The following is a 52302-nucleotide window of genomic DNA, read 5'->3' on the forward strand; positions in this document are numbered from 1 at the left end:
GCAACCCGACCATACGTGCCAACCCGTTTGACTAAGGCTGGAGGCCCCACTGTCGTCGTTAATGCAGGTTCAGTGGCAAACGGGTATGTATGGCATACTATTCACAAGACACACGAAAGCGCGAAAAACGCAACCCGACCATACATACCAACCCGTTTGACTAAGGCTGGAGGCCCCACTGTCGTCGTTAATGCAGGTTCAGTGGCAAACGGGTCTGTATGGCATACTATTCACAAGACACACAAAAGCACCGAAATCGCAACCCGACCATACGTGCCAAACCGTTTGACTAAGGCCGGAAGCCCCACTGTCGTCGTTAATGCAGGTTCAGTGGCAAACGGTGGCAAACTATTTAATGCAATTCATTTTAAGTGTTCATGCAGAAAAGGTTTTTATTTATTTATTTGGTTGGTCTGTGTTATGACCGTGAGTGCTTTGTTCCGTGAAAATAACTATTGCGAGTTAAGAACCTTTACTAGACAAATTATGCGAATGCTTTGTTGAAGAGAAAAGTTTTAAGTCTAGATTTAAAATGATCGACTGTGTCTGATTCTCGGACATCGGTTGGTAAATCATTCCAGAGCTTAGGGGCTAAGTAGGAAAAGGATCTTCCACTTTTAGACACTTTTGATAGTCTAGGGATAATCAATAGGCCAGAATTTTGCGACCGTAGTGTGCGTGATGGATTGTATTCTGATAGTAATTCTCTAAGATATGAGGGTGCTAAGCCATTTAAAGCTTTGTAGGTGATTAGTGATATTTTAAATTGGATGCGATATTTAACTGGTAGCCAGTGTAAAGATGCCAGAATTGGGCTTATGTGGTCATACTTCTTAGATCTAGTAAGCACTCTTGCAGAAGCTTTTTGAACTAGCTGAAGCTTGTTGACCTGATTTGAATGGCATCCCCCGAGTAGCGAGTTACAATAGTCTATTCTAGAGGTCATAAAAGCATGAATAAGCTTCTCTGCGTCAGATGTAGACAGTATATGGCGTATTTTTGAGATATTTCTAAGATGGAAGAATGCTGTGCGGCAGACGTTGGCGATATGACTATCAAAGGATAAGTTGCTGTCGAACATCACACCTAAGTTCCTAACCGTGGAAGAAGGCACCACAGTACAGCCATCTGTGTGCAATTTGTAATCTGACATATTATGTTTGTAGCGATTTGGTTCAATAATAAGTACCTCTGTCTTATTGGAGTTGAGCTTAAGAAAGTTATGTGCCATCCAGTCACTAACATCGCTAATGCAGTCTTTTAGCTTAGAAAACGTGTGTGTTTCGCTGGGATGCGAGGAGATGTAAAGCTGGGTATCATCCGCATAGCAGTGAAAACTTATGTTATGTTTCCTGATAATGTCTCCTAGGGGTAACATGTATAACGAGAACAGGATAGGACCTAAAACTGATCCCTGCGGTACACCGTATTTAACCAGGGAGTGATATGACTCTTCCTCATTTACATAAACAAAGTGATAGCGATTGGTTAGATATGACCTAAACCAGGCTAGCGCCTGACCACTGATACCAACATAGTTTTCTAGTCTATTGAGTAGGATTCTGTGGTCTATTGTGTCAAATGCTGCACTAAGGTCTAGTAATATAAGAATTGAGATTTCACCACGATCGGATGTTAACAGGATGTCATTTGTAACTCTAAGCAACGCTGTTTCTGTGCTATGGTGGGGCCTGAATCCTGATTGGAACTTTTCATATGTACTATTATTTGTCAAGAATGTGCGTAACTGGCTTGCCACTACCTTTTCTAATATTTTCGAAAGAAAAGGGAGATTTGAGATTGGTCTAAAGTTATTAAGTTCTCCTTGGTCAAGCTGTGTTTTTTTAATCAGCGGTTTAATAACTGCTAGTTTGAAAGCTGTTGGAACGTATCCTATTTCTAGCGATGAGTTAAAGATATTTAGAACCGGGGTTGACACTACAGGGAATACTTCTTTAAGTAGTTTTGTGGGAACGGGGTCTAATATACAGGACGATGATTTGGATGATGTGACTAGTTTAGAGAGCTCATCTATTGTAGTAGGTTTAAATGAATCAAGATGTTCGTATGGTAGTCTAGTGTTAAGTGAACTAATGGGTAGAGTGGTGGCTGCCTGGGTAGCTACGATGTTTTCCCTAATAGCCGAAATTTTGTTAGAAAAGAAGTTCATGAAGTCGTTACTATTGTGTTGAAGTTTACTATTGGTTTCTGTTTGTTCTTTGTTTCTAGTCAGTTTCGCAACTGTGCTAAAGAGGAAACGAGGGTTATTATGATTCTCATTTATAAGCTTGCTAAGATATGTAGATCTGGCGGTTTTAATAGCCTGTCTGTAGTGTTTAACACTCTGTTTCCATGCTGCGCGCCATACTTCTAACTTTGTGCTTCTATAGTTTCTTTCCATTTTTCTAGCTGCCTTTTTAAGGGCTGCTGTGTGATGGTCATACCATGGAGCTGGCGGTTTTTCTTTGAATCTCTTTTTTCGAATGGGAGCAACGGCATCCAATGTGTTAGAACAGACATTGTTTAGGTTTTCTATTTCAATATCTAGATCGTCACAGTTATCTGCTACATGTTTCATTTGGGACAGGTCTGGAAGAGTGCTAATAAAGCTATCTTTAGTGGTGGAAACTATTGTTCTGGCTAGTCGGTAGCATGTTGTAGATTGAGTGATCCTATCTAGAAGTACAGTGTATGACACAAGGTAATGGTCAGAAACTGCATCACTCTGAGGTGATATTTCGACGTCATTAATATTGAGTCCGAGTGACAGAATTAAGTCTAATGTGTGATTACGAGTATGCGTTGGCCCTGTCACGTTTTGTCTAATATTGAGAGAATTTAGAACATCTATAAACGCACGTCCTAATGCGTCTTTTGGGTTGTCCACATGGACATTAAAATCACCAACAATAAGAGCTTTATCTACAGTGACTACAAGCTCAGATAGGAAATCTGCTATTTCTTTAAGGAAATCTGCATGGTGGCCCGGTGGTCTATAGATTGTCGCTAAAGCAAAAGAAAGCTGTTTGTGGTTACGATCAGTTATTTCCATATTTAACAACATTACTTCAAATGATTTAAATTTTAGCTCAGATTTTTGGTTTACTTTAAACATTGTGTTGTATATTGTAGCTACACCACCCCCTCTCCCCTTTAATCGAGGTTCGTGTTTATAATAGTAGTCTTGTGGGGTGGATTCATTTAAACTAATGTAGTCGTATGCTTTAAGCCAGGTTTCTGTTAAACAGAGTACATCTAAGTTTTGGTCTGTAATTATTTCATTGACAATAGGTTCTTTATTGGTAAGCGATCTAATGTTAAGAAGGCCGAATTTTAAGATTCGAGATTCATCTGTTAATGTATTGTTTTCTAATTTTATTTGAATCAGATTTGTACCAGATGTAACAAGCGAGAAGATTGTCTTTACCAACCACACAGTCGCTCTGACTGACACCTGCATTCATTTAGTCACTGACTGACACCTGCATTAATTTAGTCACTGATTAGGTCACATGGCATATTGCAGTGTGACCGTGAGTCTGAACCGAGTCAAACAATGAGTAAATTGCCAAAGATTAATTTTCATTATAAAGAAGATGGCAGATACACTACACCAAAATTGCCAACATGTAAACTTAATAATGCACAGCTAGGGCTAAACCATTATCCACGAGTGAACATGCTAAAGTTTTCCTAATATCAACGTCATTCCAATCATTAGTATGATTCAAAAACAATGTTTACTGGCACAATTATATCAATAAATCAATACTTACTCAAAAGAGGGTTCAGCTGAACCGTGTCCCAGCAATAAAATCTCGATTGACAGGTGTGCATCGTTTAACCGTTCAGTAAAGGCGCGTCCGAGGATCCGACATGGGTCCGTTCAGGATCCGCTGTTTGACAGTAGAATTTACCGCGCTGCCGGAGGCGGAGCTGATCCTCTGCGCGGATCCAAAACGAATGTGACAGTCACGCGGGTTTGGCGACTTGAACGCGGATCCGCATAGGAGTCTCCTGCTGTGTGGGTGCACACCTAACTTGTCAAATGTCTTAAAAATAGGCACCAGAGCAATGTCTGTGCTAACCGTGGTATAAGTGGAATAATTGACCCCGGTCCTTTGAATTATTTGAAAATAATGCACACTCGTGGTGTAGCGGCACTTTACGGCGTGCCGCATTATCATATTGGGTGTTCATTATTTTCTTATAATTCAATGGCCCGTCATCAATTATTCCTTACAGATATATTCATTTCATTGACTGTTTGTTTATATTTTATATTTATGTGCATGTGTGTACTGACCTTCACAATCACACCGATGATGCACAGTAGAAATATGAATACAGCGCAGACAATCGCCACATAGAGAATAAAATTATTGTCTGGACACTCCTCTGTGTTTGCTTTGTATGCGTCAGGATCTGAAAATATAGTGTCCACATTACATAATTTTGGTTTCCCAGGTAAAGATTTCAGTTTATGTCTAATCCTTACAGTCAACACATGAAATACATTCAATATATATTTTATAATAATCCTATGCTAACATGCACTTACCCATCACTGATAAACCTGTGATCATGCTAAACGTGATTTTTTCTTCATAATTAAATACACACCAGTACAGGGCGGTGTCTGTCACAGTCAGGTTTAAGAAGGTGATGGTGAAGATGGGAAATTCTCCACTTATTGTTATTTCAACATTTGCATCTTCATTAACAGTACAAGTGCCATCATAGTAAAAGTAGAAGATTCTCTGTTGTTTTGTTTCATTTGGTTTCATTCTATACATGTAAACCCCATGTTGATTCTCGTCTTCAGTAGAACACTGCATGCTGACGTTTCCCCCAAAATGTCCCTTTACCATCGTACCTGTTCATGGAGAAATGAAACTGCTAAGACTTTGTTTTTTGTCTCTGTACTTCCTAAATACATTCAGTTCAGACATGTTATGTACTGTAAGAATAGACATCACATGACCAATGAGGAAGTAAATACCACAATAAAAGTAAATGTTTTTTAACAGATTAGATATATTGTAAGTATTTAAATGTAAGTCATGATTTATCACAGCTTTAGTTTAATGTGGAAGGTGAGATTTGTAATAACTACAGCTTAACACGAAGACAGTCAGAGATATCAATGCATTTTATTGAATATTAAAGATGAGTCAGATGATTAAATATAAAAGTGCAATAAAACTGAATGTATACTTTATAAACATTTCAGTCTGCATCAAACCAATTAAAGTCCACATTTAGTTGCACTTTTCTACTAAAGATGTTTTGTTATGTTAGGTTGTTTAATAACAATTATTTTATTGACTATAAGATTCAGTGACGCTTCATTTAAAAAACAATGTAAAGGCTAAACAACTCACAAACCAAATGTTCAAACACAAAAGTCAAACAAGACTTTATATTTAAACAAGACTTTAAATATTGACTTTATAATAAAGTCAACATTTATATTTTAATCTTAATTGACTTTTCTAGAAAAACTTTACCCTTTTTGTAAGTAAGGTAAATAACATATTTTAGATTAAAAGTAAACAAATACTTACCTTTCAAATGTGGATCTTGTAATGTGTAGCTGAAACAGATCACCAACAGTAAACTATAACTCACAACGCTTGACATTTTCAGCTCCGAGCTCTGAAAGACAACAACTAGTTGTGGTTACATTCACTGAAAAGTGAAATCAGATGATTCAGACACAGCTGTGAGGAAGCTTTATAGATTTACTAGAAACTGAGGGCGTAACGCTGTGTAATAATATATATTTCCAAATATACAAAAAATGGCCAAACATTATTTACTGAAATATATTTTGAAATAATTTTAAAGTGTTTATATTCATATTGCATTGAAAGAAAAACTTAGTATGTTACAAACCTGTAAATAACAGGTTTAAAAATGTCAAAATTAAATATATAAATTGTCATTTTTGTGTGTTTTACTTTGATTTGTCAAATTGCAGTGCTATGACAATTTTTACACAAGTCGGGCCCATTTCTATGGTCTTGCCTAGGAACTCATTACCCAATGGGCCGCCCTGATCCGAAATTCCATCCAACCGTCTATTATAAAACAACCAGGATTACAAATGAGTACAAACTTTCTAGAGAGAAACATAGATATGTATATAAAGGCTAGATGGCTCGTCCGCGCTGATGGCCAATTGAGTGGAACGTCCGCATTTTGGCGGCCATCTTAGGACAGGGCGCTCGCTCACTCGTAGCATTGAGTTTTAATGATGCAGGTACTTTTAAATGACCATAACTTGCTTAATTTTTTACCGATTTTCAAACGGATTGGTTTGTTATAAACGTCAAAGATGTACCTATGACACTGAATACGTATACTAAAAATAAATAAAAAATTCATGAAACATGTTAAAGCATCCAGAATTATAGCCACGTTAATAACGTTTGTAAAAAACCAAACCGTTTGTAAATTCGTCAAGAATTCAGCAAGTTACGAGCATTTTAGTTGGCGTATGTCACTCACCTTCCGTCCACAGCAGCAGGGAGCAGCACTATGGCAGCACTGACCTAAGATGGCCGCCAAGTGACGACACAGCTGACTCCGCCTTGAGCCATCTAGCCTTTATATACATATCTATGGAGAGAAACGCCCTTCTTCTCCTTCTGAGGTTTTATGGCGGTTGGCAAACAATCTATGCTGCACTACCGCCACCTACTGGAATGAAGTATGGAGCACAGATTTGCAAGAAAAAAAAAAAAAAACTAAATGATCCCGTATAGCCCGATTTCTTTTACACATTTTATAATGGCTCTCTACTTCCTCCATTGCTCTAAATTAACATTATACGTTTATATGCCCAATTTGTCAATTTCCTGCACTGCAAAATATACTTTCTAACTTAGTATTTTTATCTTGTTTTTAGTAGAAATATCTAAAAATAAGAAAATAAGTCTAGTTTTTAGACCAAAAATATCAAATTTTAGGGATAACAAAAAAACAAAAAAATCTGCCAATGGGCTAAGCTTGACATTTTCTTAAACACTATATTCAAGAGAAAAAAAATGCTTACCCCATTAGCAGATGTTTTTGCTTGTTTTATGCATAAAATCACTTAAATATGATATTTTTGGTCTTAAAACTAGACTTATTTTCTTGGGTCAGATTTTTTTAGATATTATTACTGAAAACCAGACAAAAATACTACGTTTTTTTTCTGAAAATATTTTTTTGCAGTGAAAGTGTTTAAGAAAAAAAAGCTATCTTATTTCAAGTTGTTTTTCCTCAACCCATCGGCAATTAATTTAGCTTGTTTTAAGCACAAATTTACTTAAATTGTAAATGTTTTAATAATAATTTTCTCAGGTAATTTTGCGCCTTAAATACATCTTAATTTAAGAATTTTTTTGATATTTCTACTGAAATAAAAGACAAAAATACTATGTAAGAAAATCATGTTTTTGCAGTGTATTTGCAGTCCATCCAAAGATTTTAATATTCTTATTCCCATGTTCCCAGCATTTTTCCATTACTCCCTTTACTATGTGACTTTCTTAATGCCCTTTTAAATTAACCCAGTAGTTTATTCTTAGCTTATTTCTTTGCAGGTAAGATGAGTTTCTCCAAGTGCAAGTTTTTTTTTCAGTCATTGTAAGAAGGTATAAATCTCTAAATTATACTTCCATATTCCAGACTTGAGCTAATCCAAGTAAAGTATTTTCTTTTCAGTGATTTCTACAAGTTTCTCATTCAACCCCTGATAAACAACGCAAAATATTAATTCCTGTTTTACATTTTTCTATTAACTTTTTAGCAGATAACACTGAAGGTGATGATGGAGTAGAAGCATGCAGCAGCATTAAGTGAAATGGCATATCCTCTTTCCTCAATATTTATGTAAAGTTTATTCTGTATTGTCAAATTAACAAGTTAAATTCCAAAATATATTTCAAATAATTTAATGATAATACCAAAATATATGCGTGTTTAAAGACGTGATGAAGTTGAGGAGATGCTTCAGGTAGAGAGGAGCGATACACTAAAATGTTTTGTCTATCCAATACCACATAGAAATAGGGCCAGTATCAATACTGACAATACTGATACTTTTTATTTGTAATGGCATACACTTTAGTGTGTTGTGATATATAAGCAGGGCTAAATTATGGAGGGTTTGAACCCCCAAATGTCAAAACAAGATAGGGAGGACATTTTTACATATGTTTAATTAGTAAATAGTTCACATTGCTCTGTAAAGAATATACAAAATATATGACCACCAGTGTATTATCATTGTCAATGAATGAGCTAAAAACAAATATAGTTTGGCTGACTGAGATGTAATGAGAAATACTGTAAGTGTTTGAAACAGTCTTGGAAAAGTGGAAACAATTTGGGAAATTATTTAATCCAAATATTATTTTATATCAAGTTTAAAATCTCTAACAAATCATAAGTTCTTATACAAAAATACTATAATAAACTGATCTTGCATTAAATAACTTAATTTTACTTTCCTTCAGTAATATAGGCAAAACCGGAAATGTGTAAAGAATATCAAGCATTTGGGAAGACTGCTGCCATCTGGGGACAGAAAGCAAAATAAATGCCAGGCTTCTTGGCATCAAGGCATAAATGTCTGAGAAACTGACACCAAGTTCAAAAAGTGAGTATACATTTCTGCTGATCTAATTTATTGATCTGTATGTGTATACATTAAACAATTTATTGAGCAGTTTTAAATTGCATAGCAAATTAACCTTATTTTTGCTAACTAGAGCAACTAACGAAGTTAATTTGTCTACATCACACACACCACAAGTGAACTTTAAGAACAGAAGCTCTTTTCTGGAAACTGTGGGTGGCTCTTAAAAGAGCCTTTGGGTTCAGATTGGGTACTCTCGGCTTTACTTGGAGCTCGTGTATTTGGTGACGGCCTTTGTTCCCTCAGACACGGCGTGTTTGGCGAGTTCACCGGGCAGCAGGAGCCGCACGGCGGTCTGGATCTCTCTCGAGGTGATGGTGGAGCGCTTGTTGTAGTGAGCGAGACGAGAAGACTCACCGGCGATGCGCTCAAAGATGTCGTTGACGAAAGAGTTCATGATGCCCATCGCCTTTGAAGAAATGCCGGTGTCGGGATGAACCTGCTTCAGGACTTTGTACACGTAGATGGCGTAGCTCTCCTTCCTGGACCTCCTGCGCTTCTTTCCACTCTTGGCGGCGCTCTTGGTGACGGCTTTCTTTGAGCCCTTCTTGGGCGCGGGCTTTGCTGGCTCAGGCATGATGATGCTTCAAATATCAAATGAAACTGAATAATCGAGGGATAGCGTGCAGGGTTATTTATCCCTAGCTCTATGTAAATGTTTAACAAACAGGGCCCGTGCTCTGATTGGATGTTGAATTGTTGGCCCAACCTCTCAAATGTTTCTATTGGTCAGCTCAGAGTTTGACGGGTCAGAAGGAGAGCCAATGAATGCGAACTTACATTTGAAAGCTCTTCCCCCATCCTCTTCATTGTTCTTTGTTCTCATTTCCCGCTCTTTAACTTGTTTCTCTTTATTTTTTAATATTCGACTTTTTCCTATAATCTGCGCAATCTCCTGTATAATTATTAAACGAATATTATAGAGTGTATAACAGCCAGGACAGTGCGTTTTTATATCGTTGAAAATAATTTTCTTCACAACATCTCTTCACTAATTCATAACTAAAAACAATAAACGTTTTTATATTTCTAAACTAATTTCTTGGAATTTCGCCTTTGCTCGGATCATCGTTATATTGCAATTATCTGGACCACAAAAGCGGTTTTAAACGCAGAGTTGAACAGCCTCTTAAGCCTCGTCAAAACAAACAATCCCAAAGAGAAAAAGAAAATAATTACTAACCGAAGAATTTGAGCTCACTGAAAACACAATAGGTTTCACAGTTTCAATAAATATTTAACAACAAACATGAACAAAAGAACATTGAACATTTTTTGAGGAAGGCAACTCAATGAACCACCTAAAAACTTTAAACTTAAGATACATTATTTGAAGGTTCAGCTCTTTATATGAAAGTTTGGGTGGCTCTTAGAAGAGCCGTAGGGTTTTGTTTTCCTTTTATTCGTTTAACCTCCGAAACCGTACAGTGTGCGTCCCTGTCTCTTCAGCGCGTACACGACATCCATAGCGGTGACGGTCTTTCTCTTGGCGTGCTCGGTGTAGGTGACGGCGTCACGGATAACATTCTCCAGAAACACCTTCAACACACCGCGGGTCTCCTCGTAGATAAGACCGGAGATACGCTTGACACCACCACGGCGAGCGAGACGACGGATGGCGGGTTTGGTGATACCCTGGATGTTATCACGGAGAACCTTACGATGACGCTTAGCGCCTCCTTTTCCGAGTCCTTTACCGCCTTTACCTCTTCCAGACATGATGAACTGTTCAGTTGTCAAAAGAATAAGCTCGTTAAGTCAGAAAGGATTTTTACTTTTGTCTACAGGACCTAGTAGAAAACACACACGAGGGCGGTGCCAGCGCACGTCACGTATTGGGTTTCCTTTGCAGTTCACAGCCCCGCCCCCCACACTACTCAGGTCTTCAGTAAATCGTTTCATTTTGTAGCTTTCCAAAAGGCTCTTTTAAAGATTCTCTAAGAAATTTATTTTAAAGTAAATATAAACTAGATGCCACCAATATTGCGCAATATGAAACATTTATGCCTAAGAATCTTTAAAACATATAAGGGTGTTTTCCTGGATGGGTCCTGTCCTAGTCTGACTGACTGACTTAACATATATAAGTGCCATTGTTTTGTCTCAGAAATCACAACGTTTAACTACTTAAATGTTCTAACATAACTAATGAATAGTCTTGTTAATCTAAACCATGTACCGGAAACTGACCCTTAATGTTGCTGAAGTGTTAAGTCATAGATGGAAAACATCCCTGCTGAACTAAATTGAAGACTTGTGGAAAATAATCCGAATTGGTTTAAGTGTACGGCTGCCTTTAAGGGCATCTATTAATGTGATGTTGTCTGGCAGGTAAGTGGAAGGTTGACATTAAGATTCCTGGAAGACCATGTGGCACGGAATAAACAATGCTAATTGTGGTTCAGTGAGTGCTTGAAACAATTATGAATTTTCACCAAAGAAAATCGTGTCCTTTCAGTGGATTTGGGTGGCTCTTAAAAGAGCCGTTGGGGTTTATGTTACACTGTGGTCTTAAGCGCGCTCTCCGCGGATACGGCGGGCCAGCTGTATGTCTTTGGGCATGATGGTGACCCTCTTGGCGTGGATGGCGCACAGGTTGGTGTCCTCGAACAGACCGACCAAGTAAGCCTCACTGGACTCCTGCAGGGCCATGACAGCAGAGCTCTGGAAGCGCAGATCCGTCTTGAAGTCCTGAGCGATTTCTCTCACCAGACGCTGGAAGGGAAGTTTGCGGATCAGCAGCTCGGTTGATTTCTGATAACGGCGGATCTCTCTCAGAGCCACGGTGCCGGGCCTGTAACGATGAGGCTTCTTCACTCCACCGGTGGCCGGGGCGCTCTTACGGGCGGCTTTAGTAGCGAGCTGCTTCCTTGGGGCTTTGCCTCCGGTAGATTTACGAGCGGTCTGCTTGGTTCTTGCCATTGCTGCTGATGTCTCTCTTGCGTTCGTCGATACAATGCCTGTTCAGTCCCTGCTGCCTGCTTTTAAAGACTAGAATGTGAAGTACGTCAGCGAAAAAGAGACATGTGATTGGCTAATGCGTGAAGTCTCTTCACGACATGGGGCCAATGGCTGCGCGATATCGATTCAAAAGAAAATGGCTGAATATTGAATACTGCGTTTCCTTTGTGCTTTTACTGATTGAAAAACGACATCAAATACAAAAAAAATTTATATAACACATTTTGCTCAATGCCACATGAACAAGAGGTTTCAGTAACGCATTTTACCAGTGAAGAAAGTGAAAAAAATAGTACTTTTAAATATTACGTGTTTTTTTCCAAAGGGGTACTGTAACATTTGAAATCATTCATGAAGTGTGACAGCTTTGGTTTACAAAGGGCCCATTTTTGTGTGTATCTGGTACATTCCAAATAAAATAAACTATAATATATTGTTAATTCTGAATGATCTCTCAAACCCAATTAAGCACATCAAATACAATTTCTAGCACACTACCCAATTTTCTACTAATAGAATTTATTTTCCTTTTCCTGTTCACAAAATTCACAAGCATATAAAACATTAAGCTCAAATCTTTCCAAAGCATGTTTAACAAAATCAATTCTTTAGAACTTTGTAAGACTTTAAAGACCTTAATTTTAATACTGACACAAAACGTCACTTTCCCGCATTCCCATTGTTCTATAATTTCATAGATGTGTTGACATTGATAGGATTACAATAACGAGAGAATTCAGTCAATTTTCTTATTTGTGCTTTCATTTTATATGTAAACAAACGCAGAAATGCATTTTAACTTTATATATTGTTATGTACCATTACACTAAAACTCCTTAACATAAGCCAGCAGAACTTCTGATATAATTTACACGTATTTATAAGCATTTACTTTAACAACCACTCACATTTAAAACATATGTGCATTCAATTTGCTCTCTTATGGATCGAGTGGGTGGCTCTTAAAAGAGCCTTTGTGTTAAAGTGAACTTGTGTTCGTTTATTTGGTCTTGGCGGGCTTCTCAGTCTTCTTGGGCAACAGCACAGCCTGGATGTTGGGCAGCACGCCGCCCTGAGCGATGGTCACACCGCCCAGAAGTTTGTTCAGCTCCTCGTCATTGCGCACCGCCAGCTGCAGATGACGGGGAATGATGCGAGTCTTCTTGTTGTCACGAGCGGCGTTTCCGGCCAACTCCAGGATCTCAGCGGTCAGATACTCGAGCACTGCGGCCAGATAGACGGGAGCACCGGCACCGACACGCTCAGCATAGTTGCCTTTACGGAGAAGTCTGTGAACACGACCGACGGGGAACTGCAGTCCAGCTCTGGATGAGCGAGTCTTGGCCTTCGCTCTCGCCTTACCGCCGGTTTTACCTCTGCCGCTCATTTTAGTTCTGATCTAACAAACACAAACTCAGAAGAGAAATGTAATTCATGCAGCTGGAGCCTCTCGTATTTAAACCCGTCTGTAAGTCGCCTATTGGTTGGATTCTGTTAAACCTGTAAACCAATCAGTCAACTTCCCTCCAAACTTCAACCCCACCCCCTCAGTCTGTCTCCCCCTTATACAATACAGTTGTTTGTTGAGGAATAAAATTATGTTTGATGTTAATGAAATAAATATTAGGATATAAACCCAAAACGAATTCATTGTACCCTCATCAAGGTGTTTTTTCCGTTTTGATCATAATGATTTACCACTGGCAAAACCAATGATTAATTTGAAGAAATTTAATTTTTAAGAATTTTTGATGATTGTAAATAACCATAAGGGTAATTTCACATAAGTGCCACAAAACACTTGCCTTTGAATTGATTTCAAATCTAAATACTCGAGTAATAATAGAAATGAGCCAGACAAGTATTTAACCGTGACCGGCACTCGCACATATTCATTTGCAGAGTCGTTTGCAAGAGCCTTTTTTTTCTCACAGTAAAGCACTCATTATTACACATACATTTTTTCATAAACTGTGGTACCCCTTAAGTAGCCTAGGCCGCCCAATTAAAAAAAATACTATACAGATAATATAATAAATATCAAAGTGTTATGGATATGACAAATGAGTGCATTGTAATTTGCTTTGGATTAAAGAATTTGTGATTATGTGTCTGAGCTGAAATTAACTTCTGATCTGTTTGTTTATTGGTTTAATAACTAGTGTTTAAACTGAACTCTTGAACAAACACCTTGTCGAAAATAACAAATGTTTTGGTTTCTTAAAGATGAGGGGATACAGCGATCATTACAACTATTTGATGGGAGGTTTGGCAGCTGATCTGTAGTTTAGATTGTATACATTATATAGTACACATTTTACACAGCAACGTTAGCTCAGTGTAGTTTTTGATGCGCTTAAGGTATGATTTGAACAATGTAACCTATGTTTTTTTTTTTTTTTTGCTTGTTATTAAAAATATACTTCTCTGATTCTGAAGTTACCTTTGTTCTACGAAAGCCGTTTGTTTATGTTGTTATTGCTGAAACTGTCTATAAGATACATTTCAGTTTTGATGTTCTGTTATTCTTTAAAAGGAATAAGTTCAGATGTATACCATACAGGGCCTTAAACAAAACTATATCAATACACAAGATTGTTAGAAACCAGAATCTAAAAGGATATTATGCTGTCTTTAATGCCCATTCAGTTACAGGCGTCACTGTTGAAATGCAACAAGAATTGTTTCAATTTTAGTATTAGACGTACCGACCCTTTCTGAAAATAATAAAATAATGATGCAAGCATATTTTAAAGTAAATTTTAACCCCCTGTAATTTTGCTCTAAATCCATCTATTAGAGTAGTGGCCACTGACTAGTATGGCGTGTAATGTTTTGGCTTTTTCATAGTTTTAGTATTAATAAAATCATAAGCATCAGATTTTCGAGCTGGGGACCTCTGATTGAGTTGGCATTGAGCGAATGTCTCGATTATAAGTATTACTGCTGTTATAAACTTTACTATTACTATAGTACAGACCTGAATGATCAGCTGCTTAACCGGAGGACAGATGTCATTAGTGCCACAGGCGTGTGCCATATCGCATTGCTCGTTTATATGTTCTGCTTGGTAATCACTTCTGAAAGCAATAACATGATCAATAACAAGAGCTCCACTTTTTACTGCTCGATCAGTCTGAATATAACAAACGCATATATCAATAAAACCGAGGCATATAAGACCAAGACAGCGTGAGAGCTGGACGAGGCGTGTGCTTCAGGCTGGACAAAACAACTCGTGTATGCAACGCACCATGAGTCTCTGAATGTTTTTTATTTCACGCAAGTGTTTTTTAACATGATTGTTGAATAACAAGAAGAAGCGTTCGGTCTACCATCAGAGTTTTCAGATATAAATCACATGAAATTCGTCCGCTGTTTTTTCCGGAGACCGATGCTCACCGTGGATCTGATCTGATTGTGACAAAATAAAGAATTTACTATCGCGTAGTTTGGTCTGTAAATAAAGCTCTGAATCTCAGCTCTGTGTTCGCGCTGTTTTCACCTCGCTAAACTTCTTAAACATCCCGTTTTTTGTTCGATATTTCAGAGGAGAAAACACAGTCACTCGCGACTGGAGAAGGCGCGCAGTCACAGACAGACTGAGTCTATAAGGTTCTCATGTGTTGTATAAGCGCGCGGCGCCTCTCGGCAGTCCAGCATTACTGATCGAGTTCAGTTCTTGTGACAGTTCAGATCTATTAAGAAGAATGGCAGAAACAGCTCCAGCTCCAGCTGCTCCACCGGCCAAAGCGCCCAAGAAGAAAACTGCAGCCAAGGCGAAGAAAACGGGTCCGAGCGTGAGCGAGCTCGTCGTCAAAGCTGTGACAGCCTCCAAGGAGAGAAGCGGCGTGTCCCTCGCTGCCCTGAAGAAAGCGCTCGCCGCCGCCGGCTACGACGTGGAGAAGAACAACTCCCGCGTCAAGATCGCCATCAAGGGTTTGGTGACTAAAGGCACCTTGGTTCAGACTAAAGGAACCGGCGCGTCTGGCTCATTCAAGCTGAACAAGAAGCAAGCAGAGACCAAGAAGGCCGCTCCTAAAGCAAAGAAACCCGCAGCCAAAAAGCCCGCAGCTGCCAAGAAGCCCAAGGCTGCAGCAGCAAAGAAGACCGCCGCAAAGAAATCTCCGAAGAAGGCAAAGAAGCCCGCTGCCACAGCCGCTAAGAAGGCGACGAAGAGCCCCAAGAAGGCAACCAAGAGCCCCAAAAAGGCAAAGAAGCCTGCAGCCCCTAAGAAAGCAGCAAAGAGCCCCAAAAAGGCGAAGGTTGCGAAGCCCAAGACGACAAAGCCTAAAGCAGCCAAGCCTAAAAAGGCCGCACCCAAAAAGAAGTAAAGTCACCAGCTGAGGTGTTTTGCTCTGGAAACAAACGGCTCTTTTAAGAGTCACCCACCATCTCATAAAAGAGTTTCAGATCTGCATGTAATGATTTTTTTAAACTTTACTGTAGTTTTATTAGAATTTTTAAATGATCCCGTGTGAGAGCTGATAATGAATGGTCAAATACTAGGGTTGGTAATTTCTAGTGGATTATTTAATTTCATAATATTTAACATCATAAAAAAACCCTTCATTCATAAAGGGTTTTGCCAGTGGTAAATCAATACACCAAAAACACTACTACAAAAATTTTTGTGAGAGTTTGGCGAATCTGTTTTCTTGAATATGCAATCACAGCAAAGAAGTTCATGTAAAAAAAAAAGTTCATGTAATTCGTTTTTGGGTTTATATCCTAATATTTATTTCATTAACATCAAACATAATTTTATTCCTCAACAAACAACTGTATTGTATAAGGGGGAGACAGACTGAGGGGGTGGGGTTGAAGTTTGGAGGGAAGTTGACTGATTGGTTTACAGGTTTAACAGAATCCAACCAATAGGCGACTGACAGACGGGTTTAAATACGAGAGGCTCCAGCTGCAGGACTTACATTTCTCTCCTGAGTTTGTGTTTGTTAGAGCAGAACTAAAATGAGCGGCAGAGGTAAAACCGGCGGTAAGGCGAGAGCGAAGGCCAAGACTCGCTCATCCAGAGCTGGACTGCAGTTCCCCGTCGGCCGTGTTCACAGACTTCTCCGTAAAGGCAACTATGGTGAGCGTGTCGGTGCCGGTGCTCCCGTTTATCTGGCCGCAGTGCTCGAGTATCTGACCGCTGAGATCCTGGAGTTGGCCGGAAACGCCGCTCGTGACAACAAGAAGACTCGCATCATTCCCCGTCATCTGCAGCTGGCGGTGCGCAATGACGAGGAGCTGAACAAACTTCTGGGCGGTGTGACAATCGCTCAGGGCGGCGTGCTGCCCAACATCCAGGCTGTGCTGTTGCCCAAGAAGACCGAGAAGCCCGCCAAGACCAAATAAACGAACACAAGTTCACTTAAACACAAAGGCTCTTTTAAGAGCCACCCACTTATCCATAAGAGAGCAAACTGAAAGCACATGTGTATGCTTGTAAACGATATCAGAATTTGCTTTTCAGATGTGGTGCTGGTTTATGTTAAGAAGTTTTTCTTTGTGTAATCGTGCACAATATATGTCAGAATGCATATATGCATACTTTTACATATTTAATGAAAGTAAAAATAAGAAAATTGGCTCAATTCTGTTGTTATTGTAATCCTATCAACGTTAACACCTCTATGAAGTTGTAGAACAAAGGAAATGTGGGAAATACTGATGTTTTGTGTCAGTAATGAAAGTAAGGTTTTTAAAGTCTTACAAAGTTTTACATAATTTTGTTAAACAAGTTTTGGAAAGATTTGAGCTTAATGTTTTATATGCTTGTGAATTTTGTGGACAGGAAAACGAAAATAAATTATATAAGTAGAAAATTGGGTGGTGTGCTAGAAATTGTTGTATTTAATGTGCTTAATTTGTTTTGAGAGATCATTCAGAAAGTAATAAACAACATATTATACAGTCATTGTACTAGAAATATACCATATAAAACTAAAAAAAACGTAAATTGGCCCTTTGCAAACCAAATCTGTCACACTTTATGAATGATTTCAAATTTTACAGTTAAAAAAAAACGTAATTTTTTTTAAAAGTAATATTTTTTTCTCTTTCTTCACTGGTAAAATGTGTTACTAATACCTCTAATATGGCATTGAGCAAAATGTGTTATGTAAAATATCCTTATATTTGATGCCATTTTTATTTAACAGATATCACGCAGCCATTGGCCCTGTGTGGTGAAATGACTTCACGCATCATCCAATCACATGTCTCTGTTTCGCTGACGTAATTCGCATTTAGTCTTTAAAAGCGGCCAGCAGGGACCGAATAGGCATTGTTTCGACGAACGCACGGGAGACATCAGCAGCAATGGCAAGAACCAAGCAGACCGCTCGTAAATCTACTGGAGGCAAAGCCCCAAGGAAGCAGCTCGCTACTAAAGCCGCCCGTAAGAGCGCCCCGGCCACCGGTGGAGTGAAGAAGCCTCATCGTTACAGGCCCGGCACCGTGGCTCTGAGAGAGATCCGCCGTTATCAGAAATCAACTGAGCTGCTGATCCGCAAACTTCCCTTCCAGCGTCTGGTGAGAGAAATCGCTCAGGACTTCAAGACGGATCTGCGCTTCCAGAGCTCTGCTGTCATGGCTCTGCAGGAGTCCAGTGAGGCTTACTTGGTCGGTCTGTTCGAGGACACCAACCTGTGCGCCATCCACGCCAAGAGAGTCACCATCATGCCCAAAGACATACAGCTGGCCCGCCGTATCCGCGGAGAGCGCGCTTAAGACCGCATTATAACATTAACCCCAACGGCTCTTTTAAGAGCCACCCAATCCACTGAAAGGACACGATTTCTATTATTGAATGAACTTCGTTTCCCGGAAGTTCATAATTGATCACTCCTTGAACTGCCCGTTAACCTATCTGCCAGACAACATCACACTAATAAATGAGCTTAAAGGCAACCGTACATTTAAACCAATTCAGACTATTATCCATGGGTTAGAGTTTCTGTACCATTCCTATTTAGTTCAGCAGGGATGTTTTCCATCTATGACTTAACACTGTAACAACAATAAGGGGCAGTTTCCTAGACCGTGTTTAGTTTAATCCAGGACTATGCCTTAGGTGTGGCAAAAAAAAGTGTTTTTTTACGAGCAATCCTTAAATAAACGTTGTGCATCATGAAACAAAACAATGGCACTAAAACATTCATTTTAGTCGGACTAGGATAAGACCCATCAGCATAAATCCGCTGTCTTTGATGGCATCTAGTTTATATTTACTTTAAAATAAAATTTTTTAGAGAGTCTTTAAAAGAGCCTTTTGGAAAGCTACAAAATGAAACGATTTACTGAAGAGTTGAGTAGTGTGGGGGGGGGGCTGTGAACTGCAGAGGAAACCCAATACGTGACGTGCTGCTGGCACCGCCCTCGTGTGTGTTTTCTACTAGGTCCTGAAGACGAAAGTAAAAATCCTTTCTGCCTTGACGACCTCGTTACATTCTTTGTGTAGATCATCGTGATCAGTTCATCATGTCTGGAAGAGGCAAAGGTGGTAAAGGACTCGGAAAAGGAGGCGCTAAGCGTCATCGTAAGGTTCTCCGTGACAACATCCAGGGTATCACCAAACCCGCCATCCGTCGTCTCGCTCGCCGTGGTGGTGTCAAGCGTATCTCCGGGCTTATCTACGAGGAGACCCGCGGTGTGTTGAAGGTGTTTCTGGAGAATGTTATCCGTGACGCCGTCACCTACACCGAGCACGCCAAGAGAAAGACCGTCACCGCTATGGATGTCGTGTACGCGCTGAAGAGACAGGGACGCACACTGTACGGTTTCGGAGGTTAAACGAATAAAAAACAAAACCCAACGGCTCTTTTAAGAGCCACCCAAACTTTCATCTAAAGAGCTGAACCTTCAAATAATGTATCTTAAGTTTAAAGTTTTAAGGTGGTTCATTGAGTTGCCTTCCTCAAATGCACAATGATGTGAGATCACTTTTGTTGATGTTTGTTGTTAAATATTTATTGAAACTGAAACCTATTATGTTTTCAGTGAGCTCAAATTCTTCGGTTAGTAATGATTTTTCTCTTTGGGATTGTTTATTGTTTTGACGAGGTTAAAGAGGCTGCGTAAAAGACGCTTTTGCGGTCCAGATAACTGCAATATAAAGAGGATCTGAGCAAAGGCGAAATTGCTGAGAAATTCGTTTAGAATATAAAAATGTTTATAGCTATGAATTATAGAAGAGCTGTTGTGAAGAAAATCATTTTCAACAATATAAAAACGCACTGGCCTGGCTGTTATACTCTACAATATTCGTTTAATAATTAAATAGGAGATTTCGCACATTATAGGAAAGAAGAAAATTATTTCCCTAAGTCGAATATTAAAAAATAAAGAGAAACAAGTTAAAGAGCGGGAAATGAGAACAAAGAACAATGAAGAGGATGGGGGAAGGGTTTCAAATGTAAGTTCGCATTCATTGGCTCTCTTTCGGACCCGTCAAACTCTGAGCTGACCAATAGAAACATTTGAGAGGTTGGGCCAACAATTCAACATCCAATCAGAGCACGCGCCCTGTTTGCAGAGTATTTACATAGAGCTGGGTATAAATAACCCTGCATGCCACCTCAAGATTATTCAGATTCTTGTTTTGAGAATTGAAGCGTCATCATGCCTGAGCCAGCAAAGCCCGCGCCCAAGAAGGGCTCAAAGAAAGCCGTCACCAAGAGCGCCGCCAAGAGTGGAAAGAAGCGCAGGAGGTCCAGGAAGGAGAGCTACGCCATCTACGTGTACAAAGTCCTGAAGCAGGTTCATCCCGACACCGGCATTTCTTCAAAGGCGATGGGCATCATGAACTCTTTCGTCAACGACATCTTTGAGCGCATCGCCGGTGAGTCTTCTCGTCTCGCTCACTACAACAAGCGCTCCACCATCACCTCGAGAGAGATCCAGACCGCCGTGCGTCTCCTGCTGCCCGGTGAACTCGCCAAACACGCCGTGTCTGAGGGAACAAAGGCCGTCACCAAATACACGAGCTCAAAGTAAAGCCGAAAGTACCCAATCTGAACCCAAAGGCTCTTTTAAGAGCCACCCACTGTTTCCGTACAAGAGCTTCTGTTCTTTTTTTTTTTTACACGTGGTGCGTGATCTGTAAATTAAGTTGCTTTTTGCTTGTTGCTGTATGTGGCAAAAGCTAATTCAAGGTCTTTATATCAAATATACTGTTTACACTTTTTTTAATTGTATCCCCAGGATTTCATTTAGTCCTGTTACCCAACACTTTTCCCCGTCTGAAAATCTAAATCAATTTTACATGTCACATTTTCAAGAGGTAGTTAAATCCTCTGGGTCTTCTGAAGGACATCTGAAGATCAAAAGTTTATTTTCTGTATATTTTATATTGATGCTATTGCTGTGCATGTCGAAAACAGGAATTAATTATATTTTTTATTTTAAAATAAATAAATGGGTAAATCACTAGAATTTGCTCAATGTCTTAATGCTATAAGCACATATTTAATGCAAATATTAAGGAGTGGTTTCCCAGACAGGAATTAGCCTAGTTTTAGGCTAAATGTAAATTTAAATTAAATTTAAGTGCTATTCACACTGAACACAACTTGTACTGACATATCTTAAAATACATCAGTGCCCTTTGTTTTGCCTCAAAATGCACACAAGTAATGTTTTTAGTAAGGCATGTTTGTTTTAAATAAAGTGATAGTACCCAAGTAATCTAAGGCCTAGTCCTGATTTAAGATGATCCCTGTCCGGGAAACCACTCCATAATGTAAATCTATCATAAAAACTCTTACCAAAATGCCTCCATCCTCCATTAAGAAACCATGTTCAAAAAAAACTAGTTACCTGAGATTGACCAATACTCATTTTTAAAATTAAAATATGTGTGCTATTATATTTAGTAATTAAAATATATATATATAAATGACTTCAAGTTTGACGAATTACAACATGCAAATGTCACTGATCCGGTGGAATGGCCCGTTTATTACACTGAGATTATACTCACAGTTATAATAGCTACTAGCCTTATGTGTATTGGCTGATGTTGTGGCAGAAGGGGATTGTTCACATTTGAACTAAATAACAGTATTATGTGAATCATTACTCAAGTTTGCTCTTACATCTTAGTTGACATTACATCAAGTGTAACATTGTGCAGTTCTGTATCATTATTGACACATTGCTCATCTTTACAGTGACATCACGGTACAAAAGACAAAAAAATGTATTTATTTGTATCTAATATGATAACAATACTATCTTTACACCACTGTTGTAGATAATTTAAATGTGATCTTTAAGCTGAAGCTGATTTTCATTTAGTCATTTAGCCATTTAGCAGATGCTTTTATTTAAAGTGACTTACAAATGAAGAAGACACTGGAAAACATCACATCAACAAAAGCGCAGCAGTGCATAAATCAACTGAATCAGTGCCGGTGGCGATCACATGAATGGATATAATCCTCCCAGCTAGATAATACATATAGTTGTGGTACATTCCTTTAGTTTTAACGCATTATAAACAAACATCTATGTAATACAAACACAAAAACTGCAGCTATAGTGAGAAACGTACAGAGATCTGAACAATCTTACACACACATATATATATATATACAAAAACAACAACAACGACAAAAAAATTGTATGAGGACAATTAACAGTAACCTGATATTTCCATGCTCATTCACATCCTTATCGAAGAACAGGTATTGTTACACAGTCAGGTTTACACAAGTGTGCGTGAGGGGACCAGGGTTTAACTACACAAACGCGACTAAACCTAATATGCAACTTAAATGAACCAAACAAAACTCAATTGAGCTTGACAGACAGTGATCACTTTGGCCTTTAATGGATGGAAAAGTGCTGAATGTTTTCCTGAAACTAAATGATCTGGAAGAGACAACAATGCAAACTATGCTTTCAATGTCTATAATATTTACTCATTAGAAACACAGATGTTTTCTTGTGAACTAAAACAAATGATTATGTTGTTCAATTTGTTTAATTTACATTGAGAATTTCCCTCAAATGTAAATGTATTGCACCTGTGTCTGTATATTATGTGTAAGAGTCATGATGTTTGTGTAGCATGCAGAAAACACTGAATTATATATCTATGACTTTGGTAAATTTATGGTGATTAATTCATTGTCTAATTCATAAAGAAAAAGGTCTTTAGCATTTTAGTTTTTATATTTAAGGAGTAACATTTGCCCCTGATAATTCATTCCATTGACATTTTACTAGATATTTATAACCTTATTTAATGGATGGATAATCTATTATTTTAATGTTTACAGTTTACTGAAGGGTTGCTTTGGGACAGTATGGGGCTGTTTTTCAGACAGGACTTACAGTCGTGGCCAAAAATATTAGCACCCTTGGTAAATATGATCAAATAAGGCTGTGAAAATTCATCTGCATTGTTAATCCTTTTGATTTTTCATTAAAAAAAAATTCACAAAAATGTATACTTTTATTGGATAATAAGAATTTAAAATGGAGGGAAATATGATTATGAAATGTTTTTCTCTAATACACATTGTCCAAAATTATTAGCACCCTTTTATTCAATACTTTTTAAACCTCCATTTGCCAGTTTAACAGGTCTAAATTTTCTCCTATAATGCCTGAATAGGTAAGAAATCACCTAACAAGAGATCAGAGACCATTCCTTCATCCAGAATCACTCCAGACCTTTTAGATTCCCAGCTCCATGTTGGTGCTTCTCCTCTTCAGTTCACTCCTCTCATTTTCTGTGGGGTTCAGGTCAGAAGAGTGGAATGGCTTTAGCAGAAGCTTGGTTTTGAGCTCAGTGACCCATTTTTGTGTTGTTTTTGAGGTTTGTGTTTTGGTTATTGTACAGTTAGACGATCCAAACATGGCCCATTATAAGAATTCTAACAGAGTCAGTCACTTACGGATTTTTTATCTGTTGGTATTTGATATAATCCACGATGCCATGTATTTTAACAAGATGTCCAGAACCTCCAGCAGAAATATAGGCCCACAACATCAAAAACACAGCAGTATATTTCATTGTACACATGGGGTACTTTTTTTCTCTGTGTTTACCAAACCCATCTTGAGTGTTTGCTGCTAAAAGCTCATTTTTTAGTTTCATCTGACCATAGAAGCCATTCCCATTTAAAGTTCCAGTCATGACTGATAACTGAATATGCTTTAGTTTGTTTTTGAATGAGCTAGGAGAATTTTTCTTGTAACCCTCCCAAACAACATTGTGTTGATGTAGGTTCTGTTTGACAATTTTTTTTAAAGGTTTTCTGAACCAGAGGCTCAATAATTTTCTGCAATTCTTCAGCTGTGACCCTAGGAGAGTCTTTAGCTACTCAAACTCTCCTTCTCACCGCACATTAGGACGATATAGGCACACGTCCTCTTCCAGGCAGTTTTGTAACATTTTCTGATGGTTGGAAATTCTTAATTATTGCCCTGATGATGGAAATGCTCATTTTCACTGCTCTAGCTCTTTTCTTAAAGCCACTTCACCAATTTGTGAAGATCAATTATCTTTTGCTGCACATCAGAAATATATTCTTTGTTTTTTCTCATTGTGATGGATGATTAAGGGAATTTAGGCTTTGTTTCCCCTCCTCTTTATATTTTTGTGAAACAGAAGCCAGAGCTGAATGATTTTGTGTTTACAATCATGCTGGAGTTCTGAAAATTGTGAAAATGAATGTGAATATACTTCAGAGATATTTTACCAATAAGAATTTCTAGGGGTGCTAATAATTGTGTCCAACGAGTATTTGAGAAAAATATGAATTTCATAATGATATTTCCCCTCCATTTTAAATTCCTATTATCCAATGAAAGGATACATTTTTGTGAATTTTTTAAATAAAAAATCAAAAGGATTAACAATGCAGATTAATTTTTTACAGCCTTATTTGATCATATTTACCAAGGGTGCTAATATTTTTGGCCACGACTGTAAATGTCCTACTTTATAACAATATATTCCTGGTTTAATCCAAAACCTGTCTGGGAAACTGACCCCAAAAACAAATGTAGAAATAATTAAATGAAGTCGCTCCCCCTGAAAAGTATTTTATGCAAGTATACAATTCAATGGGTGAATGATATGAATTTCAGTATTTATGTCTTTAACAGAGATTTAAAGACATAAATGATGTCTAGATGTGTATTTGTGCTTTTTGGATGCAAAATCTGTTATTTGAATGCAAAGCCTCATTGCTAGAAAAATTGTCTCCGTATCTCCAGACTGAAACAGGTTTTGCATAAAGTCGTGTTGGAAATAAAAGTCAATACGTTGAGACTGAAGAAACAAAGAGCGCTTGATGTTCAGTCGTGACTGTTGATGCAGGTAAACATGAAGATTTTTTTGTTATCATTGACTTGTGTGCACTCAGTCATTGTGTTCTTATGTTTTGGTCTTGATGTTGTCTTCACTGTTTCAGATCGATTATATCATGGAAAGATCGATTCATCTGCTGCTGTTCTTAGGTCAGTGTTGTTTTAAGAGATTACTGCATATATCACAAAAAAAGTAAAAAATATTTCAAAATATACATACATACATACATATATTTATATATGCGTCAATTGACTATATTGTTTGTCATGATCTTTAAAATCATTTAATCTGAGGATGTATGCTTAAAGTTTCAAAGTTCAAAGTTTTTTGAAATAAAAGTGTAATAATGAAGAGAAGTTGCTTATTAAAATATTTTGAGTAATAATATAATATAATATAATATAATAATATTAAAATATAATAGCTTTTTACGTCTGGTTAAGTTCATGCATTTGCTGGTTAAATCTGATTCATAAATGTGTTAAAATATAATATTCATTATTTGTACTGAACTGAAATGGTATATGCACTGTATTATTAATGTATATTCATAGGACAGCACTTTAGAGGTGGAAATATTCCAGTTTAAACGTCTTTAAACAAAAAAATTATGAACATTATTTGTTATTACCAAAACAAGTATGAAAGTCCTTTGAATTTCCTCTGTACATTAAAACGAATGTTTAGCTTATGGTTTATTATTACTGTACACTGTAAATAATTGCTGTAATTATGCAGCTGGTTGTCAGTAACTCACTGTAGATGATAAAGACTAAAACTGTTTCATGTTTATTTAACTTTGAACAAACTGTTGCTAGTAAGTAACATAAATGTAAAATCTACAGTAAATTACTTGCAGCTATTTGCTAGTAATACCCAGTAATATTGTAATTTCTACAGAATTTTTTTACAGTGTAGATAACTGTGTTGTAACACAAATATATGATAAATCATTTTAATAGGTCTGTCATCGAGGGACTAGGGGTACATGACATAATGTCCCGCGTAATATTAATATTTGCTAAACATATTATTTAAGACCAAATATATTTATTTTCTAAATTTGGTCGGTCATGTATTTAAGTGTTATAGATTATTTTTTAATAGCTCACAGGACCAGCTTGACAATGGTAAATACGGTTTAAATAACACATTGGGCTCTATCTTACACCCGGCGGAATGCAGCGAATTATATAACGCAAGTGTCTTTTTCTAGTTTCCACCCTGCGCAATTATCTTTTTCACGTTTAGCGCCATGTTGTTTAAATAGCAAATGCATTTGTGCCCCCTTTTGAGCCCATGGTCGTTCTGGTCTGAAAACGAGGTGTGTTCAGGCGCAGTGTTGGCGCGTTGCTAAGTTGAGGCAACTAAAATAGACTACGCCATTGATTGACCAACAAAAACCTGCTCTAAAGTCTAAAGTCAATGACGCAATATGTTTTTTGTTATTTAAAGAGCGCAGTAAATTATGTGCCTATAAATGCGACAACAACGCGGGTTTGCTTATCACAAACATGAATGCACAGCAACACAAAAACGCTTTTAAATATGAAAGATTAAAGGATTGAATGTAAAAGATTATTATTGAGTCTCTTGGACATAAATGAGGACTAATTATGAGACGTTAGAAGGCACAAAGAGCAGCTTCACCCACAGCCTGGTAAATAAATGCTTTGCTTTAAACAAATGCATCTGTTTTTAAATGTTTTTTTTTTTTTTAATGCTACCTCACGGATTCATTGTATATGATGACTCTGTACCAAGGTTATAATCGTTAAATCGTTAATGAAAGCGAACGAAAAAAACGAAAACTAGGTGGGAAAAAACATTGTCATTAACTGAAATAAAAATAAAAACGAGGCATTACAAAAAAAAAAACGATAACTAACTAAAACTGTACTGTGTGTCTGGCAAAACTAACTAAAATCAAATAAAATTATAGATTAAATGTCCTTAGTTTTCGTCTTTTTCAATGTCTTTCATAGAGCAAATTACGTTAAGCTTTAAATTCATTTCCATGCGTCTCTCACTCACGCGTCACACACACACACATTCGCGAATTAGTGACTCGTTTAAGTTGATTCCTTACAGGTGTTGCAATAAATGAGTCTTTTGAGTCGGTTCTTTACAAAGCAAACGGGTCAAACTGTTTGAATTGGTTCGCAAATCAGTTTAAATGAATTGTTTAGATCATTGCAAAAACTGAATCATCTGATGCGGTTTTGCTCGTGTCTAGAAACACGCAGAACATAAAGAGTGTTGGATAACGTTAATATGAATTTACTAATCTTTTAACTAAAAGCAAAACTTCACAAGTGTATCCGCCATTATATACACGCGACCTGTTCGTCGTCAGAAACGTTTAAACTCGCGCAACCTCCAGAAGCACTGTGTACACGTGACTGAATGAAGAAAGTGCATCTATGATTGACATCTGATTCGCTGTTTACTGTACTGGATGTAAGTGCTTCTCACAACACACACAGGTTTTCAAGTGAACTGTGTCCTAATGCATTAATAGTTCACACGTGTGTAGTATCAGTTTGATCCATTTCTTTTGAGTTTTGCGTTTGGGTACAACATACAAGTCAGCATTAAAGGCTGTTTTTCTTTGTTCTTAAAGCATGTATGTGTTGAAACATAATCAAAGGTTGATCAAATGTGACTTCTGTACTTCTGACACACTGATATTCATCTTACCAATTTCTGGTCTCCATAGCAAACTTTTGTCTTTACTGTCCTGATACTTACGGTGTGCACTGTATACTGTGTGTGCATGTATGTGTGTATTTTTTTTCCTCAAGAGTAACTACTAACTCGCTACTTGAGTATTTATTTCTTTAGTTACTTCTTTTCACCTCTGGTTATTTGTCATGGTCTTTTCTCAGACTGAGCTCTCTGACAATCTGACAGAAATGTCTTGTTGTGGCTCAAAAATAGAATACATGCGGTTCATGTATGTCTTCTTTAGTCTGGTGGCTCATTAGATTTTTTACTGGCACACAGCACATTTTGCACTTCCTGCGGAGTGTTGAGACTGTTTACATATTTGTGACCATATGTACATTTTATGTACTGGTTTTATTTTTGAATGAATATTTTCTAAAATTGTATGATGTTTTTGTTGAGTTATAATTACACAATTCTTTTTCTGACCTTTTTGAATCTTGCCCCTGACAAATAACTCAAATTATGAAAAAGACTAAAACTAACACTAAAGCTAATAAAAACTAAACTAAAACTAAGCATTTTCAAAAAATAAAAACTAAACTAAACTAGCAAACCCACTTCAAAAACGAATTAAAAACGAATGAAAAATGCAAAACTATAATAACCTTGCTCTGTACCTGTGGATATGGTGGGATGAGAAATATTTTTAAGTAATGCTTAAAAAAAACTGACTCTGTCCAAGTGCTGAGACGTGAGGAGAGCCGTGTGTAAATTCTTTATCTCCTGTTTGTTACAAATAAAGTATTTTTAGAGTACAAACCTTTTCTTACATAAGTATACTTGTAAATAATTTTTTGATGATATTGGATAGCCATACATTTAAAACAATTACAAGCCTGCTTTTTTACTTCCATGACTAAAAGAAAACGGGTTTTAAAGGTTTTAATAAAAAAATAAAAATTTCTATACAAGTGAAAAACAACACAATTATTTAACATTAATCTTAAACTGGGGATCTTCTTTCTCCGCTTAGTTTTTCAGTTTACAAAGTCCGTCATCTAAATAGGGATTAAACATAGCGCCAGCGCAACTGTTTTTTAAAGGGGATGAGAGCTGAGACTCTCATTAGTTTATTGCATGTTACGCCCAAAACACTCCCATTACACATTAAAACAAAAGAAACAACCCTTTTTTCGACCATGTGCTCGGCGCACAAACCATTTTTCCTGTCGTTAAATTAGCCAAAGTGGCATCGGACACGGCCAGTTAGACGTTGCAGGTGCACTTTAGACAATGCGCTTACATCGTTAAAATAGGGCCCTGATCTTTAAAGAGACATTCCACTTTTTTGAAAATATGTTCACTTCCAGCTCCCCTAGAGTTAAACATTTGAATCTCACTGTTTAGAAATCCATTAAGATGATCTCCGGGTCTGGTCCTAGCACTTTTAGCATAGCTTAGCATAATCCATTGAATCTGATTAGAACATTAGCATCGCGTTAAAAAATAAACAAAGAGTTTTGATATTTTTCCTTTTTAAAATTTCAAAGACTCTTCTGTAGATTAAGGTTGAACCCGAATAGTCAAAGATTTGATTCATCGATAGGAGAAGCCTGATTCCACTACCAATCTCACAGTCGAATCGTCGCAGATGTGTTATGAAATGAGGAGCCTTCAATTTTGGCCATATATGGGTGCACACATTATCTGATTTCACATATAACAGCTTTCTCACAATATATTAATATACAGCATATTATTATAATGCTGCAAATAATATGTGAAGTAGCAGCTTTCAAAAAATATTTTTAAAATGCGTTAATAAATCCAACAACCCCTGTGACCGGGTTACACGTACATAAGAGGTTTCTATGTTATGTAGCGAATGGAGGGGTTACGGAATAGTGTTTTTTAAACAACCAATCATCATTTTGATAATGATAAGTTATTCATAAATAATTACAATTATTAATGTTGAAATTTTCTCCACCACCCTGTTAAGGGAAATTATTGTTTTTATGTTTAGATGAACTCCTAAATATGAGATGCAGTGTCACAGTGTTAAACTGTGTTCTGTGTTTGTCATGGTGTATTAGTGTTGTTCCCTGAGTAGCCACCAGATGTCTCTTCCCCTCACTGTCACATGTCCCATGAACTGCATCTCCCATAATCCTTTCTGTTATCATTGATCATTGTCAAATAAATGCGATTGTTTATCCATGGATGCCTTCTGAGTTCTGATTAAATTCAAAGTCACTTTATCTTTCAATCAATGCTACCTCACGCACCAGGTTTCAGCAGAATTAATGTATAATTTTAGATATATATTCGCTGGCAAATTTATCAATTAATTGCTACGATTCATTCTGCTAAAACCTACAAAATATATATATAGTTAATGACGATTAATTTTATGTATTTGCATTTGAGCTAAATCAACAATTCCCCGAAATGGAATAGTGATAAACTGGATGTTTTTCGACGAGTATAAGTTTTTAAAATGTATTAAAAACAGGGTGGTTATCTTGTCAAAAGTTAAACTACAAAACAGGTAAGCCGTTTCTTTAAATGTCGGTGATGAAATGGAAAATATCTGCACCGAACCTATATTTATGCCTGACACGACTGTCTTTCTTGTGATTTAATATTATGGTCGGTGTTCACTTTCAAATGATAGCAAAGAGATTCCTGAAATAAATAATATCATCAGGGGCCAGTTGTTCAAAGGTAAACTGATCGGATTTCGGTTATCGGATTGGATCAAATCTTGAAAATGGGTTGTTCAAAAGGGAAAGAAGGAATCTGAAATCAGATTAGATCACAGAATCCAATCCTAGTTTAAATCTGGATCAAACCTTCAGTTTGTGTTGTTCAAAACTTGTCAGTAGGATTTGGATAACTTTGATCCAAAAAAACTGGATTATCCTGATCCCAACAGGGGGTAGGATTTAAAGGTGGATTCCAGGAGGGAAATGAAGAAAAACTTTAAAATTGGTCAAATAACACATTTGTTTCATTTAGTGTATATACTTTTATTTATATTTTGAACTTGACTTGTGTAACCGTTGTAACAGTGATAAAGTAGATATAGTAGACATAGGCTACCAATTAAGCTATTCAGTAAAGTAAAAATAATGAAATATGAAATAATCCCCCTAACAGATTTCAATCACAAACAAAAATAATATATTCAATTTTTATGTCATTCATCACCGTATATTAATTAAAAAAAAATCAATCATCAGAGATGAGCCTGTCAAAAACAATGTCTAACAATGGCATCCCTTACTATACACTTGAAGCGTCCTTTGTGCGTCCACCATGTATTTGTTATTGGATATATACTTTTTTTTGTGACTCAGATGAGGGTTCATAAAAGAAATTATAAATGGATGTTTATGTTATTTTTGTGTTTTGTATCAAAATTAAAAACTCTTACAGTGATCCCATATTGGTTCTTCTAGCTGTTCTTCACATAGCTGGTAGCACATGTTGTGATATGTTGTCCCATTTAGAGCACAGGTAATCTGGATTTGGTAATCTTGAAAACTGTGTATCTGGATCAGGGTGATCCAGTCCAATGTTGCTTTGAAAAACCGGCATAAAAGTAAGATGGATTACCTGATCCTGAATAGGAAAAAATGTGATTTCCAAATCCGGATCATTTTGATCCAGATTAAACTTTTTGAACAACTGGCCCCAGGTGTTTCTGTATCTAAAGTGAATACAGAGATGATCAAAGTCAAAGCAAGCAAGCAGGTATTTCTGTGCTAAATAATAACGCGTAGTGTCTATAAAATCATTAATTAAATAAAATAAATTAAAGTTTAATGAATTGTATATAAAGATTAGTTTTTATCATTTACAGTCACAATCACTAATTATTTGTCATTTCTCATTTGTCGTTTTTTTTGTCCTGACTGCTTTGACGCGCTTAATCTCCAAATTAAATAAAAACACTGAATTAGCCGAGGTTTCCAAGGCAGGATCACCTTTGTTATATTTTTAGGTTTAGTTATCAAAATGTATTTTTGTGTGATGTTCTGTAGATCGTGGCTTTAAAATGTTATGAGGAATAATTAAACAAATGTTGCCTTACATTTTACCTTAAAAATATATATATATATATATGCATCGTCAGTTTTATCTTCGTTTATTACTTGAAAGACTTTGAAGTTTTGGTCACTTTATCAGAAAGTTGTTTATGTGTGCTGCTTGTGAAAGAAAATAAAAGTTACCAATTTGTACCTGGTTTGGCCCCCTCCCAACCCATGCACACAAACATAGATGATTCGCCTATCGGTCGACTATGGAAAGATTTGACAATTCTGATTCGAATATGTAAATCCTTAGTCATGGACACCCCTACTTTAGTTACATCGTAAGACCGAAGGAAAATGAAAAGTTGTAATTTTCTAGGCAGATATGGCTACAACTATACTCTCATTCTGGCGTAATAATCAAGGACTTTGCTGCTGTAACATGGCTGCAGCAGGCGTAGTGACGTTACGCACTGCCCGAAAATATTCCCCTGCTATTGAAAGTAATCAAGGGGACTATTTTCGGGCACTGCGTAATATCACTAATATCTTTTAATTTTCTGTCGGTCTTAGTACACGATGTAACTACAGAAGTTTTAAATAGGAAAAATATCAAAACTCTTTGGTTAATTTTAGCGCGATGCTAATAGTCTAATCAGATTCAATGGATTGTGCTAAGCTATTCTAAAAGCTGAATGGATTCCAAAACAGTAAAAATCAAATGTTTAACTCTATGGGAGCTGGAAAATGAGCATATTTAAAAAGAAGTGGAGTGTCCTTTTTAAATAGCAAAGTTAGTTTCTGTCTCAGTCCTTGTTTTAGATCTGTTTCACACATCTATGAGCAGAAACACTTGTTGACTCATCTTAACTCAGTTAAGTCATCTATACAAAGTCATCTTGTTGCATTATGCTTGAAATAATAGTAAATAATAAATGATAATGATGTTTGTGGAGTTTACTGTAATTCCAATCTGCTGAGAATTTAAAAGATTAATCTGGTGATGTTATTATATTTTTGATCATATTCTGATCAGTGTTAATTCAGGGTTCCCGCGGGTCCTGAATGTTGGTTCATACCAAAATGTTTTTTTGCATAGTTGTGTTTGACACATGAAAACGTCTCGGGTTACGTATGTAACTGTTGTTCCCTGGAAGGGAACGAGACGCTGCGTCTCCCTTGCCATACTTCCTGCGTCCCTGTAACGCCATCTTTGGCAATATTTCAGATAGGGATATACTTCCTTGCTCCCGCGTCCCCCTATCTTTGTCGTTAAGCCTTACCATTGGTTGTATTTGATATACACATTCAGACACACTTACCCCTGGAGGCGTCCCCAAAGTGTCACCGCAGTGACGCAGCGCAAGTTCCCTCGAAAGGAAACTGTAACAATGTATCTTAAAAGGTAACACAATGTAACCTTGCTCTCACTTGAAATGTGTCCCCACATTTAGTCCTTAAATTTGAGGGGATTGGACCTGGAAAGTCCTTGAAAAGTCCTTGAATTTAAAGTTAACTAAGGTGTGGGAACCCTGTAATTTAACAACAGAGATTTTGCATAGTGACTTATCTCATTCAAAACAACACAATGACTTTTCAGATGATTTAACTGAGATGAGTCAACAAATCTTTGTCAGTGCATTAGTATATGGCCCAGAACTGACCTAATGTATACTGAGCTCAAAACTAATGTGTTGTGGCACACAATAAATACTTTGTCACCTGGGTTACTGTTTAGTTTTGTGGTCTGAAAGTTTTTGCCCAGATGACATTGAGGTCGTCCATGATCTATATCTATCAAATTAGTTTTTTGCATATACAGTTGAGGTTGGTAGAGATTTTATCCATGATGGTTTTGTTCATTCATTAGTGCCACCAATGGAGAAGACATAAAAATTTAACTTGTAAGGAAGCTGTGTTGTTGTATGAACACTAGATGGAAGTGTATAATCATTAGAGCTGGCCCTCATTTCAACACATCTCTGTTTCTTTCTATTCTTTCCTCTCATCAGGACTTTGTCTGTTCACCCAGAGAATCTCATGTCAGTACGGGTATATTATGATCCAACAGATGAAGACCTGGTATGATGCACAAGCGTACTGCAGACAGAATCACAATGATCTGGCCACTGTTCAAAGCAATGAAGACTGGACACGTCTACAAGAAATAGTGCAATACAATACAATGAGTTCAGCCTGGACTGGACTGTACAATGACATTAATAGCTGGCGGTGGTCTTATCAAAATGAGAACGTTACATACTTCAGTTGGTATTTTAACCAACCAGACAATCTGAATGGAAAACAGGAATGCGTTGTTTTAAGTGATTCTGGATGGCAAGATAAGGATTGCACGAATGTATTTCCCTTTTTTTGCTACGATGGTAAGAAATGATACAAACACATGTCTATAATTTAAATATTCTGAGTAGAGGATGCATTTGTTTAACACACATAAATAAAATGTCTTGTATATTGATAAAGATAAACTTTGGAGAGTAATCTCTTGTTCCATGTATAGTTATCACAACTTTTAGCCGGCAGACTTCAAAGTTAAATTTTCATCGCAAAATTAGACTGTGTCCATTTGTGCTCATCTTTTAGCTTTTGTAGGCTGTTAAAGAGTCTCCAGGGTCAGTCCCTCCAAAAAAACGTGAATATTAACCAAAGTCCGCATTTATGCGGGGGTTGCATTTTATCAAATACGCCACACTTTATAGCATAAATTGCAGATTTCCGGGCGCAAAATGTGCGGGGCTTGCATGATTTCATAATTCCCACATTTTCAGCAAAAATCATATATATCTTAGCAAAAAGATGAAAAATTTTGAATTTACTTCACACAAGCGCAGCCATGTCCCCTGTTGTCCTGGGAACGTTATGAAGTGACGTGATTATGTACCATGAGCATCAATGAAAAGCTGCAAAAGCTGCAAACAGTTTTTACAAGTTCTCGCGTTTTTTGCAAGTTCCCGCGATTTCCTCGCATAAAATTGCATCAATATCTTGCATATCCCATCGCATTTTTTAAGAAAACATGCCACAAGATCAAGGATTTTTGCCTGCAACCATCACAAAAACCTCCTTTTTTGGAAGGACTGCAGAGTAATACGAGTGGAAGATAATGTTGTATATTTTATCAATACAAAAGGGCTGAACAAAAGGTTTTATTAGCTACTTATTTCCTTTACAACAGCTGAGCAACTTTTAAGCAGTACATTCTGGATGTCTCCCTTAAAGAAACACTATTATTATTATTACTAATTCTATTCAGACAATGGGACCGATGTACAGTACAGTACTTAATATGAAATTACACAGTATAAAAATTGAATGTAATTCTTTGATTTTCATATTTTTATAGAAACGCAAACAGGATCACACAGGTTTGTTTTAATCAACAATGTTACAAACTGCAGTCAGGCTCAGATTTACTGCAGACAACAATACACAGACCTGGCAACCATTCGGACTCAAACTGAGAATAACCTGCTGACAGAAATGATATCCAGCCTGACATCAGCAGATTCTGTAGCATGGATTGGTCTGTTTAGGGACTCGTGGAAGTGGTCAGATGGATCAAATGTCTCCACATCCTCCATTTACTGGAAATCTGGATACCCTGCCATTACAGGGATGAATCCACCTTGTGGTGCTGCAGATGCCAGGGGTCTGATAGTAGATCAACTTTGTGCAACAACCTTTCCTTTCATCTGCATGCAAAGTAAGTTTAGGTTTTTAAAATTATATGCTAATGACATCAGGCTTCGAAACCATCACATATAACAACAAAAACTCTTTTTAAACTTTTAATACTGAAAAAAACTCTCTTCCCTTGTTAAAATGACCTTACTATTATACTCAAGTAAATGCTCACACAACAAATAAAGCAAAGTGAATGACAAACAAATGGTCCTTTCACACTGAACATGAGATGAGTTTGGAAGTTTGGATGTCCCACAGAAAATATAGACAGGCTATTAAGAAGATGAAATTAAACAGATTGATTCAAATTATAGGCACACAGAAAAATGCCAGATAAGTTCAATTAATTTGAATCAAAAATCACTTTTTAAATTCGGGAGCCTCTCTGATTGGTGGATCTCACGAGATGTAATATCTGTAATACTTTGACGGATAAGCGGAATAATGGGCCCTTCACATTTAATTTTTTTTTCCTTTTTGCAAAACACTATAACTTTTTATTACTTTAAAACAACAGCTAGCAATTTATTTATTTTATTTTCATATGCCAAAGTATATTGCAAATAGGCGTTTCACGGTGTAATGCAGCAAACTGACAAGTGAATTTGTTGGGAAAGTGATTTTTTAATCATATCTTATTATTTTATAATTATACACAAACCAATGACATGCCCGTATTTAACATGATAGAAGGAGGACTTCATTCAGTCAATCACTGACTCACTCCTTCCTCTGCCCTGGAGCTTCAGCCCCATCTAACCCTTATGTTAATCCAACCCAGAGCATCGTACATTCATGTTTTCTTTTTTTTTTTGCTTTATATAGGCTCTTTAAAGCAGATTTGTATTCCTTTTTTATTGTTGTTCTTGTTTATTTTCAGTTGCCAATAATTAATTCAACTTGTGATGTTTTTAGCGGAGTCAAGGAAAGAGATCATGAGAGTGGAGGTAAAATCTGGCAACAATCTGAAAGACCCTGCAATGTTGCAGAGCATCTTACAGTTGGTAAGTGGTATTTTGATAAATTGTGGAAAGACTTCATTATAATTTCACTTTGAACAGAAATACCACATTGTTACTCTTGACAGCTGGGACGAAAGTAACACAACAGAACAAGATAGATTTTTGTTCCACTTGTTTTGATTAAATAAAGATGACTGTAGCACTATTTGGACAGAATTAGTTTTCCAAATGGTGTCGTCCTCCACGAAACCTGTATATTTTATGAACCGATTCAGGCGGAATTAAAATTCACAGGCTATTCTTGAGATGGGAGTGTCTGTTTTGTGCGTTTGGGCGTTGCAGAAGATCACTTGCTCACTTACAACAGTAACAAGTGTTTATTTCGTCCCATAGGTGTCATTTACACTGGGGACGCTGGGGACATGTCCCCACCACTTTTTGAAATGGCTGATTTTGTCCCCACCACTTTTTGAAAGCATTTGGTTAAAATTTTCTGAAAAATCAAACAATACCCTTGCGACTTACACTGCAAAAATGACTTTCTTACTTGTTTTCAGTAAAAATATCTAAAAATTCTTAAATCAAGATGCTTTTTCTTGATGAGCAAAATGACCTAAGAAAATAAGTATAGTTTTTAGAAAAAAAAATATACAATTTAAGTGAATTTGTGTTTAAAACAAGCAAAAATATCTGCCAATGGGGTGAGAAAAAATCTAAAAATAAGATTTATTTTTTCTTAAACACTTAATTTAAGCAAAATTTTCTCACCCCATTGGCAGATATTTTTGCTTGTTTTAAGCACAAATTCACTTAAATTGTATATTTTTTGTCTAGAAACTAGACTTATTTTCTAAAGTCATTTTGCTCATGAAGAAAATACGTCTTGATTTAATAATTTTTAGATATTTCTACTGAAAACAAGACAAAATACTAAGGAAGAAAGTCAGATTTTCAAGAAAAAATTTCTTAGTAAAATCTCTAAAAATTCTTAAATTAAGATGCTTTTTCTTGATGTGCAAAAATCTGGTTTTTAGACCAAAAGTATCAAATTTAAGTGATTTTGTGCATTAAACAAGCAAAAAAATCTGCCAATTTGCGAATTTAGTGTTTAAGAAAAAATCTCAAATTTTTGTGCTTACCTCATTGGCAGATTTTTTTGCTTGTTTTATGCACAAAATCACTTAAATTTGGTATTTTTCGTCTAAAAACTAGACTTATTTTCTTAATTTTCAAGAAAAAGCATCTTAATTTAAGAATTTTTAGATATTTTTACTGAAAACAAGGCAAAAATACAAAGAAATTTTTTTCTTTATGCTGAGTATTTTTGTGTTGTTGACCGGCTTACACTATGCCCATTTTTGATGCGCCGTTATTCAATATTTTTCCCGTCCTGCTGTAATGTTTTTTCATCTGATTTTTTGTCCCCACCACTTTTCAACACAAACTGACGCCCCTGTTTCGTCCCAACAGGAACTCCAGATATTAAAGACCAATTTACTTTTATTTTGAAAAACTCTGAGAAGTCAAACCTCAGGATGTGTTGTAGATCAGTACTGGAACACATGAAACCAAACACACAATTATTTTAAATGCTTGATAAAAAATGTAATGAAAATTTAAGATTCAGCAAAATGTCAATATGCAAGAATTTTATGACAGCTCTGGAACTGAACACTTACATTTTAGATGCTGCTATACGAATAAACTCATTTCCAGATACATTTTTAAATAGTAAGATAAAGCTGAATAACCAGTGAGTTATCATCTGATTAATTGATAGGAAAGATAATCGAACTCTTAAAGAAAGTGTCTCATATTCATTCTCACTGTGTTGAAAACAGCCAGCCAACGAACGACGTGTCAGGACTGTTATCTCGCAGCTCATCTCATGTCAGATGTGATTCAAGATGGCGCCAGTGTTCAGGGCTAGCCGTCTGTCTCCGTGCTGTTTGTTTAATATAATGTTTGCCATTGCTATATTTATTTGTGCAAACTGTCGGGATGTTACTGCGTTGCTCGTTTACGACCGACAAACTCTTCTCAACATTAAAGTCTCTGGAGATATATTGTCTGGAAGATGTGATCTGGGAAATCACTGTGGTACCACGGATCTTCCTCCGTTCCTGACGGATATACCGCCGTATTTGTGCCGCTTACCAGGCGTGGTTCTTCGTAAGAAGCGCCATAGAAGACGGGGAAAGCGTGGAGGAGTGTTGGTCAGTTTCAAGGCTTACCTGGCGTCAAAGTGCGTGAAGGGTCCTCACTGTGGATGTTGTATGTCTGCATTCCGGCCTCCGCTGGATGTGCGTGGTCGGTGGCTCCGTCCTGTTTTTCCCAACTCGCAGGTGATTTCTGAGGCCGATTGGTTGGCTGTGACTTCTCCTCTCTTGCGGGTCTCGGCCCGGAAAGGTGGTTTGGTTTTTTCTAATCTCCGCTTGCTGGAACATGCGGCACCGTCTGTCAGTGGGGACTGTTCTTTGCGTTTAGCTTTGGTGAATGCTAGATCGCTAGCTAACAAGACATTTTTGCTGAATGATCTTTTCACCTCACGCGAACTTGATTTCATGTTTTTGACAGAAACCTGGCTTCATCCTGGTGAGTACGCTTCCTTCTCTGAACTTCTCCCTCCTCGTTGTGACTTTCTTAGCTCCCCACGGACCACCGGCAGGGGAGGAGGTTTGGCCTCTGTGTTTAGGTCCATTTTCCATTGTCGGAAGATCACGGTGGACATATGTTATAGTTTTGAACTACAACTTTTTGAGATATCTTCTCCTGCAACTGTACTATGTGCGGTGGTGTACCGACCCCCGAAGAATAATAAGGATTTTATTCAGGATTTTGCAGATTTTCTCGGCGGAATAGTTTTGAAATATGACCGTTTTTTAATTGTTGGTGATTTTAATATACATGTCTGTTGTGAATCTAAGCCTCTGGTAAAAGAGTTTCTTAATCTTATTGACTCATTTAATCTCACACAATCTGTCTCCGTCCCGACCCATGAGAAAGGGCATATTTTGGACCTTGTGCTGTCACATGGTTTACATATAACCAGTTGTGAAGTATGTGATACACATATCTCAGATCATCTGCCTGTTGTATTTACTGTTGATGTTCCTAGTTTGAATTCTCCCACCTGTGTACCCGCACTCAGTGTGCGTGTTATTAACCCCTCAACTGCCTCACAGTTCTCAGTGGCTTTCAAAAACTCACCATTGTACAATCCTGATGACTATAATGTTGGTATAGAGGAACTTAATGATTTATTTACTTGCACTTGCACTGAGGTTTTGGACTCTATTGCACCACTGAGGAAAAAACGTCCAAAAATACGTTCAGAACCATGGCTGAACGAAACCACCCGCTCGCTCAGACAGGCTTGCAGGGTAGCAGAACGAAGGTGGAAAAAAGACAAACTTAGAGTTTCATCTGAAATTTTATGGGACACTCTTCATAAATACCAGGCAGCAGTTAAATCTGCTAAAACAACTTTTTACTCTAACCTTGTAGTTAGAAACAGCCAAAGGCCTCAGGTGCTTTTTAAAGTTTTTAACTCTATTGTTAATCCGCGTGAAAATGACTGTGCAGAACCATCTTCACTGCTTTGTGAAAACTTTTTAACATTTTTTATAGATAAGGTTGCAAGTCTAAGCTTTTTAGATAACGCAATTAAAGATGATTATACTGTTTTACCTGTTAGTACAGCTGTTTTCCGGCAGTTTGACCCTGTCACCTTTTCTTACCTCTCAGACATAGTAAAAAAGCTACGTCCTACTAATAGTCTCCTTGATAGTATCCCCGCAAAGCTAATTAAAGATGCTTTTAGCACTGTTGGGTCATGGATTGTTTCCCTTGTTAACTTGTCTCTCAGTTCAGGGTGTGTACCAACAGCTTTTAAACATGCCATCGTGCAACCACTTTTGAAAAAGAATAATTTGGATCCCCCAATTCTGTCTAATTTTAGACCTATTTCTAAATTACCTTTTTTATCGAAGGTCTTGGAGAAAGTTGTATATAATCAACTTCAATCCTTTTTAGAAGAATTTAGCATCTCTGAAAAATTCCAGTCTGGTTTTAAGCCCCGGCATAGTACTGAAACAGCCCTTCTACGAGTTTACAATGACCTTCTTTTATCTGTTGATTCTGGAAAATCTGCTGTCTTAGTGCTGTTGGATTTAACGGCAGCCTTTGACACCGTCAATCATAAGATTCTTTTAAGACGACTGGAACAATGTGTGGGTATTAAGGGTCTAGCCCTTAAATGGTTTAAATCATATTTGACTGATAGGAGTTTTTCTGTTCATCTTGGGGAATGTTCCTCATCTACTGCTTCCCTTACTTGTGGTGTTCCCCAGGGGTCCATATTGGGCCCTATGTTGTTTTCACTGTATATGTTGCCTGTGGGGTCCATATTTAAAAAACACAACATTTCTTTTCATTGTTATGCGGATGATGTGCAGATTTACCTCCCTGTCAAAACAGAGGATAAAGCCTCAATTCAATCACTTTTAAATTGTTTAAGGGATCTTAGGCTTTGGTTAGATCAGAATTTTCTTTGTCTTAATGAAAATAAGACAGAAGTTGTTGTGTTTGGGCGTCCGGGGGACTTGAGTGCCTGCGTCGAGGCACTTGGTAGCCTTGGGTCGCAAGTTCGTCCATTTATTAAGAATCTTGGAGTTATTTTTGATAGCACTTTTAAATTTGAGAAACACATTAGCTCTGTTGTGAAGGCCAGTTTTTTCCAGTTGAGGCTGCTGGCAAAAGTAAAGCCATATCTGCCACGCAAGGAGTTCGAGAGAGTAATACACGCTTTTATAACATCGCGATTAGACTACTGCAATTCTTTATATGTTGGATTGGACCAGTCATCTCTACAACGTTTACAGTTAGTCCAAAACGCAGCAGCTCGTCTCCTAACTGGGACAAAGAAGCGCGAGCATATTACTCCAATTTTAGCCTCACTCCACTGGCTTCCAGTTCGTTTTAGAATTGATTTTAAGATTTTATTGTTTGTTTTTAGGATTTTACACGGGATTGCACCGCCTTACTTATCCGATCTTTTGAATGTCTACAACCCAGAAAAATCATTAAGGTCTTCTAATCAGTTACTTCTTGATATTCCGAGATGCAGGCTTAAAAACAGAGGCGACCGGGCCTTTTCAGTAGCAGCTCCTAATTTATGGAACAGGTTACCCGTTCACATAAGAACAGCTCAGACAATTGAAAAATTTAAGTCTTTGCTCAAGACTTACTTGTACTCCTTAGCCTTTGGTGTGAGTTGAGATTTTACTCTCTGTTTCTATTTTGATGTATTGTATGAGTGTGTTTTTATTTATTTTTTATTTTATTACTGTGAAGCACTTTGGTCAACTAATCGTTGTTTTTAAATGTGCTATATAAATAAAAATTGATTGATTGATTGATTGAAAAAATACCTCCAAATTTTATTTTTGTTTTAGGCTTTATTTTGTAAACTAGTTTACTAGTGCAAATATCAGTAGTGTTGTTTATCTAGACAGAGATTTTATTTATGTCTAACAGCAGAATTCAGTAATAAAGGATTGATTTTTTTCTTCAGATAAAGCAGAAACTGAAGGATCATGGGATGGAGAACACAGAATTGACATGGAGACTGCAAACAGATGGAAATGTTTTTTCACCAAAGGATAACCCAGATAGCAAGAAACCAATAAGACCATGTTAAATCAATGTTCATGTGTCAACACTGTACAATGATTTTGCAAATAATGTTGAAAAATATTTAAATGTAATGGTAACCAGCAGCTGTGTTTCCATTGCGTTGCAGTATTTTTATGTTCCAAATAGGGAATTAAATATGCACCCAATGGAATATTGCAAAAAAGTTTTTACGCTCTAGTTAGGTGGTTTTTCAGGGACGTCGAACAAGGAATATACCGCAAAACAGCAACGAATGAAGTCGAACACCCACGCCATGGTTTTTGGAATGACTTATTCCGAGAGAACAAAATTACATTTTATTCACATAACATCGCAATACATTTTTGTTGACATTTAGAAAATAAGTTTAAATAAATCTTTAATAAAAACACAGCTAGTGATTTTCTGTTCTCATCAGGTGTCTTTAATAATCAATGAATCACTCAAGTATCTCATTATCTCTTATTGTCACTTTTAACATCCTGCTTGTGGTTCCCATATGATCACCAAGCGCGGTGTTAATTTAATACGTGGGATTTTACTGTGGGTTATGGAGGGTAAATTCAGCTACTTCTAAAATGTGCAGTTAATTATGTTGGCAACCTTTTCACAGACTTTCAGACTGGTCTGACTTGGTGTGCTATATCTTTTCTAAGTGATTACAAATTTCCTAAATTTGAGGATCAAAATTCCAACTGAATTAACATTGCAGCAAACTTTGAAGGGTCATAATGTGTATTTTGCAGAAATGTGTGGGCTACCACATTTGAACCATCATAATGAGGTGTAAGCTGCACCCCTTGCTGTAAGAGGCCCCCAAAATTCTCCATAGACTTATAATGGGAAGGGAATGCCCATAGACTGCTATTATACATTTACATGTCATTATTTAGCAGACGCTTTGGTCTGATTATAAAAGGCCCAGATACTGCAGAATATCTTTACAGCACAGTGTCATAGAAACAAGGGGGTGGGCTCATTTCACTCAGGCATCCAATCAGTTTTTCAGGATAATCATCATGCTGTTAAGCCACGCCCTCTTGCAACCACTGTTGAGCATCCTAGCAACCAAAACAAAAACAGATATATATTTAAATTTGAATGCCTTAGAGACATTGGGGTTGGTTTATATCATTCATACTGTCAAGCTGCCTATCATCGTTGGTCACTGCAAGCCACTCCCTAGTCAACAAAGACAGCACCCTAGCAACAGAATAAACAAAGCCTTACATCTCTGCATCAGAGCATCGTAGAGACATGGGGATTGGGTATTTTAATCATGCTAGCTTCACGCTAAATCATGTTAACTTCATGTAAAGTCATGTTAGCTTGATGCTAAATCATGCTAGCTTCACGCTAAATCATGTTAACTTCATGTAAAGTCATGTTAGCTTGATGCTAAATCATGCTAGCTTGATGCTAAATCATGCTAGCTTCACGCTAAATCATGTTAACTTCATGTAAAGTCATGTTAGCTTGATGCTAAATCATGCTAGCTTCATGTTAGCTACATGCAAAATATATTAAGTTTTAATAGTAGAAGATTTTAGATTTTTCTGTGTGCCTATAGAAGATTTTTTTGTTTTTGTTTAGAAAGGGTATTAGTGTTACAAATATATGATAACAACATGGGCCAACCTTTAGAAAATGGCTATCACTATGTTATTCCCTTAAAAAAATGCTGATAATAAATGAAAACTACAAATGATATAGGCTACAGTTTGTCATGATTAGATAAGATCCACATGCAAAATATTAAAGTAAACGTAGGTGTCCTGCTGGCAGGACTGTGACATTTAGCAGATATAAATGTTTTGAGGCTTTTCATAAAGTAATCAATTACTCTCTCTACATAATTTATTTCATGAAACACTTTTGAAATATGCATTATAGAGGCTTTACATTTACATCACAAATATTGAAGTAAAATAAAACTTATTTCAATCACATGGAACCAGTGTCTGTAATTGAATTACGTAAATCCAACAATTATTTGTTTTAAGTGTACATTGATAAATGACCATTTGAATATTAAGCCCATCCAGTATAAACAAAGCTTTGCCCCAAGAGTTTATGACATAAAGAAACTTGACCTGGCCACGTATTCATTTCATACTGAACTTTGACCTTACACAAAAAATACCTGTTAACCTTTTGTGATGTAAAAATTAAATAATTAACATCATTATTAGGCTATGCAGGTATTTAATTTAAGAAAATAGTTTGTGAGGTAATGCCCACATAAACAATACTGTAGTGTTTATATTTAGTAAATGGTAGTAAAAGTTTTAGATGTCTTAGAAGTCTTTTTTAACTTGGGTATACATATACTGTATATATTATGGTTGTGGAAAAAAAATAAAGAGACAAGTTTTGGGGGGAAATGTATGAACTCTCATATATCTATTACATGTATGTGAATGCAAAACAAAAACTATTAACATCTCAGACAAAAATCATAATTGTCTCTAGACTAGGGGGCTTTTAGTGTCCAAACTTTGCCTATGGTAAAAATACCCACAACACAACATTGCTAAAGGCAACATCAGAAAGTTGTGTGGCAACAAAAACATAAATTAAACCTTTCTGGTTGTCACAACATAATTACAGCCATGGTTTATTTGTTGCTTATGTTAATTTTTACTTGAAAAATAAAAGTTCAAAACTTTAGCTTCGCCAACGTCTGCCCTGAAAGTCCTGTAACATCTGAAATATTTTTTTTACAAATTATTTAACCTACAAATTTGACTTTTTTTACTTTTTGGCTTAAAGCCCATAGGAAACATGATTTCTTCACAGACGGTCTGCATTTGTTACAAATGAGCTTGGATTCAAACTAATGAATCTGAAATTGTAGAAAGAACATGTTGAATCAGACCAACACATTTACAAAGAACAATTTGTATGGATAATGACAGAAGAACATACTGGTTTACCTGCATCAACAGTCAGGACTGAAGCTCACAAGATCAAAGTCTACATTTTGGTTTTAATTTCCTACACAAATCATGATGAGTAAGCTCTTATGTAAAATCTGTCACTTCATGTTGGAGATTCTGGGACTGATTTCCATTATGATTTTGTTTACAATGCGAGGCTGTACATTCAAATAGCATTGCAAAGATTAAAATATTTTACCCAGAATGCCCAGACAATTCCAAGGATTTATTTGATGTTTAATCATTTAAAAATACTGTTTGTGTGTTTACATGTGGAAAGGTTTTTTATACAACTGTGATCACTTCATTTGTGTAATATGACTCGCACAGTACTCAAAATTGTATTTAAAAAAAAATGTACCATCACTATATGACTCAACATGGTTAAGCTCTTAAAACCACTTATTACACGGCTCTCTGGAATGCTTGATTCTGATTGGTCAGTTGAGACATTTGCAGGTTCGTTCTTTTCAAATAATAACCGCTCCAAAATAATAACGCATAGCCGGTACTACTTGCACGCGTAAAATCCCTCCGCCTCAACAAAGATTACCGTTTGGCGCCATCTTCTGACAAACACTGGACATTGACAATCACAATGGAAAATTTCGACATTAATTTTAACATGTACGGTAAAAACAAAACGTTTGAACAGTGGATAGATGACGATTCAGATGGCTCCCCAATTAAGAAGAAAAAACGAAAATGTAACTACGAAGATCAAACAACGACAAGACACAGAGAGCTTTCTGAGACTGAACTTGACCAAATAGAGCATGACAGCTATGAAGCAAACACAAAAAAAACACAGAATGGGCAATAAAACTTCTCGAAGACTGGCTAAAAGAGAAAAAAATGGAGACCGAGTCAGACAAGTATGAAGCAGAGGATCTTAATAAGGTGTTACGATCATTTTATGCATCTGTGCAAAGTGCGAACGGTCAGACTTATTCAATAGCCAGCTATATGTCCATCAGGACTGGCATTGCCAGATATTTTAAAAAGTTTGATATCCTGAAAAGTCCAACCTTCAACTCCAGCAATGCAGTTTTTAAATCTACAATTAAAGCCATTCGTAAAGCTGGTAAAGACATTAGTCACCATCATCCACCGATCTCGCCAGCAGACATGCATCTAATACGAAACTCCGATGTGCTGTCGCCAGACACAGCAACTGGTCTAGTTCGGAAAGTGTGGTTTGATGTACAACTACATCTAGCAAAACGAGGCAGAGAAGGGAACCGAGATTTAAGTAGGGATTCTTTTACCATGAAATGTGACGACAATGGCACCGAATACATTACTCTGTCCCACAATGCAGAGACTAAAAACCACAAAGACCCGAAAGATCCATGTAAAGAAAATTACAGAGGCTGCATCTTCGCTGAACCCAACAACCCCAAGTGTCCTGTTGCTACTTTCAAAAAATACCTGGCACTCTGTCCGTCAGATGCAGACGCATTTTATCTTCATCCACTACGACAAAACCAGGAAACACTGAACAAAAGAACAGTCTGGTACTCTAAAGAGCCGATGGGACATAACTACCTTGCCAAGATGATGCCCACAATCAGCGAAGCAGCTGGCCTCTCGAGAAGATACACAAACCACAGTTTAAGAAGCACGGCTGTGCAACTTCTCTCGCGTGCCGGATTGGAAACAAGAGAGATTATGACTGTGACCGGACATAGATGTGAAAGCAGTCTAAAGACTTACTGGACTCCGACCACCGCTGACAGACAGAAATGGAGCAGTATACTCTCATCAAATCCTGACAACAGCTTGGCAAGCAGTAAGTGTTCGTATTAAATATAACATTTATCATATAATTCAATTACCAACATATTTTAATGATAAGTGTGATTTTAGGTGCAATCAACACAACGTCCATAGAGGAAACTTTTGCTGACTCTACCAAAAACATCAACTTCAACATCCCCGCTGGGACCACATTTACAATGTCACAGTTTACAATTAATGGAAATGTGCAATTTAATACTTGTAAATAAATAACATACTCAAATATATATATTCATATGTTGATGTTATAAATAGTCCTTCTGTATTTTCTGTCTTTTTATGTAATTCCTTTGAGTGTTAGTCATGTGGTACTATATCGTTTCGCGGAAGGATAAAAATGTTAATTAAAAAAAATATGCTAATAAACTGTTTCAAATTCATATTCATGTCCAGTTTTTTCCTTATGTGGCAAGTAGCCGTGTAATAAGCGGGATAATGTAGAGGCAGCCGGTAGTTATTGGGAAATAAGCCCCTTCAGTGTGATACAAGACCCTCCGCTTCGCGTCGGGTCCTGATCACACTGTCGGGGCTTATTTCCCAATAACTACCGGCTGCCTCTACATTATCCCTTACATACTGGACATACATTAAATATTCAGCTACAATATGCTTTTTCCAGTCACAGATATGTGAGTGACCGTGGCGGACAAATGACTAGTGGCGGTATGTTATGATATAAATTGTGAAGTGGTTTCCGTGACGATACTGGGGAAATATCTCACAGCTCTCAGCCAATCAGGGTCTCAGCTTTTCCAATTCGGAGGCTCTTTCCCCCAAAAGTCTTCAGATGGCGCCTTCAAAAGCATCCTTTGTTTCCCGTGAAAGGAAGGATCCATCAGATGGGAACAGCAGGTGACCCAACTCTCTAGGCTAGACCGTCTCATTACAGTTCGCTTTGTGCACTTCAGAGGCTGCATCATTCGAAGACAGAATCTCACCTTCAAAATGAGCATCCTTCAAAGGATCCAGCCTTCGAACTGGGATGCACCCAGTGAAAGGAACAAAAGTGTTTTTTTCTTGTGAACTTAAGCGGAGGATTGTTTATTTCCCGGTGGCTGTAATTCGTTTAATTTACATTGAGAATTTGCCTCAGATGAAAATCTGTTGCACCTGTGTCTGTAAATGTGTAAGAGTAAGAGCCATGGTGTTTGTGTAGCATGCAGAAAACATAACATTATATAATAAAAGAAATAAAGGTCTTTAGCATTGAGTTTTTATACTTAAGAAGTCACATTTACTCCTGAAAATGTATTTTCTATGAACATATTTACCCATATAATACAAATTGTGAATACAAAATCAATAACCTTAATGAATGGATGGATAATCTATTATTTTAAGGTTTCAGAACTGATGTACTGTTTAATGAAGAGTTGCAAAAACCATTGTAGAAATAAATAAATGAAGTCGCTCCACCTGAAAAGTTTTTCAAGTCGTTTTACAAGTCCCTGTGAAAGTCAAGGGGTGAATTATATGAATTTTGGTAATTGTGTTTTTAATATTTAACAGAGATCTGTAGATGTGTATCGTGCTTTCTGGATGTAAAATCTGTTATTTGAATGCAAAGCCTCATTGCTAACAAAATCTGAATTAACTCCGAGTGAAACAGGTTTTGCATAAAGTCGTGTAGGAAATAAAAGTCAATATGTAGAGACTGAAAAAACAAAGACCGCTTGATGTTCAGTCGTGACTGTTGATTCAGGTAAACATGAAGATTTTCTTGTTATTATTGACTTGTGTGCGCTCAGTCATTGTGTTCATATGTGTTTGTCATGATATTGTCTTCACTCTTTCAGATCGATTATATCATGGAAAGATCGATTCATCTGCTGCTGTTCTTAGGTCAGTGTTGTTTTAAGAGATTAATGCTGGTTGAAAGCTTTGGGTCATTTGACTTTATTGTGTCTCGTGATATTTAATATCGTTTCATCTGAAGATGTACACTTAAACAATTTATATATATATATATATATATATATATATATATATATATATATATATATATATATATATATATATATATATATATATATATATATATATATATGCAAGTGTAATAATGACGAGAAGTTGTTTATTCAATTGTTTTGAGTACATTTAACTGCAACAAAAGTAATATTATACCATTTTCATGAAAATCAAAAAGAGAAAAATTGAAATATAATCTACTGTAATGACTTTACATCTGGTTCATATCATGCATTTACTCTGTTGGGAATGCTATCTGATTGGTTAAAATTGATCCATTTACCCTTGGGCATATAAATGTGTTTGATATAAACAGATATAAATGCATTCTATTTAATTTTCCGACACAAAGGGCAAATGTAATATTCATTATTTTGATTGCATTTAAATGTATAGACACTGTGCTATTGGTTTATTTTTGGTTTCGATACTTCTGCAACAAAGGGCAGCACTTTAGAGTTGGAAAAAACACCATTGCCCCCCCAATAATACAAAATCTTGTTATTTTTAATATACATAGCCGTGAATGTTTTGGCTCCACAATGTTCAAGACATAGTTACGGCCATGGTATTAAACAGTGGAGGATTTACGAAATACGCAACCAGGATTTTTATCGCTCATTTAATGTTATCGGGCTGTCAGTTAACCTGTTCAGGACTAGGAGTGTCCGCTCGGACTTCAGAGGCGGTGTGTTTAACTTCATGCGGCACACAGACAGATCAGGGTTTGACATCCTATACAGCGAGAGCAAATCGAGAACAATGCTCTTTTTCGTTGTCATATACACAGACATAAATCGGCACAACATTTCCACCGCAGTAGAGCCCAAGCACAACAGGAACGGGTACACAGGAGCAACTTGTGCAGTCAACCTAATATCTACAAAATAGACGACAAACAGTCTAGCTTAAGCATCAGTTGCACAGGATAGAAAAGAGGAAGATGAGAAACATGTAAAAGATGTAAAAGATTTAATTTATATGCAATGTTATGTTATAAGTACTGAAAACTTTTAGGAAAACAGACTTATGTACACTGTAAAAAAATTCCGTAGAAATTGCAGTTGGGTTGCCGGTAATTTACCGTAGATTTACATTTATGTTATTTACTGGCAAGAGTTTGTTCAAAGTTAAATGAACATTAAACATTTACAAGTCTTTGTCTTTACAGAGTAAAACTAAAAAAACAGCATCAAGTAAAACATTCTGGGAAACAAAATCTGAAGCAAAAAACAGAAAAAGGTTGATGATGATTTCTGGTTCCCAGAATGCTTTGCATGAGGCTGTAATTGTATAGTTTTATTCTGTAAAGATAAAGACTTGTTAATATTTAAAATGTATTTAACTTTGAACAAACTCTTGCCAGTAAATAACATAAATGTAAATCTACGGTAAATTACGGCAACCCAGCTGCAATAACATTATAATTTCTACGGAATTTTTTTTACAGTGTAACCTCGAGTTTAGGGATGGGCGAACTCTTGTTACTTGATGGCCACATCAGGTTTTGAAATAAAGGTGAATTACTACAAATAAAATACCATGGTGATAGTAAATTTGTGGTTACAACAACTAAAAAAATATATATTTAATGTAATAAAAGCATGCTTCATTTTCTTAAAAGCAAATAATTCTATGTGCATTGTTACTATAGATAATTATTACATATCACCATGATGTTAAAAACAGAGGTAAGCAGGTTTGGTCTTTGAAAATGGTATTCTTTGCAAAATAACACATACTGGCTTCTGTCTGGTGTTGGTAAAGTATTTTGCTGTCCGATCTGTTTTAAACATGCAACATTCAGGGGCGGTGTTCTGGACAATGATTAGCTTAAACCAGGAAACTAGGCCTTAGTTTAATAAAGAAATATAACTAGTTTTAACAAACATGCCTTACTAAAAACATTACTTGTTTGTATTTTGAGGCAACACAATAGGCACTGATGTATTTTAAGATTTTAAGTTGTTTTCAGTTTGAACAGCTCTTACAATTATTTTTAGGCCTAGTCTTATCCTTGTCCAGGAAACCGCCCCTCAGGATTTATGTTTCTATTCTGTTGGCGTGTTCATTTAGTTTTTAAGCGCTAGCCACATCTTTTGGACATTAGTGGTATTGCATCAAATAAGTAATTCTGGACCAAAATTCTACATTGTTTAATATAATTTAAAATGGCTTCGTATGTCAGATGTAAGTGCCCAGCAGGCCCGTGGGTTCTAGATAGTTTCCCCATCTATGCTCTAGATCCAGGTGCCCTGCCACCGAGTGACAGCGTGTGGTGCCATCCCAAAATAAAAATCACCATCATGTGTACCTTCTCTGGATCTGGTCCAAATCTGTTGAATTATCTACTGGTTGTGACAAGATCTGCTGATTCTGTAGCCGTTTTTAAAAATTAGCTAAAAACCCATCTCTTCCTCCAAGACCTTATTGACTAATACAGAGCTTACTATCTTTTTCAAATGTTCTATCTTTATCTTTTCTGTCCTAAAAATAACCCTTGGCTATGTATACTGTGTTAGAGGCGATGAGACTATTGATTTAGTATACTTTGAAAGTTTTATACATTGTGCATAATGGCCAAAAATTTGAGAAAAGCCAGGGTTTAGGCAGGTTTAGACTTCAGTGGAAAAAAAGTTTAAAAATTACAAACAAAAACACACGCACAAAAAACAACATGTGGTTGGGTTGGCGGCAAGATTGCAGATTATGCCTTAAAATCTAAACTTTGTATAGACTGTTTGATCAGACGTGCGGTGATGCGATTAGGCGTCTAAGAGGAACTTTACTTCCGGTCTCAATGAACTCAACAATACTTCATCGAAAATAATAACAAATGTTTTGGTTTTATAAAGACAAGGGGAGAGACGGCTATCATGGATTATCGCTATTTGATGGGAGATTTGGCAGACAATCTGTAGTTAAGATTGCATAGGACACATTTTAAACAGTAACGTTAGCTAAGTATAGTTTTTGATACGCTTTATCTATGAATTGAACTATGGTAATCTACTTGTTGCTTATCAGAAATAAATTACTCTGAAAGGATTCTGTTGTTATTGATTCTTAGCGGATTTTACCAGAAGGTATGCCTGTTCCATGACAGCATTTTGTTTATGTTGTTACTGCTGAAACCGTCTATATATAGATTAAGTAGAAATTAGACTTTTTTACCCACTGCAAAGGGACCTTTAAAATGATACCAAACATGAAGATGACACCTTAGGAGCATCACAACATACAATGTTGTATGACATTACAGAGGTTCAGTAGACAGTTTCAGTGAGGTTGAACCCAGGGTTTATTGCTTTATGTGTAAGCTCACATGAAGAAAATGACACAGTTTAAATAACACATTATTGTTAGAATAAAAAAAGTTTCTTTCTGTGTGCTGTGTCTGTGTATACATGGGTCCTTGTTAGTTTTTGCTCACACACCAATGTGCAGATAAAAGACTTGTGGATTCAATTTAAAAGTAAATGCATCTGAGCAGAATCATCATGCTGCTTTATATGCTTGAAAAAATGTCAAATTTAAATAATAAGCAATGAAGCTGTGT

General features: G+C 36.8%; 11 protein-coding genes across 11 annotated transcripts in view; 7 read left to right on the top strand and 4 right to left on the bottom strand.

Annotated features, from left to right (window-relative positions):
* Nucleotides 1-8273: 8273 nt before the first annotated feature.
* Nucleotides 8274-9656, bottom strand: LOC135779417 (histone H2B-like). Its single transcript, XM_065290138.2, has one exon. It carries the CDS (start codon nt 9267-9269, stop codon nt 8895-8897), a length of 375 nt encoding a protein of 124 aa, XP_065146210.1. The 5' UTR covers nt 9270-9656; the 3' UTR covers nt 8274-8894.
* Nucleotides 9657-10037: 381 nt separating this feature from the next.
* Nucleotides 10038-10417, bottom strand: LOC135752596 (histone H4). The gene has a single exon (XM_065271093.2). The coding sequence runs from the start codon at nt 10409-10411 to the stop codon at nt 10100-10102; it is 312 nt and encodes a 103-aa protein (XP_065127165.1). The 5' UTR covers nt 10412-10417; the 3' UTR covers nt 10038-10099.
* Nucleotides 10418-11203: 786 nt separating this feature from the next.
* On the bottom strand, nt 11204-11614 carry LOC135779322 (histone H3). Its single transcript, XM_065290050.1, has one exon. The coding sequence runs from the start codon at nt 11612-11614 to the stop codon at nt 11204-11206; it is 411 nt and encodes a 136-aa protein (XP_065146122.1).
* Nucleotides 11615-12024: 410 nt separating this feature from the next.
* LOC135779309 (histone H2A-like) lies at nt 12025-13065 on the bottom strand. The gene has a single exon (XM_065290038.2). The coding sequence runs from the start codon at nt 13038-13040 to the stop codon at nt 12654-12656; it is 387 nt and encodes a 128-aa protein (XP_065146110.1). The 5' UTR covers nt 13041-13065; the 3' UTR covers nt 12025-12653.
* A 2284-nt stretch (nt 13066-15349) lies between these two features.
* On the top strand, nt 15350-16059 carry LOC135779320 (histone H1-like). Its single transcript, XM_065290048.2, has one exon. The coding sequence runs from the start codon at nt 15364-15366 to the stop codon at nt 15985-15987; it is 624 nt and encodes a 207-aa protein (XP_065146120.1). The 5' UTR covers nt 15350-15363; the 3' UTR covers nt 15988-16059.
* A 540-nt stretch (nt 16060-16599) lies between these two features.
* LOC135779314 (histone H2A-like) lies at nt 16600-17087 on the top strand. The gene has a single exon (XM_065290043.2). The coding sequence runs from the start codon at nt 16625-16627 to the stop codon at nt 17009-17011; it is 387 nt and encodes a 128-aa protein (XP_065146115.1). The 5' UTR covers nt 16600-16624; the 3' UTR covers nt 17012-17087.
* A 413-nt stretch (nt 17088-17500) lies between these two features.
* On the top strand, nt 17501-18660 carry LOC135779306 (histone H3). The gene has a single exon (XM_065290035.2). It carries the CDS (start codon nt 17978-17980, stop codon nt 18386-18388), a length of 411 nt encoding a protein of 136 aa, XP_065146107.1. The 5' UTR covers nt 17501-17977; the 3' UTR covers nt 18389-18660.
* Nucleotides 18661-19079: 419 nt separating this feature from the next.
* Nucleotides 19080-19678, top strand: LOC135779013 (histone H4). The gene has a single exon (XM_065289645.2). It carries the CDS (start codon nt 19139-19141, stop codon nt 19448-19450), a length of 312 nt encoding a protein of 103 aa, XP_065145717.1. The 5' UTR covers nt 19080-19138; the 3' UTR covers nt 19451-19678.
* Nucleotides 19679-20175: 497 nt separating this feature from the next.
* LOC135779315 (histone H2B-like) lies at nt 20176-20704 on the top strand. The gene has a single exon (XM_065290044.2). It carries the CDS (start codon nt 20279-20281, stop codon nt 20651-20653), a length of 375 nt encoding a protein of 124 aa, XP_065146116.1. The 5' UTR covers nt 20176-20278; the 3' UTR covers nt 20654-20704.
* Nucleotides 20705-45381: 24677 nt separating this feature from the next.
* On the top strand, nt 45382-47168 carry LOC141282908 (uncharacterized). Its single transcript, XM_073816038.1, has 2 exons — nt 45382-46767; nt 46845-47168. Exons 1-2 carry the CDS (start codon nt 45831-45833, stop codon nt 46982-46984), a joined length of 1077 nt encoding a protein of 358 aa, XP_073672139.1. The 5' UTR covers nt 45382-45830; the 3' UTR covers nt 46985-47168.
* Nucleotides 47169-48436: 1268 nt separating this feature from the next.
* Nucleotides 48437-52302, top strand: part of LOC135752540 (C-type mannose receptor 2-like) — an 18136-nt gene continuing 14270 nt past the window's right edge. Inside the window, exons 1-2 of the mRNA XM_065271037.2 lie at nt 48437-48477; nt 48572-48617. Of these exons, the coding sequence (XP_065127109.2) occupies nt 48584-48617 (34 nt within the window). The 5' untranslated portion in view covers nt 48437-48477; nt 48572-48583. The remainder of the gene's footprint in view (nt 48478-48571; nt 48618-52302) is intronic.

The sequence above is a fragment of the Paramisgurnus dabryanus genome, chromosome 1, assembly GCF_030506205.2.
Source record: "Paramisgurnus dabryanus chromosome 1, PD_genome_1.1, whole genome shotgun sequence".
In the NCBI taxonomy this organism is placed as follows: Eukaryota; Metazoa; Chordata; class Actinopteri; order Cypriniformes; family Cobitidae; genus Paramisgurnus; species Paramisgurnus dabryanus.

Bases quoted from the DNA above. Each gene is read 5' to 3' on its own strand.
- LOC135779314 (XM_065290043.2), top strand. From the start codon at position 16,625: ATGAGCGGCAGAGGTAAAACCGGCGGTAAGGCGAGAGCGAAGGCCAAG.
- LOC135779315 (XM_065290044.2), top strand. From the start codon at position 20,279: ATGCCTGAGCCAGCAAAGCCCGCGCCCAAGAAGGGCTCAAAGAAAGCC.
- LOC135752596 (XM_065271093.2), bottom strand. From the start codon at position 10,411: ATGTCTGGAAGAGGTAAAGGCGGTAAAGGACTCGGAAAAGGAGGCGCT.
- LOC135779320 (XM_065290048.2), top strand. From the start codon at position 15,364: ATGGCAGAAACAGCTCCAGCTCCAGCTGCTCCACCGGCCAAAGCGCCC.
- LOC135779306 (XM_065290035.2), top strand. From the start codon at position 17,978: ATGGCAAGAACCAAGCAGACCGCTCGTAAATCTACTGGAGGCAAAGCC.
- LOC141282908 (XM_073816038.1), top strand. From the start codon at position 45,831: ATGGAGACCGAGTCAGACAAGTATGAAGCAGAGGATCTTAATAAGGTG. The intron at 46,768-46,844 runs GTAAGTGTTCGT...GTGTGATTTTAG, and splicing joins TGACAACAGCTTGGCAAGCA to GTGCAATCAACACAACGTCC.
- LOC135779417 (XM_065290138.2), bottom strand. From the start codon at position 9,269: ATGCCTGAGCCAGCAAAGCCCGCGCCCAAGAAGGGCTCAAAGAAAGCC.
- LOC135779322 (XM_065290050.1), bottom strand. From the start codon at position 11,614: ATGGCAAGAACCAAGCAGACCGCTCGTAAATCTACCGGAGGCAAAGCC.
- LOC135779309 (XM_065290038.2), bottom strand. From the start codon at position 13,040: ATGAGCGGCAGAGGTAAAACCGGCGGTAAGGCGAGAGCGAAGGCCAAG.
- LOC135779013 (XM_065289645.2), top strand. From the start codon at position 19,139: ATGTCTGGAAGAGGCAAAGGTGGTAAAGGACTCGGAAAAGGAGGCGCT.